The 69,642-nt window shown below is 40.4% G+C and overlaps 1 protein-coding gene across 4 annotated transcripts; it reads left to right on the top strand.

Moving 5' to 3' along the window:
* Window positions 1–35,048: 35,048 nt before the first annotated feature.
* HTATSF1 (HIV-1 Tat specific factor 1) lies at window positions 35,049–60,378 on the top strand. 4 transcript variants are annotated; one of them, XM_036271671.1, is made up of 10 exons: window positions 35,049–35,165; window positions 35,425–35,664; window positions 38,618–38,798; window positions 40,524–40,571; window positions 41,048–41,202; window positions 42,853–43,016; window positions 44,888–44,987; window positions 57,304–57,393; window positions 58,266–58,403; window positions 58,937–60,378. In XM_036271671.1, the coding sequence occupies exons 2-10, from the start codon at window positions 35,479–35,481 to the stop codon at window positions 60,119–60,121; spliced, it is 2,247 nt and encodes a 748-aa protein (XP_036127564.1). In that variant the 5' UTR covers window positions 35,049–35,165; window positions 35,425–35,478; the 3' UTR covers window positions 60,122–60,378. The 4 variants fall into 4 exon arrangements, with proteins under 4 accessions (XP_036127564.1, XP_036127566.1, XP_036127565.1 ...); XM_036271672.1 differs by having other exon boundaries at window positions 35,065–35,249; XM_036271673.1 differs by lacking the exon at window positions 41,048–41,202.
* Window positions 60,379–69,642: the final 9,264 nt, after the last annotated feature.

Raw genomic sequence — 69,642 nt, forward strand, 5'->3', positions numbered from 1 at the left:
AGGCAACCAGACCAAGATTTTTCAGGTGACCTCTACTAATAGCCTCCAGGCAAAAAAAGCTCCAGGATAACTACCATTCCCTGGGCTAGCAACACCAACCAGAAAAGCTAAGACTTGATGGTGGTGTTTAAAGTAGGTCCTCCCTGGCTCATCCAAACCCAGGTGAGGGAGCCAAAAACAGCAGAACACGAACACCCACAGAGAAAATTTGGCAGAATCCAAAGCCCACTGTGATAGCCAAAATGGTGAAAATCAGAAACAAAACCCAAATAAAAGAACAAGAGACCTGTACCGAAGATGAGATAAATGAGGTGCAGTTAAGCAAGTTAACAGAACTAGAATTTAGAGCCATGATATTGAGGAAGCTCAACAGCATGTATAAGTACATAAGCACCATGAGTAAAGACAGAAAAATGTTGAAAATCAACCAGTTGGAAATTAAAAACCAACAAGAAGAAATGAAGAATGACATATCAGAAATGAAAAACACATTGGAAGGTCTAAAAAGCAGAGTAGGGGAAGCTCAGGACCGGATCAGTGAATTAGAAGACAGGGTAAAAAAAATCAAACAATCAGAAAACCAAAAGAAAAAAACAATTAAAAAACAGGAAGACAGCATAAGAGAACTGTGGCACAACTGGAAATGGAATAATATTCGCATCATAGGTGTCCCTGAAGAAGAAGAAAATGAGCAAGGGTTCGAGAATATATTCAAAGAAATAGTGACAGAAAACGTCCCTAATTTGGTGAAGGAAGAAGGCATTCAAGTTCAAGAACCACACAGAGCCCCATGTAAAGAACCCAAACAGGCCCACACCAAGACACATAGTAATCAAAATGACAAAAATTAAAGACAAAGAGAGAATCCTAAAAGCAGCAAGAGATAAGTAACAGATTATCAACAAAGGAACTCCCATTAGGCTCTCAGCTGACTTCTCACAAGAAACACTACAGGCCAGAAGGGAATGGCATGAAGTAATCAAGGTCATGAAAAACAAGGATCTGAATCCAAGACTACTCTACCCAGCAAGGCTATCATTCAAAATAGAGGGTCAAATAAAGAGCTTCTCAGACAAAAAAAAAAAAAAAAAAAAAAAAGGCTAAGGGAATACATTAGCACCAAACCAGCACAGCAAGAAATGTTAAAAGGACTGCTGTAATTAGCAGGAGAAATCAGAAGAAAAATAGAACCACATTAAACAAAAATGGCAATAAGTAAGTACATATCAATAATCACCTTAAATGCAAATGGATTGAATGCTCCCATAAAAAGACAAAGAGTAGCTGATTGGATAAGAAAGCATGATTCATCTATATGTTGTTTACAAGAGACCCACCTCACAACAAAAGACTCACATAGGTTGAAAGTGAAGGAAAGTAAAAAGAAAGCTGGTGTAGCAATAGTCATATCTGATAAAATAGATTTCAAAATGAAGACCATAACTACAGACAAAGAAGGCCACTACATAATATTGAAAGGATCTATTCAACAGGAAGATATAACCTTGATAAACATATATGCACCCAATATAGGTGCACTGAAATATATTAAAAATTATCTGGAGGACTTCAAAGGAGAAATCGATAGCTATACAATCATAGCAGGGGATTCAACACCCCGCTGACATCACCGGATAGATCCTCTAGACAAAAAATTACCAACGAAACAAAGACTCTAAATGAAGTACTAGACCAAATGAATTTAATAGATATCTACAGAGAATTACACCCCAAAACTACAGAATTCACATTCACATTGTTCTAAAGTGCACATGGGACATTGTCAAAGATAGACCACATGTTAGGGCACAAACTAAGTCTCTACAAGTTCAAGAAGACTGAAATAATATCAAGCACCTTCTCAGATCACAATGGCATGAAACTAGAAATCAATTAGAAGAAGAACATACAAAGACATTTGAACACATGGAAGCTAAATAGCATGTTATTAAACAATGAATGGGTCACCGAGGAGATCAAGGAAGAAATGAAAAACTTCTGGAAACCAATGAAGATGAAGACACAACAATAACACATCTATGGGATGCAGCGAAAGCAGTTCTGAGAGGGAAGTTCATATCGCTACAGGCCTACCTCAAAAGAAAATAAAAATCTCTAATAGATTATCTAACCTCACAACTTAAAGAACTAGAGAGAAAACAAAAAGAAATCCCCAGAGCAAGTAGAAGAAAGGAAATAGTAAAGATCAGAGCAGAACTAAATGACATAGAGACCAAAAAAACAATTCAAAGAATCAATGCAACAAAGAGCTGGTTTTTCAAAAGATAAACAAGATTGATGAACCCGTGGCTAGACTCACCAAGAAACAAAGGGAGAGACCCAACACACAAAATCAGAAATGAAAAAGGAGAGGTAACAACTGTCACCAGAGAAATACAAAATATCATTAGCAACTACTATGAACAATTATATGGCAACAAATTCTACAATCTAAGCAAAATGGACAAATTTCTAGAAACACATAGTCTCCCAAAGCTGGATCAGGAAGAGATAGAAAACTTGAACAGACCAATAACAAAAGAAGAAATTGAAGATGTAATCAAGACTCTCCCAGCAAACAAAAGCCCAAGCCCAGATGGCTTCAGGGGGAGTTTTACCGAACATTCAAAGAAGAACTAATACCCATTCTCATCAAACTATTTCAAAAATTCAAGAAGAAGGAAAGCTTCCAAACTTGTTTTATGAAGCCAGCATAATTCTAATTCCAAAACCAGAAAAAGACACAACAAAGAAAGAAAACTACAGGCCAATATCCCTGATGAACATAGATGCCAAAATCCTGAACAAAATACTAGCAAATCGGATCCACCAATACACCAAAAAAATTATCCACCATGACCAAGTGGGATTCATCCCAGGGATGCAAGGCTGGTACAATATTCACAAATCAATAAACGTGATACACCACATAAATAAAATGAAGAATAAAAACCACATGATCATATCAATAGATGCCAAAAAAGCCTTCGACAAAATCCAGCATCCATTTCTGATAAAAACGGTCAGCAGTGTGGGAATAGAGGGATCATGTCTAGACATAATAAAGGCCATATATGAAAGACCTACAGCCAACATCATACTCAATAGGCAAGAACTAAAAGCATTTCCCTTAGAACGGGAACAAGGCACGAATGCCCACTTTCGCCACTCTTATTGAACATAGTACTGGAAGTCTTAGCCACAGCAATCAGACAGGAAAAAAATAAATAAAAGGCATCCAAATTGGAAAGGAGGAAGGGAAACTGTCATTATTTGCAGATGACATGGTACTATACGTAGAAAACCCCAAAGACTCCATCAAAAATTGACTAGACTTAATAAATGAATTAGGCAAAGTAGCAGGATACAAAATTAACGTCAAGAAATCGATGGTATTCTTATACACCAATGATGAACTCACAGAAAGAGAAACTAAGAAAACAATCCCATTTACCACTGCGGCAAAAAAATTAAGATACCTAGGAATAAACTTAACCAAAGAAATAAAGGACCTACTCGCAGAAAACTGCAGGTCATTGAAAAAAAGAAATAGAGCAAGATATAAAAAAGTGGACGCACATGCCCTGTTCATGGATTGGGAAAATTAACATCATTAAAATGTCCATATTACCCAAAGCAATCTATAGATTTAACATAAACCCCGTCAAAATACCAATGGCATACTTCACAGAATTAGAACAATTACTTCAAAAGTTCATATGGAACCAAAAAAGGCCTCGAATAGCCACAGCAATCTTGAGAAGGAAGAACAAAGTTGGAGGGATCACAATACCAGATTTCAGGTTATATTACAAAGCCACTGTAATCAAAACAGCCTGGAACTGGCACAAGAACAGGCATATAGACCGGTGGAACAGAACAGAGAACCCAGAAATGGACCCAAGGCAATGTTCTCAATTAATATTTGACAAAGTTTTCAAGAGCATACAGTGGAGTAAGAACAGCCTCTTTAATAAATGGTGCTGGGAAAATTGGACAGCTACTTGCAGAAAAATGAAACTAGACCATCAACTTCCATCCTACTCAAGAATAAACTCCAAATGGATAAAAGACTTAAATGTGACTCATGAATCCAGAAAAATCCTAGAAGAAAGTGTAGGCAACAAAATTTCAGACATCATACGCAGCAAAATTTTCACTGACACATCACCTAAGGGTAAAGAAATAAAGGAGAAAATGAACACATGGGACTACATCAAACTCAAAAGCTTCTGCACAGCGAAAGATACAATCATCAAAACGGAAATGCTACCCACTGTATGGGAGAGCAAAATTGCCAATGATATATCAGATAAGGAGTTAATTTCAAATACATATAGAGTTCTCATACAACTCCACAAAAGGAAGACAAAGAGCCCAATTAAAAAATGGGCAGAGGAGCTGAATAGACACCTCTTCAAACAGAACATACAAATGGCTAAGAGACATATGAAGAAATGCTCAACATTACTAATCATCAGAGAGATGCAAATTAAAACTACAATGAGGTACCACCTCACACCTGTCAGAATGGCCACCATCAACAAGTCATCAAACAACAAGGACTTTTATATTTCTTGGAGGAGAGGGACAATTCCATGTTACTCTTTTTTTTTTTTTTTAATCCTCACCCAAGGATATTTTCCCGTGTTTGTGTGTGTGGGTGTGTGTGGGTGTGTGTGTGGGTGTGAGAGAGAGAGAGAGAGAGAAATCAATGTGGGAGAGACACATCAACTGGCTGCCTCCTACATGACCCCAACCCAGGCCAGGATCAAACTACAATCGAGTTATATGCCCTTGTCTGGAATCAAACCTTTGACTCTTTGGTCTGTGGGCTGAGACATTCTAACCACTGAGCCAAACCAGATGGGGCTCCATTTTCCTCCTGACCAGTTTATAGAGAGCCCAGTACATTTTTTTTGGAGTTGATCCATTCAGTTGGTTAAATAGTGGAGGTCATACGGCTAATGCTGCATAGTTAATGCCCATGTAAACAGTTATCTTTGCTCTATCTGTGATCACAGGCAATGTTCTCATTTCATCTAGTTCATTTTTCTTATTAATAGGTGTAGGATGGGCCCTGGCTGGCTTAGTTGCTTAGAGTGTCATCCCCATATGCCAAGGTTGTGGGTTTGATCCCTGCTCAGGGTATATACAATAAGCAACCAATGAATGCATCAATAAGTGGAACAACATATCGATGTTTCTCTCTCTCTCTAAAAATCAATTAATTAAAAAAAATAGGTGTAGGATTATTTTCATATATGAAGGAGGCACATTGGTTTTTATTCCTTTGACTATATATTTAGAATTCCTGTAGCTTAAAAACAATTTTTGGTACCAACTTGGCAACTTTCACAAACACCAGAATAATATTCTAACCTAGTCAGACTCTGCTGATATGGTGAAAGCAGTCTTGTATAGTATCTCCCTCTATACTTAATTAAATTAAAATGTCCAGAATTCCACAATGCTTCTTGAGATCATTGGAGACATCCTAGTGTACCTATAAACCAGGGGTGGTAGTCTCTGAATTAGAGCTAATGAGACCAAGATCATGGGTTACCATGCCAATTAACTTGCTGTATTATATATCCAGAGGCTGCTTTCCCACACATCCCAGGCAGTTCTCATTGAGCTAGGCCCCTTATCTAAGGTGACTAAGTGACTCCATTTTTATCTAGGCCCCTTGGCAAAGGTGACTAAGCAACTCCATTTTTATCGGTAGTAAACCTTCCTTGGTATTTTTCTATAATAGGTTGATTACCCCTGTTGTAATGTGTCAGCGTGATAACTAGAGATGCACAGCCAAATTGTAAAAAAGCACTTTATTACATCGGAGGGCTGAAGGGAGGCTCTCCCCAAACTGACAGTGGCTAGCCTTCTTTGTTCTCTGGCTTATATAGGCACCCACAAAAATTACAAAACTATATTTAAAAAAAACCTACATTCCTCTTGGCTCCACTTAATTGGTGTTGGGGCTGATACAGACTGCTCCAGAAGCAGGGGGAATTTGTTGCAGGGGTCAGGGCAATCATTAATCTCTTTCTTTTTATGGTCCCTCCAAGTTTCCTAAGGCCATCATTAACCCCTTATCTTTATGGTTCCTCTGGGTGTCAATCAAAGGTTTTTAGAAAACTTCTGGAGTGTTTACATGCAGGAATAACTGATCAGAATAGAGTTTGATTTTTTAAAATAGCCCAGTTCATTTCCCACTGGTTTTATATAAATGAGTCAAATTGTTGACTCCCTCTCCTTCTCTGGGACAGGGCTATATTGTCCCTTAAGTACAAGGAGTTTTACAGAATTTATTCTTCTCTGTATAGTTTTCATGAAGTTGGTCATTATGCATGGCCCCAAAGTTAAAATTAAGCATAATATGGCCAGAGGACTGGCAATGGTTGATAATAAAGTTGTTAGCCATGAAGACCAGTTAAACATTTGTTGAAACCAATTCTCAGATCCCCTTCTACTTTTTTTTTTATTCCTCGATATTTTTTCTAACTAAAGATAAACTTTCTTGTACAATCCCATAGTTGTTAGCATAGAAACAGCAGGTTTTTCCCAGTGCCACACAGAGTCCTCTCTGCTTGAGAAAAAGGAGATCTAAACCTCATCTGTTTTGTATTGCTGGAGGTTATACTTAGGCGAGAGTGTGCAAGTCCCTTGCCCTTGGATATCCCCCAAAGTTAACTTGGGCAGTCCCATGTACAGTTGTCAGCATTTGAGGTCTGGGAAATTGGCTCAGAGAGGCCTAGCTTTGTATAATAAGGTGGCCTCAAATTTAGGCATAACCAGCAGTCAGCCCCTATCCTGTGGCCCTATAAAGGTCTAGCTTACTAATGACATTAATCTGAATAGGGTTAGACTTTCCTATAGGAAAACTCTTGGGCTCAGTTAATCTTCTAAAATCTGTAAGAGGGTGCCTGCTTCTTATATAGCCCTTAGTAATAAATATGGTTTCACAACCTCAAGATGGACAAAAGTATTCATTCACATTCAAGCAACTTGTGATGACTGAACTGCTCCCTGGGCATATATAGATTCCTACCCCTTGTAGTCCCCACTCTCCTGTAGCTGTCCCATAACCCCAGGGAAGGGACCCTTCTATATGACATCAATCTTCAGTAATACTATCTGTGCCTAGGGTTCCTCTCATGAGGTCACATAGGTTGAGACTGAAAACAGGTTTTTCTATCCCCTTTGTGGTGACATTTCTTAAGACCTCCCCCAACATCCCACTTTTAAATTCCCAGTTATACTGGGGCCGAGATCTATAAAGATTCCCCTGTACAGTCATAATCAGAAAAATTAGAGTCCTGATAAATGCAAGAATCTCATTTTAAGGGATCTGAAGAGACCTGCGCCATCCATTCTGCTTTTTCCACCTTCAGCCAGGAATGGTGCAGCCAGACCAGGATGCTGTTGACCTTGACAGCCACTGGTGCAGGCAAGATGACAGTGTATGGTCCCTTTCAGGCCAGAGTCAGTCCCTGGGTGGTGAACTTTATCCACATCGAGTTCCTGGGCTGGAAAGGGTGCAGGGGATCCAAGGTGGGCACAGGCGGGGCATCGCAGACATGTTTATTGACAGCTTTCTGGGCTGACTGCAGGGTCTGCAAGAAGGGAGGGGGGAATCAGAGTGGGGGAAAAGGAGAAACATCTGTAACAAAAATAATTTATTTAAAAAAATAACTGTAAGAGTGTGAGGGGGCAGAGTGGTCCAGTTTTCACTGGTTTCTATAGTAAATTTGGTTAAGGTTTTCGTTAAGGTCCTGTTCATGTGCTCTACAGCCTGGACCTCTGTGGGCAGTAAGCACCATTGAGCCTCCAATTTATATGTAACCCCTTAGAGATATCCTGTGTTATCTTTGCTATAAAGGCAGGGCTATTGTCTGATCCAAGGGTCAGGAGTAGCCTAAACCTGTCACTCCCTTTATTACATCCCAGATTGTTATTTCAGTTCCAGGGACAGGCTCTCCTTTTTTCACTCTGTGTCCTATTTTTTTTCCTCCTTGAGTATTTTTTCAATGTCCTGCCTTTCTGTAATATATATGTCCTTTTTTCTTTTTTTTTAAATTTTACTTCCTCTGCATAATCCTTTTCTTTTTATTTCTTTCTTCTACACAAACCTTCTTTAACTTGCATAGACCCTCTGTGACTTTCCTAGTCCTTCCCCTGACATTAACCTGAAAGCTTGCTCTATCTGCTGTCTGCGCATTTCCCAGTTTTTCTTCTCCTCCTTCTTACTTAGACCCACACATTCCTGATTATCCCCCTGCTTTCTTTCTTTCCGTGTGACCCAACTGGACATTACCTGCCTCTCAGGAGTTCAGCAAGCTTGGTGTAACCTGAGTGAGTAGTCTGGTGCATCTGTTTGACTAAAGTCTAACCCAGAGCCTCTGGGACCAACAACCTCCCATCAGGTAGTATCCATCACCCATTGATTTCCTTTATGGCTTGTTTTTGCTTGGCTAAGTTATTTTCTGACCTAGTGTATCTGGAGAGAACCCACTGATTTTAGGTCTGCCTCCTAAGCTTTCTGATCTGCAGCAGATTTCCCTTGCCCCTTCAGAGAGCCTGGATTAGGACTATGAGTTCAGCCTGTTGGGCTGAAGTTCCCCTATTCAAGGACTGTGACCAGATGACACAGTCCAGAGTTACTACTGTTACCCCGGCATACCTGATTTCTTCTTGGACATAGCTGCTCCTGTCCATGAACAATACCTCATCTGATAATGGCAGTGGGACATCCTTGAGGTCTGGGTTATCTGCACTATGTCAATTACATTCAGGTAGTCTGGTAGAGGTTTCTCCAGGTCATCATCTGGAGGCAGGCTGGCAGAATTGATGGCCAGCATCTTGTGGAACTTGATATAGGGCTGGCTTGGAGAGGCAGTGGCCAGCAATTGAACAGTCACTGGAGAAGATCACATCCAAGTAGGGGGTATGGGCACTCCAGCATGACTAAAAACAAATGAGTCACAGTAATTTTTTCCCCAAAGTCTATAGTCCCCTTTGAAGTCCAGGGGTAAGTTAGGGCCCCATTGGCTTGGTCAGGACTGAGTCTGCTGCACCAGTATCTATCAGAAAACTAACCAGTTTGTCCCCTATTGTCTTGTTATTCTTGGCTCCTGAGGGTTCAGTTGGAAGGAGCTCTGGCCCTGTCATTTTTCTAAGTTAAAGATGGCTTTTTATTCTGTTCCTCTACACCTGACTTTGCCCTTGTCTTTTCTATTCCTAACTGGGACCTAGGCCTGCCATCCTGACCCTTCCTCATGTTTCCCTTCCAAGGGTGATCCTTTTATGTGGGCCCTCTTTCCCTTAAGGCTGCTATTATTACCTTTGCTATTCTTTTGTCTTGTTTCCCCCCAAGGGTGTCACTTTGAGCTATTTCAACCAATTGGGCCTTTAGGCTTAACAGGAGAACACAGTAAAAAGTGTCCAAGGAAGCCCTCCCCTGGCAGTATTTGGGTCCCACAGTGGGCAGAGAAATGGAAAAATTTCCTCTGACCCCAGGTTTTTCAAAAGGATGCAGGAAAGGGAGGTGTCATCCTAGTGCTCATGTTTATGCAGGGCAGAGTGTTTTTCATCTCTTTCCAAGAGCACTTTGCACCCATGCCTGGGATCTCTATTTTCAATTCCCCCAAATTCAGAGAAGCCTGTTGTAAACTTGCTGCCACCAAATCTGGGGCTGCAGATGAGCAGCCTGGGCTGGCACCAAAGAAGCATGCCCCTTCTGTGGCTGGACTGCCCTCCCTGGGGAACCCTGCAGCCCCTGTGGCCTCCTGGTGAATACCTGTGCACTGGCCTGCTATCTCTGTTTTTTAGGACGAGGAGTTCTCTGCACCAGACCCAGGTCCCAATGTGCCATGGGGCATGCTACACCATGCAGGATGTGCATGGTGGCTCACTAGCAGGGATGGCCCCTTTCTGGTTGCTCCCCCTTCTTGGTGAATCTGCTACAGCTGCTTCTATATTGGGGCCCAAGTGTGCGGGGGAGGTTTGCCTCCTCTGAGGGGAGATGGAGGACAGGGTCCAGTCCCCATAGATTAATAGGCAAATGATCTAAAATATAGAATTTTATATAACCCAGTGTTGCCCTCAGAATCTTTCCATTTGGTAAATTGTGCACTTTGTTGGGGCCTAGAAGCCTATCCTATCTTTGTAAATTGGCCATAGAGACATCCAGGGGCCATGTAGCAGGCTAATGTCTTGAGGCAATCCCTGAAACATCTGCTCCTGTATCTAAAAGGCCTTTAAATTTTCTTCTATTCAAACCGAGCTCTATTCTGGGGAGATCTTGGCTGATTAACTCTGCCCAATAGTTTCCATCTGTGGAGCCAAACCCTTACCCTCCCTGCGGTTCCTTTGATAGCACTTTAGTACTTTCCCAGCTGCCTGATTTGGCAAAATCACAATTTGTGCTATCCTAGTTTCAGGTAAAACTTGTACAATAGTATTAGTGGTTTGGGCCATAACTTATTTTTTTTTTTTATCCTCACCAGAGGATATTTTGTTGTTGGTGGTGGTGGTCACATAAAGTGGGAGGGAGAGAGAGAAACATTGACGTGAAAGGGACACATCGAGTGGTTGCCCAACCAGGGCTAGGGACAAACTGCAACCAAGGTACATGCCCTTAGTGGGAACCGAACCCAGGTCTCTTTGGACTGCAGGCTGACACTCTAACCTCTGAGACAAACCAGCCAGGGCAGACCCTAACTTTTATTTCTCCCAAATAATCAGAATCAATAACTCCAGGCAACACTTGGAACACTTTCATAGTGAGACTACTCCTTCCCAAGATCAAACCCACTGTTTCTCATAGGCAAGCTGTTTAACTATTGATATGCAGATCTCTGAATCACTTATTACTCTGTCATCTGCCTGTAGCAACCGAGCTACAAAATCTTGATATGACTCTTCAGGTCTTTGTCTGATGAATATAAGATCTAGTGAATTCTCCCCTTTTGTTGGGAGCTATTTCCAGACCTTCAAAGCACAAATATTAATCTGCTGATATGCCTGGAGAGCAAACCCTAGCTGATCTTGAAGAGCATGATATTTTCCTGTACCCGTTAGTGTTTCCAAAGAAATGGGTACTCTATGCTGTTGATTCTGTGTGACCTGCTTACTACTAATCTCCACCCAGTTATTTTTCTACATCAGATAGTCCCCTGGGGTAAGGCAAGCTTTCACTAATGTTTGCCAATCACCCAGGACTAAGGCTTCACTAGCAACATTCTGATAAACTGAGCACAAAAGAGCTGTGGGTCCATACATAGTACAAGGAGAGTTGAGATCTTTTAACATCTTAAATGGGATGGGCTCATGCAATTTTAATATTTGACCTGGATTGTTCGAGTCAGGCCCCTCTATCACTGGAAATAATAAAAACCCAGTGATATTCTCTCTGGCATGTCTTGCCTCTCTTAGACCCACCTGTAAAGGAGAGAGCACAGGGGCACTAGAGGGCTCTTTGGGCTGTGCCCCTGTGTCCCCTAGGGATGGTAAGAGCTATTTTTACAAAACTTTTGGTAACATTAAACCCCTCATCTGAATCTTCCTCCGTGAGATGCCACCAATTTTGCTCCACCTCTCTTTCTAATTCTCTTTTACACTCTGGGAATAAGGTCTCAGCAGGGGGGTTAACCTCTCTCACAGCCTTAGTGGAAGGCAGTGGAGGAGTCTTAAAAGACTCATAGCCTTTTCTGGCTTCCATCAAGTCTTTCACTACACCTTGCTTCCCCACCTTATTAGCCTCCTGCACAGGATCAAGGCAATCTCTAATTAGGGCCCAAAGAGTATGTTTGCACTGGAACCTTGTTCGGGTCTTTCACTGTATCTCTGCCTCACAGGCACTTCCCTACCTTTTCCAAGGTTTCTCTTGGGGCCCAGATTGAGTCCCACTACCAGTATTTGTGCCCTGCTCTGGAGGGCATGGCTCTTTAACTATGGCCAGAGGTGTTTAGACTCCCCTTCTGTCCCAGTGGCAGGCCAGAAAGCACCATGGCCCAGAATCAGAATTTACCAGAATTGAATCCCTCCTAACATCTTAGGGGGATTCCTGAAGAGGAGAGGCTGCACCGCATCTGGCCCTCTCACTCTCACCCAGACTGACTGGTCACCCAGAACTAACCTCCAGAGGCTTTTTACCAGGTTTCCTTAAAACTTTTGGGGATGTCTTGGCATCTCTTGGCTGCTCCTCGGAAACCTAAGTAAGATATTTGGGGCCCTGAAATATCTCAGGGGGTACCCCTCCCTAAAGAACTACAGATATTCAGTGGCTGGACTGGGAGAAGCCATTCATCCTAGGCATGTATTCCCTGGTGTCCTAAAGCACCAGAGATCTCGCTGGGGCCTCCAAATGTTGTAACGTGTCAGTGAGATAATCAGAGATGCACAACCAAATTGTAAAGGAGCACTTTATTACACTGGAAGACTGAAGGGTGGCTCTCCCCAAATTGACAGCGGCCAGCCTTCTTTGTTCTCTGGCTTATATAGGCACCCACAAAAATTACAAAAACTATATTTATAAAAAACCTACATTCTTCTTGGCTCCACTTAATTGGTGTCGGGGCTGATACAGGCTGCTCCAGAGGCAGAAGGAATTTGTTACAGGGGTCAGGGCAATCATTAATCTTTTTTTTTTAATGGTCCCTCCAAGTTTCCCAAGGCTATCTTTAACCCCTTATCTTTATGGTTCCTCTGGGCATCAGTCTCAGGTTTTTTTTAGAAAACTTCTCGGGTGTTTACATGCAGGAATAACTGATCAGAATGGAGTTTCATTTTAGAATAGCCCAGTTCACTCCTAGAAGTAAAGGAACTTTGCCTAAGATTATGATTGACCTACATAACAGGATGTATCTTGCATAAACTCACCCTGACGGTTTCTGAGTAACAGGAACTGAAATCATGAGCCCAGTGACTATGCTTACCTTGGCTTCTGTAACAAGTGCTTGCGCAGGATAGTTCCTCCTTTAGGGTCCAAGAAGGATGTAGCTTTTGCCATTAAAATTTGCCCCTGAGCTAACTCGGGGGTTTGAGATTTGGAAAGCATATGCCCCCTCGCAGTCCCCAGCTTTTGTAATAAAGAATCCTTAATTTGAACCTGTGGTGTCCTCTGTCCAGCTCACTGTTGCAATACATCATAAAAACATTTTCAAAGGGACACCAGCTTGTTGACTGTAAATTTCTATGTAAAAATCTCTGCCAGCTAAGTAATTTTTTTCCTTTTGCCATTTTTCTTCCCTCTTATAGATTGAATCCTGGAATAGAATAGCCAAAATGATGTTGGTGCTGCTGGCTCTGTTTGCTCTCTGCTAGTTGCCAAATCACATCTTGTATCTCTACCACTCATTCACTTATCAAACCTACATGGACCGCTCTGCCATTCATTTTATAGTCACTATTTTCTCTTGGGTTCTGGCTTTCAGCAATTCTTGTGTAAATCCCTTGCTCTTTACTGGCTGAGCAAAACCTTCCAGAAGCATTTTAAAGCTCAGTTATTCTGTTGCAAGTCAGAACTGCCTAACCATCCTCCTGCGAATACCCCTTTTGACAACCTGGCTGTAATAGGAAGGGTCCCAGGTGCTGGGAGCACATAGGTGTCTGAAATTAGTGTGACCTTGTTCACTGGGTGTAGTGTGAAGAAGGAAGGTGCTAGAGTCCAGCTTTTAAATTAAACTGGTATTTTTCCTCCCAGCATGTGTATCCAATTTTGAGCTGTGTGTAGGTGTATGGTATTAGGATTTTTGTTGTTTGTGAATTGTGTTGAAATCTTAGGAGGGAAGGACCCTTATAAGTAAAACACAAACCATGATTTTCTTTAACATACAAACATTAATGTTATTGGGCTTTCTAAATAAAATGAAGCCCCCTAGGTGTACAAAGACATGTTTCTATGTCAGTGAGTCCTAAGGGAGGTTGCATAGAAGGGAAGGTAAAATGAACAAGATAACATTTAAAAATCAAATTTGTTTCTATCACATCTATAATGCTTCTAATTTCTCATATATTCTCATAATTTACATATGTTATGGAAAAGACTCAGACCAAACACCGGAGGAAGCAAAGAGGTTCCTTTATTCATGCACGTGGACCCAGAGGAGGCAGTCTCCAAATTCTGTGCCCTGAGTTGTAGGGCATGCCTAGCTTTATAGCAGGCTGGGTGGACATTCTTTAGATGTGAGACCAGTAAGCAGGAAGCAAAAAGGTCTGGTTCTTTCTAGGAAGCAAAAGGGTCTGGTTATCTCCTGGGTGCTTGCTTTTTCTAAAATGGAGACTTACTTTCTCTATCATCCCCCCCCCCCTTGATGCTATTAGCTGCTATTGCTGCCAATTGCATCGTGATACAGATCTCTATAATCTGGGTCTTCAGACTTTTGTAGGAGTTGATATCTGTACTGATACTGTTGGAGGACCAATATTTTGGCTGTGGCCCACCTGGGTTACAGTGGACTCTAAAGTTTGGACTATGGTTCATATTATGCATGGTCCAAGGCTTAATCCTAGGAGGATGATGGGTAATGGTCCAATTAGTGGAAGTAGCCATTGGAGGTAGCCCTGTGAGTCTATTCCCCAATTCCAATTTTCTAATTCTTTGGCTCTGCGTTTTATGTTTTTTTCTGAGTTCTTTGACCTTTTGTGTTACGATTGCAGACTGGTTTACAAAGTAGCAGCATTCTTCCCCTAAGAACATGCAAGTTCCTCTTTTTTTTCTGCTGTTAGCTGGTCTAGAACCCGGCAGTTCTATAAGGTTATTTCTGCCAGTGAATTAATCTGTTAGATGGTGGTAAAGGAGTCTGCTACTGTAGTCATGTCTGCATTAAGTTGGGCAGACAACCTATAGAAGGTGGAGGCAGAGAACCATAGGTCCCCTACTCCTGTCCCTACCCCAGCTGCAATGCCAATTCCAGCTGCAACTGCTATGCCTACCCTCCTTTTGGTTTGGGTAGGTCCCTTCCGGCTCAGTCGGAGTAGGAGTAGGGTAGATATTTCCTGGGAGGTTTGGATGCTGAGGCTAGGGGTAAGAAAGACCTCTAGATATCTACCTGTCCAATTGGTGGGGAGGCACCTATAGGTCTCTCATCCACACAGGAGGAATAATCCTGGCTCAGTACAGAAACTGCTGTTATTGGGGATACTGAGGCTACTGGTACAAAGCTCTGGGTTAAGAGACCCTACTGGGTTTCTTTCTTGGGAGACCTTTTTGGGCTCTAGGCAGGTTACATTTGATCCTCTAGTGTCTAGGAATACATTGGTTGTTATGGGCCCCTGGGTTAGGGTCTGATTGGGACCAGGAAGCATCCCAGTGTGATTCCAGGTATGTGGAATGGGAATTCCAAGAAACCCTTTCTCCTGGAATGGTAGGCAAACCCAACATTCCCAAGTGGAGTTGCTAGTATTCTGGTATATTGAGTATATGGTCCATACTAGTTCCCCAAACTGTACTATGGGGCTGATTTTCCATAGTGTTTCCCAGAAAGTAGTAAGGTTGGCACCCTTATATATTATCTTTTCCTTCTGTTTCTTTAGTCATCTGGAAATCTCTTTTACAGCTTCTTTCCTAACTGCCTCAAATTCCTCCTGGTTTAGATTACTCAACTGGTGGTGGGTAGTCCAACAAACCTGTATGGCTGCAGGTCCATAACCATAGCAATTTCGGTATCCAATAGTCCCTGCCATTACCCCTGTCATGCATAATTTGTTGTCCCAGACACAGTAGGATGTCTGCAGCTGTACACATTCTGGGGGTTTATTAGTGCTATGTGTGAAGGGTGATGCAGAGAATTTATAGCTTGCTACTCCTATTGCAAGTCGTATCCTTTCTGCAGGCATGCTACATTTACATACAGGGGCTTGAATTGGGGCAGGGTCTGCTAAGCAAAACATACTAAATATCCAAAAGCACAGACAAGCCCAAGATATGTCCCCCTGAAAGCCAATCACTCCCAGGTATTCCATTCTCTTGGGGCTACAGTCATCAGTCCAATTCCTAAGATTATAGCAAAACTTCCCACTGCGGTCAGGTACCATCCTGGGCAATTGTCCATTTCTCTGAGCCTCTGTCAGGGCCTGGTTTCCTTTTCAGCTTCAGGGTCGGCGACCATGGTGTTTGGTCCTCTGGGTCCCTATCTGTCCTCCTGGAATCTGCTGGGTCTGTTGCTCTCTTGGCTCAGCTGTGATGGATCCAGGGGGTGATTCCTACAACCTTAAGTGAGGTAGGGGTTGTTGGTATGACAAGGTGGGGCCTAGTCCATGTGGGTTTCAGAGGTTCCTTTTCCCAGTCTTTAATTCATACGTAGTCCCCTGGTTTATGTGAGTGGGCTGGCCCCCTCATGGTAAGGGTCCTTGGCCTAATCTGGTCTGATGTATCTGGCCGTTTCCCCTAACTTCTGGAGATACTTAGTCTGCCATGCTTCCCCTATAACCCGAAGCTCTCCTCTAGGTAGGGGTAGTATGGCTGGTGGCCTCCCATAAAGTAACTTGAATGGTGTATACCCTGTTGCATTAGGGGCATTTTGTACCCTGAATGATGCTAAAGGTAACAAGTCTGGCCAGGGCAGGTCAGTCTCCTGATGGAACTTTGCAAGGGTTTCTTTTAGAGATCAGTTCATGTGTTCTACCTTTCCTAAGCTCTGAGGGTGATAGGCAGTGTGTAGCTTCCAAGTAATTTTTAATTGTGCTGCTAGTTCCTGGAGCACTTTTGCAACAAACACTGGCTCGTTGTCGCTGCCAATGGTCATAGGTAACCCAAAGCGGGGATCAATTTCCCTAAGGAGGGTCTTGACTACCTCTCTACTTTTATCTGTCCTGGTGGGGAATGCTTCTACCCATCCAGAGAAAGTACAGACTAATACGAGTAAGTATCTGTATCCCCGGCTTGGCCTGATCTCAGTAAAATCAATCTGTAGGTCCTCAAAAGGCTGTTGCCTCGTGTTGTATTCCGGGAAGCTTTTGCAGGTGACCTGCTGCATTGTTCCTGGCACAGGCCAGGCATTGAGCCACTGCCACTGCACATAGTCCAGATATGTTAGGAAAATAGTAATGGCTCCCGAGTAAGGCCTCTAGCGATGGTGTGTGAGGGCATGGCATTGCCTGATGAGACTGCTGGCCTGGCCTTAGGGTATGTAGAGCCATTCATCCAACAGTTTCCATATGCCAGTGGGCATTCAGAGGCAGTTTTCTTGTATGGACCATTTCTGTTCCTCTAGGGTGTAGTCTGGCTGACTGAGATTCAGTTCTAATAGGGTACCTATTATGGCTGAGGTATTTGTTGGGCCTCCCTTTTTGTAGCTGCTGCACTTGCTGCCTGATCTGCCCTTCTGTTCCCTTGGGCTATTTCTGTTTCTTCCTTCTGGTGGCCCCTGCAATGCATTACTGCTACTCCCCAAGGAGCCCAGACTGCTTCTAGCAGTCAAAGTATTTGTGCCTTGTTTTTAATTTCTTTCCCCTCGGCTGTTAAGAGTCCTCTCTCTAGGTAGATTGCCCCATGGATATGTATAGTGGTGAAGGCATACCGAGAGTCTGTGTAAATATTGACACTTTTTTTCCTGCTATTTTGAGCACCCTAATTAATGCCCAGAGTTCTGCCTTTGCGCAGACCAGCTGGCTGGCAGGGGCTTTGTTTCAATTATTTTCTCATTGTCCATGACAGCATACCCCACCATTCATTTCCTCTTAGTCATGTAACTGCTCCCATTGGTGTACAGTGTTAAGTCTGGCTTGTCTAGAGGCTGGTCCTGCGGGTCTGGTCAGCTGGCATGCACCTCTTCAGTTATCTTGAGGCAGTTGTGGTCTGGTTCTCCCAGCTCAGCAGGGAAGAACGTAGCTGGGTTTATTCACCAGACAGTGCTGACTTTTACTTGGGGATTCTCATGGAGAATTCCCTGGTACTGTGTCAGTCTCAGGTTAGAAAGCCATGTGTGTGCCCTTCCAGCCAGAAGGCTAGATACCACGTGGGGAACAAATATAATCTCTTGCCCAAGTGTTAGTTTGCCGCCTGGAAGAGAGTGACAGCTGAAGCAATGGCCCTCAGGCAGAGTGGCCAGCCTGCTGCTACATTGTCCAGTTGCTTAGACAGGTATGCAACTGGCCTTTGCCATGGTCCCATTGGTGCATAATGACCCCTAATGTTATTTTCTCCCTTTTGTGCATGTAGAGGTTGAAAGGCCAACTGGGGTCTGGCAGCCCTAGGGTCAGTGCATTCCCAAGATGATCTTTTATGGCCTGTTTAGCTTCCCATAAGAGGGGTGCTGTGTCTGGGCCTTTTAGCACTTGGTAAAGTGGTTTGGCTAATGCTGCATACCCCAGTATTCAGATTCGGCAGAATCTGGCCGCCCCTAGGAACTCTCAAAGTTCCCTCCATGTGGCTGAAGTTGGTAGGGCCATTATGACCTGCTTCCTTTCCTGGCCCAGGACCCATTTCCCTTTGGAAATGAGAAATTCCAGATATTTAACCTGGGCCTGGCATATCTGTGCTTTCTTCCATGAGGCCCAATACCCTGCCTTTGTTAGCAGTTCAAGGAGCTACCAGGTACCCTCCCAGCACCCGTCCAATATGGGGTTAGCTAGTAGGAGATCATCTACATATTGTAGCAGCACCAGGTTCATTTCTGTATCAGTAAAGAGTTTTAAATCTCTGGCCAGGGCCTCTCTGAAGAGAGTGGGTGAATTCTTAAATCCTTGTGGTAATCTGGTCCAGGTCAATTGGGTCTTTGCTGCAGTGTGGGGGGTGTCCCCATTCAAAAACAAAAAGTGGTTGGCTCGCCTTCACAAGTTGGAGGCAGAAAAAGCTTTCCTTCAAGTTCAAACAGGTAAACCAGGCTGCCTCCAGTGGAAGCTTGATAAGGAGTGTATATGGGTTCGGTACTATAAGGTGCAGTGTGATTGTTGTATCATTCACTGCTTACAGGTCCTATACCAGCCCGAATCCACTTCCATCTGGCTTCTTCACTAGCAGCAAGGGAGTGTTCCAGGGGGACTGGCATGGGACAAGTATACCTCTCCTCAGATGCTTCTGGATTACCTCTGTGATGCCTAGCCTGGCCTTCCTGGGGATGGGGTACTGGCGGATCTGTTTTGGTCCAGCTCCCAGCTTCAGTTCTATAATTATAGGTGGATAATTCCCTGCCAATCCTGACAGGTTGTCTTCTGCCCAGACCTTTGGGTATCTCTTTCGAAGGTCAATCTCCCTTCCCTCTGTGGGCTCCTGTTGGCCTTCCTCCACTTCCTTATATAGTCAATATTCTTCTTCCTGGGAAACTAAGACTGCTATGAGGTGTGGGGTGCTAACTTGCAAGTGAGCCTCTCCTGATGGGCAAAAGAAGATCTGGGCTCCTAGCTTAGAAAGCAGGTCACATCCCAGGAGTGGAATTGGGCACTCTGGCATGTACAGGAATTTGTGCTTTACCTGGTGGCCCCCGAGTTCTACAGTTCAGGCTTGAAAAAACTGGGGCCACTAGGCTGTTCGGTGGCGCCAATGATAGAGATCTCATGCCCTGAGGGAGGTGCAACCGGTCATTACTACTGAATGTTCTGCCCCAGTATCTACCATAAAGGAGAGGGTCTGGCCCCCTCCTGTCATTCGGACCATGAGCTCATGGGGGCCGAGGTGTAGTGAGCCCAGTGTCCCCTAGTCCGAGTCTAGGCCTGCCAGACTGAGAATGGTGCCTGGGTCTCAAGTCCTGATTGCCTATGAGCTTGCCTTTTCTTCTTTTGGTTGAGACATTCTCTTTTCCAGTGTTCCCTTTCTTTTCATATGCACATTGGTCTGATTCCACACTCCAGTGTGTAGGCTTGTTTTTTCGTTCTGGCCACTGGCCTTTCCTGGGTGGCAGGGGCTTTCCTAGTGCGGCTGCTAGGAGTGCTGCCTTTTTCTCCATTCTTTTTTGAGCCTCCCACTCAGCCACCTCCTCTCTATTATTGTACACCTTGTTGGCAATCTCTATTAGTTGGCTTATGCTCATTCCGGCAAAGCCCTCAAGTTTCTGAAGCTTCTTCCTGATGTCCGAGGCTGATTGGAAGACAAATGCCGTGTTGACTATTCTCTGGTTGTCTGGCCCTTCAGGATCGAACGGGGTATATACCCAATAAGCCTCACACAGATGTTCATAAAAATCCCCAGGGCATTCATCAGGCCACTGAGTCACATTAGCTACCTTTAACATGTTAGTAGGCTGTCAGGTCCCTGCCCGGATTCTGCAAAAAATGGCATCACTGTATCACTGAAGTGCAGCCCTTCCTTCTTCTGAGTGGTGGTTTCAGTCAGGTTGGGCCTTAGGTGCTGCTGCTCTTGCCCAATGGACTGGGTCTAAAGTGCCCACGTGCGCTGTGGTCTCTAGATATCTGTGGGCTTCCTGGAGAATGCACCTTCATTCCTCCATGTTGAACAGCGTGAGTAGCTGTTGGCAGTCGTACCAGGTGGAATGATGCATCTGCATGATGGACTCCATAAGGTCAATCAGGGCCTAGGGTTTTCCCAAGTAGGATGGAGTATGTTGCTTCCAGTTTAAGAGGTCAGTGGTGGTGAATGGTTGGTAATAAATGATGGTTCGCCCTGACTGCTCAGTACCATCAGGCCCAATTTGTGGTGGGGCCTGGGTCTCCCTGAGAGGCATCTGGAGTGGCTGCTGCTGCTGGCACCTTGTTGAGACCGGGGAGGCCAGGGGCACTTCTGGAGCTGGTGCTGGCAAGACAGACAGTGGTGGAGTTTCAATTTCAGGGGCCCAGGGAACCATCTCAGGTGCATAGGGCAGGGGTGGGGGTGGGGGTGAGTGGATGGGTGGTTCTTCCTCCGGGTCACCTTTGAGAATGGGGGGTTGGCACACTTCCTTAAATTGAGCCACAAGGATGTGAGCAGGGACTGCCCATGTTTGGTGAGGTGAGGTCTTTCTCTTTGTTCCAGTTACCCCTGCCAACTTCGATTTCTGCCCTGCACAGCATTGGAGTCAACTTGGCATGTCCTGAGCTAGTTTCTGCCATCTATCTATGTAAATGTACTGGCCTTGGTGTTCTGGCCTCCCTGTCACTATCAGGTATACTGCCCATATAATTCCTAAATTGAGGGTTCCCTCGGGGGGTCAGCTTACTCCAAAAGTAGGCCATTCAGCTGAACAGAAGGTTTCTAATTGGCTTGGGGTCATGTTCGGATCCTGGCCCCAAAACCGGTCAAAGTTCTGCAACATGCAGTCAAGTACTGTTAATGGGCCCCCTCCCTTGGTTTCTCCTCTCGTAATGACACAGACAAAGGGTGAGGCTTTTCGGTTTGCCCTCCTGGCTGCTCCTCTTGTGGGAATTAAGGTGTCTCTTAGCTTTGGCAGGTCAGTACAGACCCCTGACTCAGATCACGTTTGTAAGGAGGAATTGTGTCCCCCAGAACCTGATACTGCCCTGAGTCATATAAGGTCACCATGGTACTGCAGGTTGGGGCCCACTCAGACTTTGTAGGTTGGTACCAGTGGAGCCACCAGACGTTCACACTCATTTTTTCACTGACACTCAAACTAGTTTAAACATTCCCTCCCATTAGCACTTGCCCCACCTGGCAGCCAGAAGGCCTGAGAGGTGATCAGTCTCTCCTTCCACCTCAAGGGTGGGCCTATATTCAGGCTCCTGGTCCCTGGGGCACTCACTAGTCCTGAAGCTGTGCAGTCCCTGAAGCTGGACACATTCATTTCCCCTGGAAGCCCACGTGGGGTGTGAACCTCTCCAAGCCTGGAATCCGAACCCGAAATGACCAGGGTGTGCACTTCCCTCCATCACAGGGCTCCATGGAGAATCTGCGGGGCCACCTCACTGGTGGCAATCACCTGCTCATGTGGGTCGTTTCCCGGTCAGGGAACCAATATGTTACGAAAAAGACTCAGACCGAACACCAAAGGAAGCAAAGAGGTTTCTTTATTCATGCATGCGGACCCAGAGGAGGCAGTCTCCAAATTCTGGGCCTGAGTTGTAGGGCGCGCCTAGCTTTATAGTAGGCTGGGTGGACATTCTTTAGATGTGAGAGCAGTAAGCAGGAAGTGAAAAGGTCTGGTTATCTCCAGGAAGAAAAAGGGTCTGGTTACCTCCTGGGTGCTTGCTTTTTCTAAAATAGCAATTTACTTCCTCTATCACATAAATTGTGTTTATTATGTGTAAATTTAGACATATATACATTGCATATATAAAAAAAAAGGATACAAATATCTCTTCTGCACTTTTCTTAAAAAACAAAGTCCTAAAAAATAAACCTTCACAGATTTTTTAACTGACCTCTGCCATTCATCTCTATCCCATTATAACTAAAGCTGTGCAATTGCTATAAAAATGTTTTGGGGTTAGTGAGTATAATGTAATGAGTAAGGATCTGGGGCAAGGAGCTTGCCTTACTGGGTCAACACTTACTGACTTAATGTAGTTCTATTTACAACCACCACTGATTTATAATTGGGCTGTTATGGCAGAGATTTGGTTGGTGGGAAGAGACAGACTGCAACACACTCAGAAGATTAGAAAAGGACTATTTAATGCACACCAGTGCTGCCTCAGCAGAGTCACTTCCAAAGGCTGAGCCCCAAGCCCGAGCCCGGGTTCCCGTCACTTTTTATACATGATAAACCTCTGGGCATTTGGGGGCCTTCTAGTTCCAGTGTAGTTTAGGCATTGGCAGATGTATGGGAATTACAATACAAAAGCCAAGGATGGAGTTGCTACCCTGCGTAATGGGCTGCACCTGACTTGCCTTTTCACAAGGGGGGGGGGGGGGAGGTATCTGCCTTGCCTTCTCAGGGCAATGTTTTCTTTCACAAATATTTTGAAGAACTTGCCTTATTTACAGGCAGAATAAGTGACTACATTTATGGTATCATTAGAGGGCCCCAGAGAAGGACAAACCCCTGTTGAAAAATATGCAAACCTGCTGGCATCTGAAATTCTTCTTTTAAGGAAATTAATTTCTTTCTGATAAGCAGTGCCCTCATTCTAAAAAATTACAGAACCACATGAAATCCTTAACACCTGGGTATGCAGTTGTTATCAGATCATTTTCCTACTTGATTTCATTAAAGCTGATGGGGTGCTTAAGTCCTGTAAGAGTATGATATACTTAATTTCTGCCCTTAGAAATCAGATGTAAGGTTCTGGTTTCCTATCTTCTGCTCCTGTTTGCTATCTATAAACTTGTTAGTAATTGTTATTTCAAACAACTGTTGTTAGACATCAGATTTAGATTTGTGATTTCAGAAAATGTTCTATTGGGGTAGTTTAAAGCATATACTTGGCACTAGAGATAGCTAAATTTGCATTTTCAAAAATTTGATTTTGGGGTATGCTTCTGGTAGTTCTGACTTTTCTTTAAATGACTGTGTATTTGTAAACTTTTGCTATTGTGGCTCAAAAAAGGAATATAGATTAACACTAGACTTTACATTTCTGTAAAATTGGTTTACTTAAGTGGGGGTGCCAATATTGTATTAGTATTGTTTTAAGTTGCACATTGTAATAAGTGGGGCAAAACAAATATTAAAGTTTCAAATAACTTTGTGTAACTTTATATTCTAAAACCAATACGTCTGACAGAATATAACTGAGAACCCAGTTTAATAACAAAATTTAAGTTTTTTTTCAAGTCACAAAGCTCCCAAATATTTTACTATCTTCCTCATTCTGGGTAACAATTACATCTTTACTCTCCTAGGTATAACATTTTAGAGATAACTAGATATCAGTACCAGATTTCAAAAGCCGATAAGAGAGCCTTTTAGCAGTTCTTATAACTAGAGCTCAAAGAACTTTCATTTTCTTCATTCTAATGAATCCCAAGATGACTTAGGGATCTAATACAAAATAAGTTTTATAAATTAGTTTTATAGGGCATCAGTCTCCCTTCCAGAGTTAAAGAGTTGGGATTAAAATTCATGGCTTTGTTTTGATATTTTTGGAGGAGGTGGTCTTCTTTTAAACAGATTATCCTTGTCAGGACTAACCTTACAAGTAAGCTCCAATATCTACATTTTCTTTCACACTGCATCTTGTGGTGCCAGAAATGTTATTATGGAAGATTTCATTTCTTTGGAGAGGGTCCTAGGTGGGGAGAGAGAGATGGGACACATGAAAAACAAACTTTATATACCTCTCAATTTTGCTCAGGGTCTTCCCTGACTCAAGATTAAGAATAATGAGCTATAACACAGGAAAACAAAGGTACAAACTTAGGAACAACCAAAACGTCCAATGGGCAAGTGTGTCATTAAGGCTGAAAGTGCCACAAAACATTTAACACTAGCTTATCTACTGGAAATAGCACATTTAGGTTTAAGAATTTCTACAGTTATAACCACGTTAGGTTAGGGAATCCATCAATCATTTGTAAAAAGGAGTTACTTTTATTTCCACCAAGTATTGAGATTACAAGAAGTGGAGACAGGAAAATTCCCAGAGTTAGCCTGAATAGGCCACTAAAAAAAAACCTCATTTGGTATAGCTCAGTAATTTTCCAGATCAAGTTCCTAGGCCAGGTAGCTAGCTTCTCTGGCCAAGCAATTTCTGTTTTTGTAAGTTAATGTATTTTTATCCACCAAGAAGGCTGTGGCCTGTCAGGCCAGGAGTACAGCACAGATCACTACTTACAGAGGTCAAAGAGAGAAGAATGAAGAAGATATTCATCAATAAGCCAGCTATCTGGGTTCAAAGACCAGTTTGGCATCCTGGGTCCAGCAGCCCCTCACAGGGCCCGTCTATATTCCAGTCCTGGAGTTTCAGGAGTTATCCCCTATCTTTCAAATAATGAGTCCCCCCTTTTTGTTTGTTATATTGAGCATTTCTGTGACTTGCAAAAAATCTTGAAAAATACAGTTTACAAAGACAGAGATGCTTCCAGATTAACTCAGTTACTAGAGAGTTGATTCTATGAATACATAGGGAAATAAAAACAAAGAGGAGCCAAACCTCATAAAGACAATAGCACTGTATTAAAAATAATTGTCAGGAGATTTCCAAAATGGCGGCAGAGTGAATGGAAGCTACACAGACCATCTCCCAGGACCAAACTAAAATTACAACTAAAATAAAGACAAATATTTGGGAAAAAGCAACAGAAAAGCAGATGGAGAGGACCATATAACCAAAGAAAGGGGGAAAAAAACACTAAAAAGAGCCTGGCAGGCCCATGAAGGCATGAAAGGGCAGGCTGGGATTCCATGGACAGCAGCTGTTTTAGCTGTGAGCAGCTCCATCAGGGTTAAAATCCTAAACTAGCTCCACAGCACAGAGGGCCAGGACAGAGCACTAAATTAGCTACAGCCTCTCACCTTGAGCTCCAGCAGAGATAGGGTGGACTGGACTGGAACTCTGTGGGGACACTAGGAATTTGGAGGGTGCTCAGAGTTTTTGCTAAGTCACAGCCACACAAGACGATGGCCATCTTGCTCCTTCCCAGAGCTCTGGGGAGAAACAGCAGGCCATCCCTCAGAGATTTAACCCCACCCAGCTAGGCCAGAGAAATGCAAATTGAGGCTCATTAACAATCAGCATCTGCCCCATCTCTGGAAATCCTCTTACTATGAACACCTGATGGAGTTTTTCCATTCAAATGAGGGCTGCAAATGAAGGTTCATCAGGTAACTGAGACTAATAGCACCCAGGCAAAAAGCTAGAGGATAACTGAACCTTTCTTGGGCTTGCAAATCTACCCAGGAAAGTCAGACTTGACAGTGGTGTTGAACATAGGCCCACCCAGGCTCATCCAAATCCAGTAGAGGGAGCCACAAAGAGCACAACACCAACACCGACAGGGAAAATTAGGCAGGATCCAAAACCCACTGAGATAGCCCAAATGGTGAAACAGAAAAACAAATCCCAAATGAAAGAACAAGAGAACTCTATCGAATATGAGATAAATGAAATGCAATTAAGCAAATTATCAGAGGTAGAGTTCAGAGCCATGATCTTGAGGAAGCTCAACAGCATGAGTAAAAAGCTCAAAATCATGAGTAAAGATAAAGAAACATTGAAAACCAACCAAGTGGAAATGAAGAACGACATAGCAGAATAAAGAACACATTGGAAGGATAACCAGCAGAGTAGACGAAGCTGAGGACCAGATTTGTGAATTCAAAAACAGGATAGAAAACAATCAACCAATCAGAAAACCAAAAGGATAGAACAATTAAAAAACAGGAAGACAGCTTAACAGAACTGTGGGACAACTAAAAATGTAACAACATTCACATTATAGGAGTCACGGAAAAGGAAGAAAAGGAGCAAGGGTTAGAGAATATATCTGAAGAAACAGTGACAGAAAACTTCCCTAATTTGGTGAAGAAAGAAGGCATTCAAGTTCAAGAAGCACAGAGAGCCCCAACTAAGAAGAACCCAAACAGGCCTACACCAAGACACATAGTATTTAAATGCCAAAAATTAAAGACAAAGGGAGAATCTTAAAAGCAGCAAGAGATAAGCAACAGGTTACCTACAAAGAAACCCCCATTAGGCTATCAGCTGACTTCTCAACAGAAACATTATAGGCCAGAAGGGAATAGTATGAAGTAATCAAGAACATAAAAACAAGTATCTGAATCCAAGGGTACTCTATCCAGCGTGGTTATCATTCAAAATACAAGGGGAAATAAAGAGCTTCCCAGACAAAAAAACAAACAAACAAAAACGCTAAGGGAATATATTAGCACCAAACCAGCACTGCAGGAAATGTTAAAAGGACTGCTGTAATTAATAGAAATAGAAAAAATACAACCACAATAAATCAAAATGGCAATAAATAAGTACATATCAATGATAACCTTTAATATATATGTACTGAATGCCCCAATCAACAGACCCAGAGTAGCTGATTAGATAAGAAAACATGACTCATATATATGTTGTTTACAAGAGACCCATCTCACAACAAAAGACTCAAGTAGTTTGAAAGTGAAGGGATAGGAAAAAAAAACAAAAAAACGTCCAAGCAAATGGAAAGGAAAAAAAAGCTGGGGTAGCAATACTCATCTCTGATAAAATAAATTTCAAAATGTAGTCCATAACTAGAAAAAAAGACGAACACTACATAATATGGAAAGGATCTTTCCAACACAAAGATATAGCCTTGGTAAACATATATGCACCCAATATAGGAGCACCAAGATATATTAAAAATCTTCTGGAAGACTTCAAAGGAGAAATCGACAGCAATACAATCATAGCAGAGAACTTCAATACCCTGCTGACATCACTGGGTAGATCCTCTAGACAAATTTAATAAGAAAACACAGACTCTAAATAACTAAATCAAATGGATTTAATAAAAATATACAGAAAATTATACCCCAAAACTTAAGAATTCACATTCTTCTCAAGTGCACATGAAATATTCTCAAAGACAGACCATATGTTAAGACACAAACTAAGTCTCTACAAGTTCAAGAAGACTGAAATCATATCAAGCATCTTCTCAGATCACAATGGCATAACACTAAAAATCAATCGCAACAAGAACATGCAAAGACATTTGAAAACATGGAGGCTAAATAGTGTGTTATTAAACAATGAATGGGTTACCGAGGCGATCAAGGAAGACATTGAAAACTTCCTGGAAACCAATGAAAATGAACACACAAAAACACAAAATCTATGGGATGCAGTGAAAGTAGTTCTTAGAGAGAAGTTCATAGGACTACAAGCCTACCTCAAGAAACAAGAAAAATATGTAATTGACTATTTAACCTCACAACTTAAATAACTAGAAAGCAAACAAAAGGAAAACCACAGAATAAGTAGAAGAAAAAAAATAGTAAAGATCAGAGCAGAAATAAATGACATAGAGACCAATAAGCACTTCAAAGGATCAATGAACTAAAGAGCTGGTTTTTCAAAACGTTAAACAATATTGATGGATCCTTCGCTAGACGCACCAAGAAACAAAAAGAGAGAGACAAAATACACAAAATCAGAAAGAAAAGAGAAGTAACAACTAACACCACAGAAATACAAAGGATCATTAACAAATGCTATGAACAGTTATACGGCAACAAATTCAACAATCTAAAAGAAATGGACTAATTTCTAGAAACACAGTCTCCCAAAACTGAACCAGGAAGAGATAGAAAACTTGAACAGACCAAAAACAACTAAGAAAATTGAAGATGTAATTAAGACTCTCCCAGCAAACAAAACTCCAGGCCCAGATGGCTTCACGGGGGAGTTTCACCGAACATTCAAAGAACTAATACCCATTCTCCTTAAACTATTTCAAAAAATTCAAGAAGGAAGACTTCCAAACTCGTTTTATGAGGCCAGCATACTTCTAATTCCAAAACCAGAAAAAGACAATACAAAGAAAGAAAACTATAGGCCAATATCCCTGATGAACATAGATGCCAACATCCTGAAAAAAATACTAGCAAATCAGATCCAGCAATACATTAAAAAAAGTATTCAGCATGACCAAGTGGGATTCATTCCCGGGATGTAAGGCTGGTACAATTTCTGCAAATCAATAAATCTTACATAAAGAAAATGAAAGATAAAAAACATATGATCGTACCAACTGATGAAAAAGCATTCAACAAAATCCAGCACCCACTTCTGATAACAACGCTCAGCAATGTGGGAATAAAGGGATCATATCTCAACATAATAAAGGTCATATATAAAAAACATACAGCCAGCATCATACTCAGTGGGAAAAACCTAAAAGCATTTCCCTTAAGTAGAGGAACAAACAGGGAAACCCAGTTTCACCACTCTTATTTGACATAGTACTGGAAGTCTTAGCCACAGCAATTACACATGAAGAAAAAATAACAGGGATCCAAATTGGAAAGGAGGAAGTGAAACTGTCATTATTTGCAGATGACATGATATTGTACATAGAAAACTCTGAAGACTCCATAAAAAGTGTACTAAATTTAATAAATAAATTTGGCAAAGTATCAGAATACAAAATTAACACCAAGAAATTGATGGCATTCTTATACACCAATAATGAACTCACAGAAGGAGAAACTAAAAAAGCAATCCCATTTACCATCGCGGCAAAAAAAAAAAAAAAATTAAGATACCTAGAAATAAACTTAACCAAAGATATAAAGGACCTATTTGCAGAAAACTATAGGGCATTGAAAAAAAAGAAATAGAGGAAGATATAAAAAAGTGGAAGCACATACCTTGCTTATGGATTTGAAGAATTAACATCATTATAATGTCCATACTACCCAAAGCAATCTATAGATTCAATGCAATCTCCATCAAAATACCAATGACATATTTCACAGAACTAGAACAACTGCTTCAAAAGTTCATATGAAACCAAAAAAGACCCTGAATAGCCACAGCAATCTTGAAAAAGAAGAACAAAGTAGGTTGGATCACAATACCAGATATCAGGTTATACTTCAAAGCCACTGTAATCAAAACAGCCTCGTACTGGCACAAGAACAGGCAGATAGATCAATGGAAAGGAATAGAGAACCCAGAAATGGACCCAAAACATTATGCTCCATTAATATTTGACAAAGGTGGCAAGAGCATACAATGGAGTAAAGACAGCCTCTTTAATAAATGATGTTGGGAAAATTGGACAGCTACATGCAAAAAAACATGAAACTAGACCATCAACTTTAATCTTACACAAGAATAAACACAAAATGGATAAAAGACTTAAATGTGACTCATGAATCCGTAAAAATCCTAGAAGAAACTGTAGGCAACAAAATTACAGACATCATACGCAGCAGAATTTTCACTGACACTTCACCTAGGGTAATAGAAACCAAGGAGAAAATGAACACATGGGACTACATCAAACTCAAAAGCTTCTGCACAGCGAAAGATACAATCATCAAAATGGAAAGGCTACCCACTGTATGGGAGAGCATGATTGCCAATGATATATCAGATAAGGGGTCAATTTCCAATATATATAGAGTGCTCATACACCTCCACAAAAGGAAGACAAAGAACCCAATTAAAAAATGGGCAGAGGAACTAAAAAGACACCTCTTCAAACAGGACATACAAATGGCTAAGAGACATATGAAGAAATGCTCAACATCACAAATCATCAGAGAGATGCAAATTAAAACAACAATGAGGTATCACCTCACACTTGTCAGAATGGCCGCCATCAACAAATCATCAAACAACAAGTGTTGGAGAGGGTGTGGAGAAAAGGGGACTCTAGTACACGGCTGGTGGGAATGCAGACTGGTGCAGCCACTATGGAAAACATTATGGTGTTACCTCAAAAAATTAAAAATTGAACTTCCATTTGACCCAGTGATCCTACTTCTAGGAATATATCCTAAGAAGCCTGAAACACCAATCAGAAAGAATATATGTACCCCCATGTTTGTAGCAGCATTATTTACAATAGCTAAGGTCTGGAAACAGCCCAAGTGTCCATCAGTAGATGAATAGATAAAAAAGCTGTGGTACATGTACACAATGGAGTACTACACAGCTGTAAGAAAGAAAGATCTCTTATCCTTTGAGACTACATGGAGGGACCTGGAAAGTATTATCCTAAGTGAAGTAGCCAAACAGAGAAAGACAGGTATCATATGATCTCACTTATTTGTGGAATATAATGAACATAACAGTCTGAGGAATGCGGTAGTCCCAGAGACGTGGAAGTGGAGTACAGACGGACAATCCCCAGAAGAGGGAGTGGTGGGGGAGAGATAAACCACAGAACTTATATGCATGTATGCATGAACAATGGACATGGACAACAAAGCTGGAGACTGGACAGGGAGGGATGGGGAGGTGGGAATCAGTGGGGGGAAAAGGAGAAACATCTGTAACAAAAATTAATTAATAAATAAAACACAAAAACATTTTTACCACCTACTCAGAGGAGCCTATGGATATACCAGGCCCTAGAGTGTCATGTGCAGTAGGGCTGTGTAGCATATTATCACCTATGCTATTAACTCACTCAAGAATGAAATGGTAGTCCATGACATCTTGCTGAAAACAGCTGTATACTATTTTTTGCCTCCAGGTAGAAATATTTTATGATCCTTAAATGAGCCTAATATAACTCAAGTTTTATGTACTCTAAAAGTCCAGACAGTTCTCCAATAGTTCCCAATATAAGAACTTCATAAAACATAAATGTAATTGAAAAAACACACCTGAAACCCAAGATACTATTTAAAAATCATTGTTATTCTGGAAACCATATGCACAGAGTTGGATATTGGGGAGTTAGAATGTTTAGAAAAAACTAAATATTAGAAATTTTAATTTTAGTGTGACAAATGTTGATAAGTATAATGCACATAAGCAAAAGATCTTTGAGGTCCTCAGTAATTTTTGCATATAAAGTGGTACTGAGACCAAAAAGTTTGAGAACTGCTATTTGCCAGTATCCAGCACTTCCATCCTATCATTTGTCAACCACCAGGTGTGTCTCCCCTGAGCTGTACCTGTGTTTTTGACAGTTGAGTCACCAAAACCTAGTACAGTGCCTGGTACTAAGCAGGAACTCAATAAGTATCCACCCAATTAAAAATTATACACATATGACAACTAAACTACAAAACAACCACCATTCAGAACTGCCTGACATTGAGCTGAAATGGAAGTCCTACAACTACAAAATTAAAGAAGAAGCCACATCGAGACTGGTAGAAGGTGGGGAGGCTCGGACAGGCTGGTCCCACACACACACATGTGGTGGATAAAAATCAGGAGGGATACCTTGGCTGTGAAGGTCATCCCTGAGGAGTGGGGGTCCATGTCCCACACCAGGCTCCAAGCTCAGGGTTCCAGTGCCAGGAAGAGAAGCCCCCATACCTTCTGGCTGTAAAAACCAGTGGGAACTGAGGCTGAGGGAGAATGAGGCTGCTGGAGCGCCAGACAGTTCCTCTTAAAGGGCCCTCCACCGACTGACTGGGACTCACTCCTAGGTTCCAGCGAAGAACTGAATTGTTCAGCATTGGGAGGGGCAGATTTCTCCTGGACAGACTTGCTCGTGGAGGCAGTTGTTCCTTTGATGAGCCCTTCCCTGGGGCAGCAGATGGCAGCCGTATCTGGGACTCCAGCAACCTGGCCCACACTGTTAGCCCCACCCTGGTGATTCCCTGTGGCCCTGCCCCACCCAACCTTCAGGCCCACCCAAGCTATTTCCAATGGCTTTACCATAGTATTGGACTGTCTTGGATCTTGCTTCAGATGTTCCTAAAATCTCTGAAACAAGCAGCACCTGGACTCAGCGAGCTCCATACCTCTCGTTAAGTGGCCCCAGGCCTGACACTAGAAGCAGCCAGCCTTGGTTCACAGCTTGTTTTTTCCTGGGCACCTCCAAACCCATTACTAGAAGGAGCCATCTGCAGATCACTTTGCAGCTTATGCTAGGTGGCCCTGGGTAGAAAGAAGCTGATATTGCCCCAGAGCCAGGACACCCAGTGGACATCTTCAGACCACATCGAAGCACCACCACAAGTGACACACTCAAGAAGTGGACTCAGTGGGTACCAGAGCCCTGCTGAAGTACTCTTGCTCTGTGTGTTGGGCTCTTACACCACTGATCCTCCAAGGTAGTCAGAGACCAGTGGTCAGTGGGCACAGCCAGTCCTTGCAGCTGATCAGCCTGAGTAAATCCCTCTCATTGATGTGCCAACAGCAATCAAACCTCAATTACAACAGAAGGGTGTACAGTCCACACTAGGGGTGCACTCAAGGGCCCAGCTGGGGTGATCAGGGAGGCTGTGCCACTGGACCTTACAGAGCACCTACAACAAATAGGCCACCCTATGAAGCCTAGGATGCATAGCAACTCTACCTAATACATACAAACAAACACAGGGAAGCAGCCAAAATGAGGAGACAAAGAAACATGTCCCAAGAGAAAGAACAGAACAAAATTCTAGGGAAAGAACTAAACAAAATGGAGATAAGCAATCAATCAGATGCAGAATTCAAAACACTGGTTATAAGGATGCTCAAGGAACTTAATGAGACCTTCAAGGAACTTAAGGAGAACTCCAAGAAACTCAGTGAGAACATCAACAACATACAAAAGGACCAGTCAGAAATGAAGGATCCACTAACTGAAATAAAGAATAATTTACAGGAAATCAATAGTAGAGTACATGAAGTCAAGAAGCAAACCATTGAATTGGAGTATAAGGTAGCAAAAAACATCCAATCAGAACAGCAAAAAGGAAAAAGAATGAAAAAATAAAATGAGTATAAGGAGCTTCTGGGACAACGTCAAGCATACCAACATTCGCATCATGGGGGTGCCAGAAGGAGAAGAGAGAGAGCAAGACATTGACAACCTATTTGAAAAAATAATGATAGAAAACTTCCCTAACTTGGTGAAGGAAACAGACATACAAGTCCAGGAAGCAGAGAGTCTCAGACAAAATGAACCCAAAGATGTCCACAGCTAGACACATCATCATCACAATGCCAAAGCTTAAAGACAAAGAGAGAATCTTAAAAGCAGCAAGAGAAAAGCAGATAGTTACCTACAAAGGGGATCCCATAAGACTGTTAGCTGATTTCTCAAAAGAAACTTTTCAGGCTGGAAAGGAGTGGTAAGAGATATTCAAAGTGACGCAAAGCTACGACCTACAATCAAGATTACTCTATCCTGCAAAGCTATCAAAACTATCATTTGGAATCGATGGACATATCAAGAGTTTCCCAGACAAGAAAAAGCTAAAGGAGTTCATCACCACCAAACCAGTATTATATGAAATGTTGAAGGGTCTTCTTGAAGAACAAAAATATAAACAATAAAATGGCAATAAATACATATCTATCAACAATTGAAACTACAAACAAATTAGCAAGCAGAATAGAAACCAACTCATAGATACAGAGAACTTTTTGTTGGTTGCCAGATTGGAGGGTTTTAGGGGGATGGGTGAAAAAGATCAAGGGATTAAGTTGGTTGTTGGACTGATGAACCTCAAAGGGAAGGGGATAGGGAGGGTGGGATGAGATAAGCCAGAGAACTTCTATGCTTATATGCACAACTAATGGACAAAGACAATAGTGTGGGGAAAGCAGGAGGGGGATGGGATTAGGGAGGAGGGGGTCAATAGGGGAAAAAAGGGGGACATCTATAATACATTCAACAATAAAGATAAGTTAAAAATAAAAATAACAATTATACACTCCTTGCCAGGCTGGTGCAGCTCAGTTGGTTGGGCCTCCTCCCATGCACCTCAAGAGGTCACTGGTTTGATTCCCCCTCGGCCTGGGTTTTAGGCTCCATCCCTCATCCTTGTTTCTCTCTCATCAATGCTTCATTCAATCTCTCTCCCTCTCCTTTCCTCTATATCTAAAATCAATAAAAATATATTTTGAAAAATTATACACTCCTTCATTTTCAGCTATATGTGTCATTTCTGGGAAAAGCAAGTTGTTTTGAGAAACATTCTGTCTTTCTCGAAGAAAGAAAAAACAATGAAGTTAGTGAGTAAAGCTGGTGTTTACACTTGGATGTGTCAGGTTTGGAGCTTGAGCACCTCCGAATCATGCAGTACAAGAAGCAAGCAACTAACTGCTGCACTCCCTCCCTTTCCACAGAGTCCATCCTAGGCCTGAGGAAGGTACCAGAGAAAGCAGGGGCTGGGGCTTGGAAAAGTCTGGCCCTTCCACCCATAGCTCCTTCCTTCACTCACTCATCCACCACGTGTTAGATATCAGACTCCATGCTAGGAGCTTAGGCTACCAAGATGCACTGGAACCCATGCCTATCTTAGGGAATCAGGGAGAAACAGGTAAAAACAAAAAAACGTTTCCCATGCGCAGGAGGGGCCTTTGGGCCAAGGAGGCGCGGCTTTCTCTCAGCAAGACCATCCAGTTACGTTCGCCCCATGCACCCCCCTCAAGATGGCGGCGCCCCGACATCCGTCCTCCAGGTATGAATTTTCCCACGCTTTCGGGCTGCCGGAGCCCGGCCCAACCATGCCGGCTGTGGGCCCTAGCACCCCGTGTCCCACGCCGGCTCAAGGCGGTGCGCGTGGCAGCCGCGCGCGCCCTAGCGCTCCGCCCCTTGGATCCCGCGCCCAGTCCTGCGTCTGCGCGGGTTGACGCCAACATGGGCGTGTCGGCGCGACCCTAGACGTCTTGACGCGCCGACAATGGCGACTGCGTCAATCTGAGCGGGCCTCCATTCTCAAGTCGTTTTCTGACGTTGCCTCGGAGCTGCAGTCCTCTGAGACCCGGTAGGCGGTGGCGGAGGCGCGTGTGCGCGCTCTCGCCGCACCCTGGATCTAGTGGCTGCTGTGAGGTCGGGCGGAGTGAGCCAGGTGGGCGGTGGCTCAACCAAGCGGGGAGCATGGGGGCGCGCGCGGCGGGCGGGTGGGCGGCGGAAGCGGCGGTTCCGCTGGGTGGGTCGACCTCCCGGTGGCTGCTGGGGCTCTGCGGGGAGGCTCGTGGGGGGGGCGAGTATGGCAGTATCTCATTTTCTCTTTTCTACTCTAGCCTCATCTCGGTCTCTCACCTGACTGGACTGTGCTCCTGGGCTAAGTCGGCAACATGAGCGCTAACAGCTTGGATGGGAGAGACGACTTTGATGAGCAGTTGCGAATGCAAAAATTGTACGGAGACACCAAGGACGGAGACACCCAGAAAGATCCTGGTGGAGAAACCAGTTCTTTGGGACAGCAGCCAGATGACACCCCCTACGAGTGGGACCTGGACAAGAAAGCTTGGTTCCCCAAGGTAAGTGTTTGTCACTGGTGCCTCTGTAGAGCAGGCCGCTGGGCCAGCCTTGTTTTCTTTTCGAGGTCTTGGGGTTAGAGCCCCCATGGGTAGTGGCCGTTCTTTTTGTTCTGTTGTTGCAGAACCAATGTGTAAAGGTACGAAAATCTTTAGGGAGATGTCTTAAATGTAATTTAATGACAAATTTTTTTCTACGCTTTATTAACTTTATCTGTGAAGGTCACAGTTGGTTATTACATTGTTGACTGCTTTTTATTGCAAGAAGGAAAAACACCAAGAACAAACTTGGTGGCTGTTATTCTCAGGGAGCCAACCTCACTTATCCTGGGAATTCAGATGTTTGGCTTATTTACTATGTGTTAAATGCAGCTTCTTGATTTTTTTTTTTAACTAGCAATTTATATGGAATTACTGATTGAACTTTGTCTGCACATCTATTTTCTATTAAATTTTGGCCCTAGACACATGCATGAACCATGTAACCACAGAAATATGACCAGAGATGCACAGAATATGGGTTGACAAGTTCCGTGTATGTTTATGTAGAATATTTGGAAATTATTAAGCATTTTATTTCAGCTTAATTTCAATTAAAGAACTAGAGTTAGACTCGGTTCAAGTATCCTGTTAATCAGATTCTCATATGGGTGGGGAAAAGGATACCAAATAGCGCACTAATTGACTTGCAAGCCTGTAATAACGAAACTTGTCTCCGTTGTATAACTTTAAAAAATTATTCAACTTCTTTCTTTCCCATTTTGTGTTTCTGTATACATTCCAATCCCTTCAAATTGTTAAATATACTAGTTGATTCTTGAATGACTGGGGTTCGAACTGGGTCCTCTTATATGCAAACTTTTTTATCTTGTATACAGATCACATAAAATTATGGTATCAGTAAATGTAATACAGTATTGTAAATGTGTTTTCTCTTATGATTTTCTTAATAATCCTGTAGCTTTAAGAATACACTATACACCCTGGCCAGTGTGGTTCAGTTGGTTGGGTGTTGTTCCATGCACCGAAGGGTTGCCAGTTCCATTCCAGGTCAGGGCACATGCCTAGATTTCTGCCTCAGTTGCCGGTGGGGGGCATGCGGGAGGCAGATCAATGTCTTGCTCTCACATTGATGTTTCTCTCTTTTCTCCCTTCCTCTCTCTCTAAAAATCAGTTTAAAAAATCTTTAAAAAAGGAATACAGGCCCTGGCCGGTTTGGCTCAGCAGTTAGAGCGTCAGCCTGCACACTAGAGAGTCCTGGGTTTGGTTCCTGCTAAGGGCACATACCTCCGTTGCAGTTTGTCCCTGGCCCCTGTTGGGGTTATGTGAGTGGCAACTAGTTGATGTATCTCTCTCACATCGATGTTTCTCTCTCTCTCTTCCTCTCTTTCTCTCCCTCCCACTGTATCTGAAGACAAATGCAAAAATGTCCTCGGGTGAGGATAAAAAAGAAGAATACAGTATACAATATATATAACACAAAATATTTATTAATTGACTTTATGCTATCAGTAAGGCTTATGGTCAACAGCTACAGTAGTAAAGTTTTGGGGGAATTAAAGGTTATACGCAAATTTTTGACTGAGTGAGGTGTTGACATCCCTAACCCCTGTGTTGTTCTAGGATCAACTGTACTTTACTCCTGTACTGTAGTGCTAGCTCGAGTGCAGATTTGTTTATTTCAGCCTCTGAGTTCTTTTAACAATAGTCTGATAATTAAATTACCTCGTAAGTATCTTTTTATGCTATGTAAGCCCATATCTCTTCAAACTTTGAGTTTAAAAATGTTCCCATTCCTGTGTGTGCCTAACATCGATTGGTATGAAGATACAACTACATTTCTTCTTTTTTTAAGTCTTTTTTTTCTTTATTGATTTTTAGAGAGAGAAGAAGAGGGAGGGAGAAAGAGATAGAAACATCTATGAGAGGGAACATCTATTGGCTGCCTCCTGCATGCCCCCCACTGGGGATTTGGCCCATAATCTGGGCGTGTGCCCTGACTGAAAATCGAACCAGCGACCTCTTGATGCATGGGTCGACACTTAACCACTGAGCCACACCAGTCCTGCATATATATATAACTACATTTCTTGTATTGTGCAGTAGTGCTTTTTTCCCTGAAAGCCAAGAAGATAGATTGGATTTGTTGTTAACTTTTATGACTATAAATGATAATATGATTTAATTATTGATAAAGTTAAAATAAGCATTTACTGTTGTTAGCCCCATTCTTTATACACCAAATCAAAATTCCATTCTGTTCTTTTTGCATACAGATTCATGAATATTTAGTGTATGGAGGCAGAAGAGGGCATAGAGGTTATAGATGGTGATGGAAAAAATAAAATAAAAATTTTAAATATTAAAAAATATTTAGTATATGTATACTTTTGTACATCTGTATAGTTAAAGAAAAATTATTCTGTTGTTAGATTGCTAGTTGGCTTTTGGTTTTTATTCTGTTTTATTGTTATCTGGTCTTTCTTTTGTTATATGTTCTTGTGGCCTTACCCAAGTAGACTGTAGCGACGTAGTAATTTATAAATGAAACAACTGGAAAGGTGCCAACATCATTTAAAATAACTTAGTAGTATCTCAGACTTTTGTGTTGAAAATCCAAGTACCCATGTCTTATTTTTTTTAATCATTTTATGCTGTTTTCTATATACAGGGTGGGGCAAAAGTTGGTTTACAGTTGTGAGCATGAAAAACAGAGTTTATTCTTGGATTATTATTTATTAATTAATGTATTATTTTCTATGTGAACAACTGTGAACCTAGTTTTGCCCCACCCTATAAGATGAGTATTCTTGCATTTGCACTTTATTACTACGACAATTATCCACAGAAACACTTCTATAACTGAATATGCTGTAATTGAACACAGTGTAAATTATTCATAGAAGAAAATAATTTTTTAATTTTTCTATATGTGTGTGTTTTATTTCTTGTTCAGATCACTGAAGATTTCATTGCTACATATCAGGCCAATTATGGCTTTTCTAATGATGGTGCATCTAGCTCTACTGCAAATGTCCGAGATGGTAATGCTAGGCCTGCAGAGGAACCTCCACAAAGAAAAACCCCTGAACCCACTGATCCCAAAAAGAGGGGAGAGAAGAGAAAGGCTGAATCAGGCAAGTGGATTTAGCTTGCAAAACATGAGTGTAAAAATTAAAAATGTGAGTGTGTGTATATATAGTTGTTTTTGGAGAATTATAATGGCTTTGAAGGAATCATTGAGATGGGCTTTTACAAATTATTATTTGGGCCCTGGCCAGTTTGGCTCAGCGGTTAGAGCATCAGCCTGCATTCCAGAGAAAACCCGGGTTCGGTTCTCGCTAAGGGCACGTACCTCTGTTGCAGTTTGTCCCCGGCCCTGGTGGTCATGCGGGTGGCAGCCACTCGATGTGTCCCTTTCACGTTGATGTTTCTCTCTCTCTCTCTCTCTCTCTCTCTCTCTCTCTCTCTCTGTCTCTGTCTCTGTCTCTACCTCTCTCTCCTTCCCACTCTATCTGAACAAAAAAATGGAAAAATGTCCTCGGGTGAGGATTTAAAAAAAAAATTATTATTTGGATTCCTGTGTTGGCTCTTGCACTAACTTGTTGTGGGTGTTGAGTGGGCTGTTTAAATGCTATGCCTCAGTTGCTTCCTTTGCAAAATAGAGCTATTATTAGGATTATCAAAAGTTACATTTGTAAGGTTATTTTTTATACTTTTTAAGTTTAATTAAATTGAATTTAAGTCAGTTTTTCTTCAGCTTGGCCATGTCTAACATAGTAAGTGGATTGGAGTCAGAAGCAACTTAATTAGAAGGCCTAAAGTCAGTGCAAGGATGAGTTTTTTTGTTTTTTGTTTTTTTTTAAGTATCAGAATCATAGCCTAAGATTTGGGAGCAGCCCAACTGCCTATCAGTAAATGAGTGGATAACATTTAGGAAATGGAATATTACTCAGCTGTTAAAAAAGAGAAATCTTATCTTCTGCGATAGTATGGATGGACCTGGAGAGTATTATGCTGTGTGAAATAAACCAGCCAGAGAAAGGCAGATACCATATGATTTCAATTACATACAGAATCTAATGAACAAAATAAACTAACAAAATAGAAACAGACTCAGATAGAGAGAACAGATTGACAGCTGTCAGAGGGGAGGGAGTTGGGGGGCTGAGTGAAAAAGGTGAAGGGATTAAGCAGAAAAACAAACAATCCTCACCCTGGCCAGTATGGCTCAGTTGGTTGAACTTTGTCCTGTGCACCAGAAGGTTACCAGTTTGATTTCAGGTTGGGGCACCTGCTCAGGTTGCAGGTTTGGTCCCAGTTGGGGTGTGTACAGGAGGCAACTGATTGATGTTTCTCTCTCACATTGATGTTTCCTTCTTTCTCTCTCTGTCTCCCTCCCTCTCTCTGTAAAATCAATTAAAAAGAAAAAACCTCATAGACACAGACAACAGTATGGTGATTACCAGAGAGAAAGGAGGGGTGGGGGGAGGTAGAAGAGGGTAAAGGGGGGATAAATGGTGATGGAAGGAGACTTGAGTTGGGATGGTGGGATGATGTATTACAGACTTATACACCTGAAACCTATATAATTTGATTAACCAATGTCACCCCAATAAATTTAGTAAAAAATTTTTAAAAAGATAAACTAGCTCTCTTTTTTTAGATAGGGTTCAGAAACATTATCTGTCAAAAGTGCCAAATATATTGAAAGCTGGACAGTAGTTTGAATTAGTCTATTTTTTCTACGGGTAAGAATTAAGTTCCTGAAAGTTTTGAGAAACTATCACCCTGTTAAGATTTTATGTGACTTTTACCTTTTCTTGCATGTGTTTTATTTATTTATTCATTTTGATTTTTAGGATGGTTTCATGTTGAAGAAGACAGAAATACAAATGTATATGTGTCTGGTATGTATACCTTTTTAAATAGATTTAGAATAGAAAATACTTAATTTTGATACTTTTCACAAAGTGATTTTTAGTTTTTAGTTTCTCTAAAGTTTGTTTCTTATTGTGTAATATTTTTGTTCAACTTTTTACAGTAGTGAGAAATATGCTTGTTGTTTATTACAAAACTAAGGAAAATTAAGTGTATGTAACTTTGCATTGCCATCCTTTCTGTCTGCTTTAGGTTACTTGTGGCAGTTTGTCCCTTCAGATTCATTGATATAAGGCCTAGGCAAAACATAGTTTTAATATATGTTGGAATTCATTAAAACATGAAATTTCCTCAATTCTGTAGATGTGATATTTTTACATACATTTAGAAAATCAAAATTGTGCTCATCTAAAGTTGTAGCTTACTAATTGGTAGAATGCTAAGTAACTCTCACCTTTATTTAGATACCTTTATAAATTAAAACAGTTTTTACTAATGTTAATAGGTTTGCCTCCAGACATTACACTGGATGAATTTATACAGCTCATGTCCAAGTTTGGCATTATTATGAGAGATCCTCAAACAGAAGAATTTAAGGTCAAGCTTTACAAAGATAATCAAGGAAATCTTAAAGGAGATGGGCTTTGCTGTTATTTGAAGGTTAGTTATGTGGTGAGATAAGTTTCTTTTATCTCCATTTTTAAGTCAAGAACCAGGGCCATAATTTTATATAGATGATTACTAAGACAGAGAACTATTCAAAATAGGATGTGAAGAAAACTGAAATTTCAGATTGAGCCGTGTGTATCACATTGATAAAGTTATTCTTTTATCTAAGAAACTATAGTATCAGGTCAAAGTATTATGTAAGTTATATAACCAAAGTGCTTTTGTCTTAAAAGAATTCTCACTGCACAGATCTCTTTCAGAGTATATGCATATAGTCAATTTAGAATGCATATTTCAAAATCCACAAGGAAAAAAAAAGCCAGTAATATTTTATTTGTTCATATGAATGAATTAGACCAAGGATTGGCAAACTCCAGCCCACTGCCTGTTTTTGTTAAAAATTTTTAGAACACGGCTGCATGTATTTATTTATGCATTTGTCTGTGGCTACTTACATATTTCAAAAGTGGAGTTGAGTGGTTGCAGCACGAACCTCGTGGCCCACAAAATCTAAAATATTTACTAACTGGCTCTTTACAAAAGAAGTTTTCTGACTCCTGAGTTAGACCATAAAGGAGATAATAGCTTATACTTACTGTTTCAAAATATCTTTTTAATGGGAGAGAATGGTATTAACAGAAACGGCAGAACTTGATTCATGGCGTCATCAACTGCACAGGGAAAGCTCAGTGTTAAAGGCATTCATCATTTCTGGAACACCTATCATGCTAGGAGTAGGTGATACCCATTATTGTATAGTATAAAAGAAATGGGCATGATGATGACATACACGTATATCATAGGGCCTGAAAATAATTACAAACTAAAATCAAAGTTAAACAACAGTACCAATATCATGGATATGTTGTGAATGTAGAGCATTTCAGTGAAATCAGAAGGGGGTAAGATTAAGCTGACAGCTTTTTGGGAGATAGGTTCTGACATGTTTTTTTAACATGATGGGAATGGGATATAAGCTTGACCATTATAGGAAGGTAGTTATATAATTTTCACATGGAGTTTGAAAATTAGAAGTTTTTCAAGGATTATGAAAAGTCTGAACCGATTTTTAGGGGGCTTGATTGGATTATGTTACAGATCTACATTTTAATTGGTGAACAAAAAAATTAAAGGCTGGCTGTGCTATTCCCTGTTACTTGAGTCATCTAGTCTTTTAAGAAGGAATATTTTAGAATTTTAAAACTGGAATGCACCTTAGAAATCACACAAGTTCATTTGCCTTATTCCCTACTTAAGAAATTGAGACTCCAAGAAGCAAAACTACTTTAGTAATGATAGAATTTATTGAGCAACTACCATATGCCAGTCACTATTCTTTATGTGTGTTACATTTAATTTTGTCAAGAACCTGTAATGAAAGCATTACTACTTCCATTTTACAGATGAAAAAACCTGGGGTTCAGAGAACTTGAATAATTTGCCCAAGTTCACATGGCTAATTGGGGGCAGCTATGTCTTGAATGCAGGTTTCCTGAGATGCATTCTAGAGTTCTTTATCCCAAAGTGGGTAGTTATGTTTAAAATGTTAGTGTATGTATTAGTCATCATTCATTTTAAAAAAACTGAAGTTTTATTTCAGTATGTACCTTACTGACTGTGTCTTGTTTTCCCTTTATAAAGAGGGAATCTGTGGAGCTTGCATTAAAAATTTTGGATGAAGATGAAATTAGAGGCTACAAATTACATGTTGAGGTGGCAAAGTTTCAACTGAAGGGGGAATATGATGCCTCTAAGAAGAAAAAGAAGTGCAAGGACTACAAGAAAAAGCTATCTCTGCAACAAAAGTTTGTGTTCTTTTTAAAGATTTCATATAAATATCTTAGAATATGCTTTTCGTAATAGCCACCTAGTTTTGCTCCATCAAATATAACTGCAAATTATTATTTTGTAAAAATATTTTCTTTATTGATTTTAGACAGGGAGAGAGATAGAAACATCCATGAGACAGAACATCGATTGGCTGCCTCCTTCATGACCCCCACTGTGGATCAGGCCCACAACCTGGGCATGTGTTGTGACTGGGAATTGAACCAGTGACCTCTTGGCACATGGGTCGACACTCAACCACTGAGCCACACCAGCAAGGCTACAAATTATTTTTAAAGAATTTCATTAGGTCATCAGGAACCTTCAATAATCTGTACCATAGGATGATTTGGCAGCAGTGGTGCTTTTCATTTTCTGGGGTGTTCATTTGTAATACAATGGGGACTTAAATGAGATAGAGCTATCTCTTAAGAAGATGTTGAACATCAGATTCAGTAAGATAGTTTAGGCTTGTATACCAGAGCCATTAGTTCATTTTCAATGTGAATTGAAATCAGTTACACCAGAAGCTGAATTTTTACATATAGGTTTGTAGGAGGAATTAGAAAATTGAATTGATAGGTTTTATCACTGTACTTAATATATATTATATATAGTATATACATAATGCCATCAGTTTTTGTTAATCCATTTGTTTAATACGTGTTTTGAAATATGCTAGTTTTAAGAAATTAGCTAAAATGCTAAGTACTTTTATCACAATGAGTTCTGATAACACTTCTAATACTGCTTAAACTATTGATAAAGTGGTCATAAAGCCATTTAGTTGTGATATCCTGTGTTTTTTTTTAATATTTTTTTTATTGATTTACTTTAGAGAGAAAGGAAGAGAGAGGGAGAGAGAGGTAGAAATATGGATGAGAGAGAACATCGATTGGCCGCCTCCTGCACACCCCCCACTGGGGATCGGGCCCACAATCGGCATTTGCCCTGACCAGGAATTGAACTGGTGACCTCTTGGTGCGTGGGTCAACGTTCAACCACTGAGCGACACTGACCGGGCATGTCCTGTGGTTTTTATGGGAATAGTTAAAACAGATACCTGCAAATTTTATAAACAGTATCAGTAAAATTTAAGATTGTAACAACAAAGAATGAGTAGTTTTATGTATTTCAATGCAGTTTGTCATAGTCATAAAATGCCTAAAAAACAATACAATTTGAACATATTTTCGGCCTCAGAGTAAATCTTTTTTTTTAATTTTCTTTTTAATCCTCATCTGAGGATATTTTTCCATTTATCTTCAAATATAGTGGGAGGGAGAGAGAGAGAGAAACATTGATGTGAGAGAGACACATCGATTGGTCGCCTCCTGAACGACCCCAACAAGAGCTTGGGACTGAACTGCATTTGAGGTATGTGCCCTTGACTGGAATTGAACCCAAGACTCTTCAGAATTTCATGGGCTGACACTCTAACCACTAGCCAAACTGACCAGGGCTCTTACATAATTGTACATACTTAATAATTAGCAATTTTTCAGGAATATCATTGGAATATTTGTACCCAGACAGCAGTTCTGAAAAAATATACAGGGTGGGACAAAAGTAGGTTTACAGTTTTGAGTGCAAAACACAGAGTTTATTTTTGTATTATTATTTATTAATTAATGTATTATTTTCCTTATGAACTACTGTAAACTTACTTTTGCCTCACCCTGTAATAGTCTGGGGATTTCAAATACTGGGTCCACCTTTCACCTGCCCATTATTTTTATTCCAGTAAGTTCTCTGAATGGTAGTATGACTAAAATAGACAACGTTGTCTTGGAATCAAATAATTATCATTAAATACTCAATAAAGATTATTTCTACTTTATGGCATTAGGCAGTTGGATTGGAGACCTGAGAGAAGGGATGGGCCATCCAGAATGCGCCACGAGCGAGTTGTCATCATCAAAAATATGTTTCATCCTATGGATTTTGAGGTAGGGTACAATATTCTTACTGATTACAACATTGATATGCCTTCTTTCAAGGGAGCCCAAAGCTTGCCTGCCCCCATCTTTCTCATGTCACATCCTGTACACTTATGTAGTCCTCAAGGTAAGAAAACATAGCCAAGAATCAGTTAAACTTTTTGGATTTTCTCTTGTTTACCTCAGTGTTCTTTTAATTGTATCACAAGGAAGACTATTTACTATCCATACGGTGGCCCTAAATGGCAGCAGCTGTTTGGTATGGGAAATTATAAAAATATAATCATTAAAAAGATTATGGGAACTGCAAGTACGGGTTGATTTTGGTGGGGAGGACCAGTTTCACACTTGGGAAGTGAAAACTTCATTTTAGTACTAAAAGTTTGGTCTTAGAATTCTTTAGGTTAATGAAATATAGCCCCTGATGTTTAAATATTGGAGGTTGTTTTTTAGGACCTAATTTTTACAAAAGTCTTTAGTGGCTATTAGGAGGACTTTCTAATATTAATGTCCATGTAAAATTCCAAAAATAGCAAATAAAAGAAAAGCTACTAGAGAGGTTTAAGAAATGTTAGTTGCCACCAGGGTACTTCATGTTGCATTCTGCCTCTTGTTCTTATCTCTGTTTTTGGCATAGAACAATGGGGTCATTTGTGGAGGAACAAGTCCTTACTGTCTTCCTGCATTATGAAATTAATAATAAGTTACACATCAGGAAAAAGTGTTTAAAGTGTAAAATTCCAGGTTTACGAATGATCTAGTTGCAACCAAAGCCCTCTCTTGTTCCTTTTATGCATCTAAACAGAGTCAGAATGACAATGTCATGTTAGTCCCCTTAGATACTAGGGCTCCAGAAGGTCTTTTGAGCTCCATCTGGGTGAATAGTGATATGATAGCGTTTACTGTGCACCTGTGAAATCTGTACATCTTTTGAGATCATTGGGGAGATATACACATGATCTATTTAATATTTTTGATGTCTCTTCTGACTGAAATCCTGAAGAATCTTGAAATATAGCAGAGCTGCTTTAGACTTGCAGTGATAATGAAGTGTGTTTAAAAAATACACATGTATACATGCACACTAAATGCCTTTTGAAATGCAGTCCTTGCCTGATGGGGCTTTAAAAGGAACACGTAGATGGATCATGGTATCTGGTGTACTAGGTACAACTCCAGAACTGCCTATGATTCTTCACATTTTACCTCCATGGTAAATAATTGATTTTTTTATTAGGAGACCTATTAATATATATGATTTGAGGTCCTTGATTCACTCATTCCATACTCCTAACACTTCATTGGGAAACCTAACTCAAAGTATCTGGAAACGCTGCAAGTAGGAGTATGTTGTATAATCGTTTCTGTTTCTGCTTCTGCCTCTTACTTTGCTCATTGAGACACCTTATTTGAGTCTAGCTATCACCCTGGCCAGACTTAGCTTTGTTTTCCCTACCATAACAAATACTCTTTCTTCCAAAAGCCACATTTATTCTACCCTGACTCTTAGAAATTTCCTCCAGTGGATATTTTTAAGGATAAAAGTTTCATGCTTATAAATTGTTTAAAAAAACAACAATTCTTACTGGTTTAGTGTAAATTGTACTTTAGAGTTATAGAGCTTCATATTACCCTGCTTTGTTTCCTTCATAGCATTTCTTACTATCTGAAATAGTTGGATCTTCTCTACTAGAACATGAGCTCCATGACAGCCAGAGTGTGTGTTTGCTGTTAATATTCCCTGAGTTTAGAATTGTGCCTCACACATAGTAGGCTCTTAATATGGGCTTATTTATAGGCCCTTGATATTTATGTGAAGAAAAAAATGAAGGAATGATTGAATGAAAGCCCTATTAACCACAAGGCATAGTCTTCATTCATGGATGGATAAACCATTTTCTCTTTAGCATCTTTGCAAATGAAGGAAAGTTTTCTTTTCAGGTGCTTATGCAATCAAGGCTGGGAGGGCAATAATGGACTTCAGAGTTCACTGGTAGAGAAACCCTCGGTGCTGTCCTTTTTTGCTCACCTGCCTTGGTTTGGTGTACTGAGCTTGATGAGAACCTGTCATTCAGAGGGACTATGGACAATCTTGTTTTTTGCTCAGTGTCTCTGTGGGCCTGAACCTCAAAGTATATCAGTGTAGGCCTGTCCTATATAGTAGACTCTAGGTTCATGTGGTTTTTAAATTTTAAATTAATTTAAATGATATAAAACTAAAATTTAATTCCTTAGTTGTACTGGGCACGTGCACTGGCTGGCAACATGTGGTCAGCAGCCAGCATTTTGAATAATGCAGATATTCATTTCTATCACCAAGGGAAGTTCTACCGGAGAATACTGACATAGACATTATACAATTCATAGTAGAGGTGTTCAACAGGAAAACCTGGTTTCAGAGGTTTTTGGGGAATGTTTGATTTGACTGAAGATTTAATTTTTTTTTATTCAATTATTTATTTTTGTTACAGATGTTTTTTCTATTTTCCCCACAGATAACCCCTCCCCCACCCTGCCCCCAGCTTTGTTGTCCATATCCATTGTTCATGCATAAATGCATATAAATCTGGTTTATCTCTTCCCCATACCTCTCTTCTGGGGATTGTCAGTCAGTACCCCACTTCCACGTCTCGGGGACTACCCATTCCTCAGACTATTATGTTCATTATATTCCACAAATAAGTGAGATCAAATGATACTTGTCTTTCTCTGTTTGGCTTCCTTCACTTAGGATAATACTTTCCAGGCCCCTCCATGTCGTTTAAAAGGATAAGACATCTTTCTTACAGCTGCATAGTACTCCATTGTGTATATGTGCCACAGCTTTTTTATCCATTCATCTACTGATGGACATTTGGGCTGTTTCCAGATCTTCACTATTGTAAATAGTGCTGCTACGAACATGGGTACATATATTCTTTCTGATTGGTGTTTCAGGCTTTTAGGGTATATTCCTAGAAGTGGGATCATTAGGTCAACTGAGAGTTCAATTTTGAAGTTTTTGAGGTAACACCATAATGTTTTCCATAGTGGCTGCACCAGTCTGCATTCCCACCAGCAGTGTACTAGAATCCCCTTTTTGCAACCCCTGCCAACACTTGTTGTTTGATGATTTGTTGATGGCGGCCATTCTGATAGGTGTGAGGTGATACCTCATTGTTGTTTTAATTTGCATCTCTCTGATGATTAGTGATGTTGAGCATTTCTTCATGTCTCTTAGCCACTTGTATGTCCAGTTTGGGGAGGTGTCTATTTAGGTCCTTTGCCCATTTTTTAATTGGGTTCTTTGTCTTCCTTTTGTTGAGTTGTATGAGCACTCTATATATATTGGAAATTAACCCCTTATCTGATATATCATTGGCAATTATGCTCTCCCATACAGTGGGTTGCCTTTCCGTTTTGATGATTGTATCTGTGCAGAAGCTTTTGAGTTTGATGTAGTCCTATTCATTTTCCGCTTTCTCTGTTGCCTTAGGTGACGTGTCATTGAAAATTCTGCTGCGTATGATGTCTGAAATTTTGTTGCCTATATTTTCTTCTAGGATTTTTATGGATTCATGAGTCACATTTAAGTCTTTTATCCATTTTGAGTTTATTCTTGTGTATGGTGTAAGTTGATGGTCTAGTTTCATTTTTTTGCATGTAGCTGTCCAATTTTCCAAACACCATCTATTAAAGAGGCTGTCTTTACTCCACGGTATTCTCTTGCCAACTTTGTCAAATATTAATTGAGCATATTGCCTTGGGTCCATTTCTGGGTTCTCTATTCTTTTCCATTGATCTATCTGCCTGTTCTTGTGCCAGTACAAGTTTCTTTTGATTACAGTGGCTTTGTAGTATAACCTGAAATCTGGTAATGCGATCCCTTCAACTTTGTTCTTCTTTTCCAAGATTACTGTGGCTATTTGAGGTCTTTTTTGGTTCCATATGAACTTTTGAAGTACTTGTTCTAGTTCTGTGAAGTATGTCGTTGGTATTTTGATGAGCATTGTGTTGAATCTATAGATTGCTTTGGGTAGTATGGACATTTAAATGATGTTAATTCTTCCAATCTTTGAACAAGATATGTGCTTCCACTTTTTTATCTCTTCCTCTATTTCTTTTTTCAATGACCTGTAGTTTTCTGTGAATAGGTCCTTTATTCCTTCGGTTAAGTTTATTCCTAGGTATCTTAATTTTTTTGCTGCGATGGTAAATTGGATTGTGTTTTTATTTTCTCTTTCTGTGAGTTTATCATTGATGTATAAGAATGCCGTCGATTTCTTGACGTTAATTTTGTATCCTGCTACATTGTCAAATTCATTTGTTAAGTTTAGTAGATTTTTGATGGTTTTGAGGTTTTCTACGTATAGTATCATGTCATCTGCGAATAATGACAGTTTCATTTCCTCCTTTCTAATTAGGATCTCTTTTATTTTTTTCTTCCTGTTTGATTGCTGTGGAAAAATCTTCCAGTGCTATGTTAAATAAGAGTGGCGAAAGTGGGCATCCTTGTTTTGTTCCTGTTCTATCCTCACCCGAGGACATTTCTAGATATTTTGTTCAGATAGAGTGGGAGGGAGAGAGAGGAAGAGAGAAAGAGAGAAAAATATCGACATGAAAGGGACACAGCAAGTGGCTGCCACTCGCACCACCCATCCAACCAGGGCCTGGGACAAACTGCAACGGAGGCATGCACCCTTAGAGGGAACCGAGCCCGGGTCTCTCCAGACGGCAGGCCAACACTCTAACCGCTGAGCCAAACCGGCCAGGGCTTGTTCTTAAGGGAAATGCTTTTAGTTTTTGCCCATTGAGTATGATGTTGGCTCTAGGTCTTTCAGATACGGCTTTTATTATGTTGAGATATGATCTCTCTATTCCCACATTACTGAGCATTTTTATCAGAAATTGGTTCTGGATTTTGTTGAATGCTTTTTCAGTGTCTATTGATATGATCATATGATTTTTATCTTTCATTTTGTTTATGTGGTGTATCACATGTATTGATTTGTGAGTATTGTACCAGCCTTGCATCCCTGGATGAATCCCACTTGGTCATGGGGAATACTTTTTTTGATGTTTTGCTGGATTCGATTTGCTAGTATTTTGTTCAGGATTTTGGCATCTATGTTCATCAGGGATATTGGTCTGTAGTTTTCTTTTTTTGTAGTGTCTTTTTCTGGTTTTGAACTTAGCATTATGCTGGCCTCATAAAACGAGTTTAGAAGTCTTCCTTGAACTTTCCGAAATAGTTTGAGGAGAATGGGTATTAGTTCTTCTTTGAATGTTTGGTGAAATTCCCCTGTGAAGCCGTCCGGGCCTGGGCTTTTGTTTGCTAGGAGAGTCTTGATTACATCTTCAATTTTTTTGTTGTTATTGGTCTGTTCAAGTTTTCTATCTCTTCCTGGTTCAGTTTTTGGAGACTACATGTTTCTAGGAATTTGTCAATTTAGCTTAGATTGTTGAATTTGTTGCTGTTTAATTGTTCATATCTGTTAACAATCCTTTGTATTTCTGTGGTGTCAGTTATTATTTCTCCTCTTTCATTTCTGATTTTGTGTATTTGGGTTTTCTCTCTTTGTTTCTTAGTGAGACTAGCTAAGGGTCCATCAATCTTGTTTATCTTTTCGAAAAACCAGCTCTTTGTTTCATTGATCTTTTGAATTGTTTTTTTGGTCTTCATGTCATTTATTTCTGCTCTGATCTTTACTATTTCTTTCCTTCTACTTGCTCTGGGGTTTTCCTTCTGTTTGCTCTCTAGTTCTTTAAGTGGTGAGGTTAGATATTCTGTTAGAAATTTTTCTTGCTTCTTGAGGTAGGCCTGTAGTACTATGAACTTCCCTCTCAGAACAGCTTTTGCTGCACCCCTTAGTTTTTTGTGTTGTTGTATGTTCATTTTCATTGGTTTCCAGGTAGTTTTTAATTTCTTCCTTGATCTCCATGGTAGCCCATGCATTGTTCAAAGCATGCTAATTACCCTCCATGTTTTCAAATATCTTTGCATGTTCTTATTGCAATTGATTTCTAGTTGCATGCCATTGTGATCTGAGAAGCTGTTTGATATGATTTCCATCTTCTTGAACTTGTAGAGACTTAGTTTGCACTAACTACGTGGTATGTGGTATATCTTTGAGAATGTCTCATGTGCACTTGAGAAGAAGGTGAATCTACGGTTTTAGGGTGTAATTCTTTGTAGATATCTATTAAATCCTTTTGCTCTAGCGCTTCATTTAGAGTCTGTGTTTCCTTGTTAGTTTTTTGTCTAGAAGATCTATCAAGTGATGTCAGCAGGGTATTGAAGTCCCCTGCTATGATTATATTGCTGTTGATTCCTCCTTTGAATTCCTCCAAAATAGTTTTAGTATATGTTGGTGCTCCTAAGTTGGGTGCATATATGTTCACCAAGGTTATGAATAGATTCTTTCAGTATTATATAGTGGCCTTCTTTGTCTCTAGTTATGGCCTTCATTTTGAAATCTACTTTATCAGATATGAGTACTGCTACCCTACCTTTTTTTTGCTTTCTGTTTGCTTGAAATATTTTTTTCCATCCTTTCACTTTCAACCTATGTGAGTCTTTTCTTGTGAGGTGGATTTCTTGTAAACAACATATATGTGAGTCATGTTTTCTTATCCAGTCAGTTACTGTGTATCTTTTTTTTTTTTTTTGAGCATTAAAACCATTCAAATTTAAGGTGATAATTGATATGTACTTATTTAGTGCCATTTTTGTTTAGTGTGGTTAAATTTTTCTTCCTATTCTACTAATTACAGCAGTCCTTTTAGCATGTCTTCCAGTGCTTGTTTGATGTTCATATAGTCCCTTAGCCTTTTTTCTTTCCAGGAAGCTCTTTATTTAACTTTGTATTTTGAATGATAGCCTTGCTGGATAGGGTAGTCTTGGACTCAGATCCTTGTTTTTCATGATCTTGATTACTTCATGCCACTCCCTTCTGGCCGGTAATGTTTCTGTTGAGAACTCAGTTGAGATCCTAAGGGGGTTTCCTTTGTAGGTAACCTGTTGCTTATCTCTTGCTGCCTTTAGGATTCTCTCTTTGTCTTTAATTGTTGGCATTTTACTTACTATGTGTCTTGGTGTGGGCCTGTTTGGGTTCTTCTTACTTGGGGCTCTCTGTGCTTCTTGAACTTGAATGCCTTCTTCCTTCACTAAGTTAGTAAGGTTTTCTGTCATTATTTCTTCAAATATATTCTCTAACCCATGACCATTTTCTTCCTCTTCAGGGACTCCTATGATGCAAATGTTATTACGTTTCCAGTTGTCCCACTGTTCTGTTAAGCTATCTTCCTGTTTTTTAATTGGTTTTTTGTTTTGTTTTGTTTTTCTGATTGGTTGATTTTTTCCTACCCTATCTTCCAATTCACTGATCCGGTCCTCAGCTTCCTCTACTCTGCTCGTTAGTCCTTCAATATGTTCTTTATTTCTGCTATGTCATTCTTCATTTCCACTTGGTTGGTTTTCATTGTTTCTATATCTTTACTCATGGTGCTTATGTTCTTACTCATGCTGTTGAGTTTTCTCAAGATCATGGCTCTGAGGTCTACCTCTGATAGTTTGCTTAACTGCATTTTATTGATCTCATCTTCGATAGAGTTCTCTTGTTCTTTCATTTGGGATTTGTTTCTTTGTTTCACCGTTTTGGCTATCTCAGTGGGTGTTGAAGCCTGCCAAATTTTCCCTGTGGGTGTTGTTGTTCTGCTGTTTGTGTCTCCCTCTACTGTGTTTGGATGCGCCTGGGGGGCCCACATTAAACACCACTGTCAAGTCTTACTTTCCTGGGTAGATTTGCAAGCCCAGGAATGGTTCAGTAACCTCTAGCTTTTTCCTGGTGGCTAGTAGTCTCAGTTTCTCAGTGCCTTGGAATGTAGCCCTGGTGTTCTGCATAAGGAGATTTCCAGAGGGTTGGATATATGCTGGTTGTTAATGAGCCTTGATTTGCATTTCTTTGCCTTACCTGGGAAAAACTGAATCTCCTGGTGTGGGGGCTGCTGCCTTTCTCCACAGCTCCAGGAAGGAGCACGCTGGCCACTGTTCTTTATTGCCACAACTCAGCAAAACTTTGAGTGCCCTCCAAATCCGGCTGTCCCCACAGAGTTCCAGCCCAGTCTGCCCTCCCTCTGCCATAGCCCTCAGGTGAGTGGCTGTGGCTATTTTAGCGTTCTGTCCAGGCTCTCTGTGTTGTAGAGTGGGCCTGGTCTTTATTCCCCAAGGGTGCTGCTCACAGCTAAGACTGCTGCTGTCCGTGGGCACCCAGCCCACCACCCTCTCGTGCCTACGCAGATCCTACCAGTATTCCTGGTTATATGGTCCTCTCCTGTTGCTTTTCTGTTGATTTTTTTCCGAGGATTTGTCTTTATTTCAGTTTTAAATTCCATTTTGTCCTGGGAGATTGTCTGTGTAGCTTCCATTCACTCAGCCTACATTTTCACATCCTCCACGCCTATCTTGTGCCAAGCTATGTTGCACAGGCCTCTCTGTTGCCCCCTCATCCTGCATGTCCGGTGGGTAACTGGATTGCACAGTCCCTTTGGGGACTCAGCTCTATGCTTATGTTATGGGCTGCTGGGTCGCACAGGCCTCTCTGATGCTTCAGCACCCTGCAGGTCCCGCAGGTAACTGGATGGCACAGTCCCTGCTGGGTCTCAAGACCTCTCTGGTGCTTCAGTACCTCGCAGGTCCTGCGTGTAACCAGATCTCACAGTCCCTGCTGGGTCGAACAGTCCTCTCTGGTGCTTCAGCACCCCTCAGGTCCTGTAGGTAACTGGATCGCAGTCCCTGCTGTGTAGCACAGGCCTCTCTGGTGCCCCTGCACCCTGCAAGTCCCGTGGGTGGTTACCTGGATCGCACCAGTCCTTCTTGAGCTCTGGCTTCCCACCTCTCTTGTGTGCTGCTTGACCTCGCAGGCCTCTGTGGAGCCCCAGGTCCTGCCCCTGGCGGCTGGGGAGTGCTGCTGCCCCGTTGGGCTCAACTCCTGCTCAGCTTTTGCGGTAGTTTTTGGGGATGAGTCTCAGCTGCTGGCCTTTACTTCTGTTGTGTGGGGATGGAAGTCTTCTCCCCAGCCTCTGTTGCTGGGGGTATGTCTCGACCCTGATCAGGCTGCTACTGTGTGGGATGGTGCTAGGCTCCCGGCTGTCCGCGGCTTCCACAACCGGCGCCTTGGGAGCTCCAGTACTGTGCACTGGTCTGTATTGACACAGAGTGTCCACTGGTCCGATGGTGCCAGGTGCTCTGGTGGGCTTAGGTCGCTGGGCCCTAGCCGCTCCCACTGCCTCCTCCCAGGGAATACCCAGGATCTCCTAAAATGTTCGGACTTCCCCGCAGTGCATTGAGAAGCGCCCCGAACAGCCGCTTACCATGGTAGCTGGCTGCTTGTCCAGAGCACAGGAACTTTGTGCTCTGTGTCTCTGCACTGTACGAGTTTCGTTGTCCACCTTCATGTCCACTCACACTCTCTCACACACTCACTCTCCCTCCTGTTCTGCCTGCTGCCGTCTTCCTGAAGATTTCATATTAATCTTAAGAACATTTAATCTTAATTCTCAGGTTACCTGGGGTGTCAGAAAGAAATCAGATTTTGGGGGGTGGAATATATTTTTATTTCAAACAGGTGACCAGTGTTGGAAGCAAACTACCTAAAAACACTCTTTGGTATCAGGGTGAACAATGTTAAGGCTATTATTTTTAATGTAACTTCAGAGGGGTTTCAGCATTTATTTCAAAGCCTTGTTTAAAAAGGCATGCCTGGAAAATTTGAATACCAAGAGATGAAGAATTTAAACTCAGATGCAAAGGTTGGTTTCTCATTGTGTATCTTAGCACTGTCCAATGGAAATATTATGTGAGCCCCATATGTAATTTAAAAATTTTTGGTAGTCACAATAAAAATGTAACATGAAAGAGGAGGATAAATTTTAATACTGAATTTTAATTAACCTAGTCTATCTAAAATAATGTAATTTCAACATAACTAAAGATATTAACAAGCTATATTGGTTTTTTTCCTTTGGTACTAAATCTTCCAAATGCAGTGTTCATTTTGCACTTGCAACATACCTCAATTTGAACTAGCAACATTTCAAGTGCTTAGTAGCCACATACCATTAGTGTCCACTGTCTTGAATACCATACATTTAGATTAGAAAGGATTAAGAAATATGGTTGATCCCTGGCAGGTGTGGCTCAGTTGGTTGGAGCATCATGCCATGCACAGAAAGGTCTCGGGTTTGATTCCTGGTTGGTTGTGGGTTTGATACCCAGTTGGGCCATGTGCTAGAGGCAACGATTTTTTTTCTCTCTCTCTCTCCCCCCCTCTCTCTCTTTCTCTCAGTAAACATGTCTTCAGGTGAGAATTAAAAAATATATATATGGTTTATTTTTTTCCTAGGAAAACAAAACACCACTCTGGAAAGTTATGAGGATTGACTGTAAGAGGTGTCAATTTATCAGTCTGATGGTTAGTCTTAGGTCTGTTGCTTGCAAAGTGTTGTCTTTAGAAAATTTCCATGTTTAAAGAGTTTTCCTAGAGCAGGGGATTATTATCTTTAAGCTACAGGATACTATAAACCAGTAAAGATAAGTTATTTTAAACTAGTATAAATAAAAATGGAAGTCTGGGAAAACTGGCTAAAATTTGATATCCTTATAAGGAAAGCATTAGATGTTGATATAGACATAAAGATGGTGCTCTCCTCCTCCCACAATGGAAGTATTTTGAAACAGTGTTTGTTTTTAATATAATCCTAATTTCCCTTAGTGAATAAAGTAAAGGTACTAGGAATAATTTATGAAACTGAGAAAACTTTTATTGACTTTTCATTATGTGTAAAAGATTGTTCTATGTTCTGTGAGGCATACAAAACTCATTTAAACACAATTCCTGCCCTTGAGAAGGCAAACAATCTGATCGGAGCTAACCACACACACACGTGGAAAGCCAGCACGTGACTTTACCAAATGACTTTTATGTTCCATTCCCCATTCCTCTCAGGTCTGATAATTATATATAAAACAAATTGGCTTCTCTAAAATTAGATTTTATAAGTGGGAGAAATCCAGAGTCCTTCCAGCTGTAGTTTTAGTGGCCACAAATTTATAGGATATTTTTTATTTTAAATTTGATTTTAATAACTGCCTACCAGTTGTTTATTTTTGCTTTTTGAGAGCACTTTAAGAGGGAAAAGCCATTTTTGTACTTTTCTGCAGTTCTTTAGTTGGTGAGGAAAATAAAATCCTATGAAATAGATCAATTTAAATGTTTTCTAAATGTATGTCTTGTACTTCAATAGAAATTTGTATGTAGGGCCCTGACTGGGTTTTATCCTCAGTCATGGCATATACAAGAATCAAACAATGAGTGCATAAATAAGTGGAACAACAAATTGATGTTTCTCTCTCTCCCTCCCTCTCCCTCCTGCCCTCTCCTTCCCTTCCTCTCTAAAAGTCAATAAATAAAATTAAAAAAAGAAACTCATAGGATATACTTGTTTATATTTACGTGTAGTTACAATTCAAGTTGATAATACATTTATGAGCCTTTTTCATGCATTGGGACTTGGTGAAAGATTTGTTAATTCCTATAGGAAATCTTAAAACCTTTTATTGGGGGGTTGGGGGTAGTCCACCTGAACTCAACAGTAGTGCTTGGGTGTTCTTAATAGACTTGTAATTGCAAGCAAGCAACAGCTAAGAACATTTTTTATGGTTTGCTTAATATCATCTCCTTAGTTGTGTGGTTCTGTTGCAATGTGTAGGAGACAAGATGAACAGGAATCTTTGTAAAGGAGTTTTACCCCATGAGTTAATATAGAACTTGAAATCACAAAGAACAATCTTAGAACAGTCATTGAAAGAGGTATATCTCTCCCCATTACAACATTTTTGTACATAAGAATCTTTGCAAAACACAAAGCGAAGGGTTCCTTGGCACATTCATTATGTCCATGCAGCACATAGTAATTAGAAGTCTCAGATTTAATATTTGCCACAATACTTGTCCTGCCTTTACAGCTGCCATTGTTTGGGATTTTCAGTTCCACTTTCCTTCCCCCTCCTCTGCCACTGTACACTCCTACTGCTGCCAACTGTAGTTGCTCATTTTTTTCTGTCTTAAAAGCACAGCAGACCTGTAGTAGTAGCAGCCATGGAAGTTTGACTTCACTTGATTTCTGGGGTGGTTTTTTTTTTTTTTTTTTTTTTTTTAATTTTGTAGACTACAGACAAACCACTTAAAGCAAAACCTTTTTTATTTGTTGGTATGTCAAAACAAGAAATTTGATTATCAGGATTTAAAGAAAGGAGCAAGCTCATTTAAATCATATATTTTTGCAGGATGATCCATTGGTGCTGAATGAGATCAGAGAAGATCTTCGAGTAGAGTGTTCAAAGTTTGGACAAATTAGGAAGCTCCTTCTGTTTGATGTAAGTTCCTGGCTTGGACAAATGATTTCTGAAGCAATCATTCTTCTAGTTAAAAGTTATTACCGGATATTAGTATATTCCAAATTTTACATTAATTTTATATAGTAGGTCTTCTGTCTAGTGGATGTCATCTGTTAACAATAATTAGATGGACATGTATTGTAAGTCAAGTCTTTGATAGATTTGGTGTGCTGTGATTATTTCTCTTTATCATCATTCTAGAGTAAATGATCAGGTAAAGAAAGTACAAGAAAAGTGTATGGTTCCCTGTTTGCCCACATTTCCCCTTCTTAAATGATTCTTCTTTATATTTGGAGAATAACAATCATGAAAAATATTATCTTAGATGTTTCCCCTTCTCACCCTTTTTTTTAACTTCCAAAATTGACACATAGTAAATAAAAGAGTCACTGTTGCGTACTGCAAGTTACTTTACATGCTGTCTCATTTAATCCTCAATCCTTTGAGGTAGGTAGGTGCTATTATACCCATTTTACAGATGAGGATGCTGAAAGTTTAGAGATTGAGCACATTGCCAAGGTCATTCAGCTGCTAAGTGGCAGAACCAGGATTGAATCCCAGGGATATTCATCTTCAGATTCCACATTTAACAACTATGCTGTTTTGCCTGTCCTAGACAGTGTCATCAGCAGAAACATTTTCAAGAACATCATGCTTGGTTCTTGCTAGAAAAGATTAAGCTAAAGAAGCATCTAGCTGTGTGTTACTGGCTGGGGTAAAAGGGAAGAAAGGTACATGGTATATTTTACTCAATTTATTAGAAAGAACACTACCACTTACCTACCTTGTCTAATGTGTATGTTTTATTTTAAAGTTTCTCATTTATTCCTTTTTCTTTCTTGTATTTCTAGAGACACCCCGATGGGGTGGCTTCTGTGTCCTTCAGGGATCCAGAGGAAGCTGATTATTGTATTCAGACCCTCGATGGACGGTGGTTTGGTGGCCGTCAAATCACTGCCCAAGTGTGGGATGGGACTACAGATTATCAGGTAAATTCTGCAACTATTAGGGGAAAATAATTTGTTACCAACAAACACTAATCTAGCAGTCCTTCAGATAAGTTTTAGATTTGGTTTAATGTGTGTAATGTAATAGTAGTACTTTTAAATAATATGTTGCATTCAGAGCATAGAAAGAAAAATGTTCAGCCTTTCAGTTTACAAGTCTGAAATTTGAGGCGTGCTCAGAATAGTGATAAGAAAAGAACACATTAACCAAAATGCTTCTCTTCCTTTCTGTGTTGTAAAGTACAGGCAGATTTCAAATATTAACATTTTAATTGACGAGACATTTCTGCAGTACTGTGGTGTTTAGCATTTATTTAAATGATCTTAAAGTGAACTCTAGTAAATCAAGATGTAAAGTTTTGAAAACTGAAGATAGGGAATTGTTTTGAATTCCTTAACTTAAAAGCAATGATTTATAAAATGAGGATAGTTTTTTGTCAATATTAGAAATGCTCAGAGATGTTGTTACTTTTTGCCTAAAACTTATTTTAATGGCAATTTCCATTTATGCACAGGTGGAGGAGACCACAAGAGAAAGGGAGGAAAGGCTAAAAGGATGGGAGGCTTTTCTCAATTCTCCTGAGGCCAATAAAGGTCTTCGGCGTTCAAATTCCATCTGTGCTTCAGAAAGGGCAGGGCCTTCTAGAGTAAGGCATTTTTCAGAGCACCCTAGCACATCTGAAATGAATGCTCAAGAAGCTGCAGCTCAAATGGAATTTGAAGAACTTATAGATGAAAAGAAGTTTGAAAAAACAGAAGATGGGGGAGAACTTGAAGAAGATGCTAAAGAAAGTGTTCTCAAAAAAGGGGCTGAAGAAAACTACCCCCAGAAAAAGTTTGAAGAATGCTGCCTTGAAAGAAAGTCTGAGGAAGGCTGCCTCAAAAAAGAGTTTGAAGAGGGTAGTCCTAAAAAAGAGTCTAAAGTGAATGGACCCAGAAGAGAATGCAAAAACAAGCAGTTCAGAAATGATTTTGAAGAGAATGGCCTTGAAAAAGAGTCTGAAGAAGATGGCTCTAACAAGGAGTCTGAAGAAGAGAACAGTTCCCAAAAGGAGTCTGAAGAAGATGTGTTGGAAAGAGAATCTGAAGAAGACTGCTCTGAAAAGCTCTTTGAAGATGGCTCTGAAAAAGAATTTGAAGAAAATGGCCTAAAAAAAGAGTTGGATGAGAATGGCTCTGACAAGGAGTTTAATGGAAATGTTCTCGAAAAAGAATTAGAAGAAAATGACTCTGAAAGATCAGAATTTGATGATGACAGCTCTGAAAAGGTGTTTGATGATGAAGGCTCTGAGAGAGAGTTTGATGAAGAATCAGATGAAAAGGAAGGAGAAGATACATATGAAAAAGTGTTTGATGATGAATCTGATGAAAAAGAGGATGAAGAAGATGATGCAGATGAAAAAGGATTTGAAGATGCTGATGAAAAGGAGGAAGAAGATGATGCAGATGAAAAGATGTTTGAATATTTAGATGAAAAAGATGATGAAGTAGATGCAAAGGAGGATGAAGAAAGTATAGATGAAAACATGTTCGAAGATGACGAGTCCAATGAGAAGTTGTTTGAAGAAGATTCCTGTGAGAAGTTGTTTGATGATTCCGATGAGAAAGGGACTGTGGGTGCTTTGGGGAATGTTCAGGAAGAAGGGGCCCTTTCCACGGGCAGCAGCTTTATCCTTAGTAGTGATGATGATGATATTTAATCCCTTAAACTTGCTTTTGAGGGAAATTCCTCCATCTACATTTAGCCTATGCCCCAGGGTAATTACTAGTAGTGTTAATGAACATTGTATAGTGATAGGATGCCATCAGATTAATGCATTGACTTTTTCATTGTTACCTGTACTTAATGACTTTAAATATATGTTAATTGGCCATTCAGCTAAAACTTTATAGTATAATGCAAGTAAACTGGATACTCGTCCTTTGTCAGATTTGTTAAATGCATGCAGAATATTTTTTTAAAGTATTCTGATTGAAGTTTGTGATACTCAAAAATAAAAAATAAGCCCTGGCCGGTTTGGCTTAGCAGTTAGAGTGTTGCCCCGTGGACCGGAGAGTCCTGGGTTCAGTTCCTGCTAAGGGTAGGAACCTCGGTTACCGTTTGTCCCTGGCCCTGGTTGGTGTCGTGTGTGTGGCAGCCATTTGATGGGTCTCTCTCATATCAATGTTTCTTTCTTCCTCCTGCTCTCCCTTTCGCTCTATCTGAAGATAAGTGCAAAAATGTCCTCGGGTGAGGATAAAAAAAATAATAATAATAAGTTGTTAATATGCAGAAACTGAACATTGGACTTGAGTTAAATTGCATTTTAAATTCTTGCTATTGCTTTATTCATACTTAAGGTTAGTTTTTTAAGGATTTGAAAAATCCCATAGGAGTCTCCTTGCTTCCAATTTATATTACCACTTTGATCCCTATTTCTCTAAACCAGAACATGTTACTAAACTTATAAGGTAAACAGCACTTTGGAGTTTTTCCCTGCCCAGTCCTTGCAAGTTACTTTTATTTGTTTTTATTTCTACCCTCTTTCCATAAAAATTGGCTATTAGATGTGCAGTAGTGAACTTCCTGAGGTCCATCCACAGCTTTTATTACTGAAAATATAGGGAAGGAAATTAGAATTCTACTTTACTGTTTGGCCCCTTCAGAAGTTGATTGGAGTTGTGGGACCTCTCCCCAGAAAAGGGCACACACTACACAACTTTTTGTATACAGTTTTGGGAGGTTCATTGATCCCCGGAGTTTAAGAATGTCTATCATTCATTCTTCAATTTTGTGTTTTTGTTTTTGTTCTAGTACTGTGCTAAATTGTGTAGTCCCAATAAAATGTTGGGTCTTTCTTGCTTATGCTTTTCAAATTAAGTATTGAATCGGCTTCTGATGTAGCATTAAGAAGTTATTCTCATAAATTAGAAGCATTGAAATAAACTGCATTGATGCTTTTTCATTATATTGTCTGTAAGTGTAATCATTACCCTTTTTCGACCAAAAAGAGTTCTTGTACTTGAAGCTAGCTTTCTGAAAAGTTTTAAATTGATGTCTGGGATTTCTTAAAATCTGCAGGATTTTCACCAGGGATAAATCAATAAAAAAGGTAAAGAAAGTTAAATTGAAAGTTTTCAAACCAAAATAGGGTTCCCTTTAAAGATAAGCTAGAAGCACCTAAACAGTAAGTTTATTGGAAAGTTGATTTTCTAAATGAAAGGAAAATGAAGCTTTATCTTCCATATACAATGATTGGGACACCTAACTACAATTCGTAAAAGAGCTCTAAGACCATTAGAAAGAGGCTGTTTTCATTCTGAATTCTTTGCTCATTAATTTTGTTGATATCAAAATATTCCTCTTTTCACATAAACAACTGGAAATGAAAGTTGCAAACAGGTTTAAATTGGTAAATTTGTGAAGTGCTATTGATAAGCGTTAAGAAGCAAACACAGAGTTACCTGTTTTCTAAGTAATGATGTTTTATTCTGAAAATAAAAGTTTATTGTGAGGCAATACATCCTGTTATCAAAAGAAAGTAAAAATGTGTTGGATTTTAAGCACAGCAATGCTTTACAATTACATGGCATTTTCTAAATGTAAGGCTTTTTAAGAGTATATATAAAGTGCCCTGGCTGGTTTGGCTTAGTGGTTAGAGCATCGGCCTTTGGTCCAGAGAGACCTGGGTTCAGTTCCTGCTAAGGGCACGTACCTCAGTTGCAGTTTGTCCCTGGCCCCGGTTGGGTTGTGTGGGTGGCAGCCACTCGATGTGTCCCTTTCATGTCGATGTTTCTCTCTCTCTCTCTTCCTCTCTCTCCCTCCCACTCTGTCTGAACAAACAAATGGAAAAATGTCCTCGGGTGAGAATAAAAAACAATTTAAAAAAAGGGTATATATAAAGCATAGTTTATATAAATATCAAATAATGTATTCAGCCCTGAATGTATGAACCAGAAGTTTCTTAAGGGATGCCTTTCAAAGGCTTGAATGCTATAAGTACCTTGACAGAAACAAACTTTAAACTTTATTTTAGAAGATACAAAATATTATGGTGTTGCCAATATTAATGAAATATTTGAAATCATAACTGCTTTACACCAAAGAACCCGATGGCAAAATTGGATTAATTTGGCCCCAGCCAGTGTGGCTCAGTTGGGTGTCCCTCCATGTACTGAAGCATTGCCTGTTCAATTTCTGGTCAGGGCACATGCCCAGGTTGTGGGCTCAATCCCTGACAGGTCATGCAGGAGGCAGCCAATTGATGATTTACTCTCACATCGATGTTTCTCTCTCTTCCTCTTCCTCTGTTTCTAAAAAAAATCAATACAATTTTTTTTAATTGGACTAATTTGTTTCAAAGATCTCTCTTTTTCTTCTCAAGTAATAGCTCTGGGCTCTTTCTGAAGCCTCGAGTTGCCACTACCTCTTCATTTTTGGAGTGGAATCTATTTTCCTGATGTAAATTATCTGGTGTTTCTGAGGCTTGGAAAAAAGGAAGGATTTAGCTAATTTTCTGAATGTGCCCTTCTCAAATAACACGAATCTTACTTTTTAAAGTAAACCAACATTTCAATGTAATGTTGAGAAGTGTTCTTAAATTGTTTGAAAAAAGCAATGGCTTGGAGAATAGTAGAAGGCTTATAAATTTGCCCTTTGTGAATATCTGTTCATAGATTGTTTTTTCCTTATTGGGCCTCTTTCAGATATAAACTGCTTGCCTTTTTTATTCCCCAGTTACTTCATTTAAAATCAATTTGCTCAAATTATTTTTCCTCTTACTACACCTCCTTTACATGACCGGATTTGTTCACATCTCTATGTAAAATACTAACCTGATGTAAGAAAAAAAGTGTTACTGGGTGAAAAAGGTAAAGGGATTAAGAAGTACAAATTGCCCATTATAAAAACAGTCACAGAGGCCCTGGCCACATTGCTCATGTGCTTAGAGTGCCGTCCCCATATGCCAAGGTTTCGGGTTCAATCCCCAGTCAGGGCACATGAAAGAATGAAACAATGTATGCATAAATCAGTGGAACAACAAATTCTCTCTCTCTCTCTCTCTCTCTCTCTCTCTCTCTCTCTCTCTCCAATCAATACATTTAAAAAAAGAAAAGAAAAAGTGTGATATTTTGACCTCTTTTTTTATTAAAGTATTTTATACTACCTTTTTTTGGAATGGGGAGTTTTTCCTTTAAAAAATTATTTTTTTATTTATTTTTACCTCACCTGAGGAATATGTTTATCAATTTTAGAGAGAGAGGAAGGAGAGAGAGAGAGAGAAGTGAGCGAGAAATATTGATTAGTTGCCTCCCGTATGCACCCCGACCGGGATAGAACCTGCAACTTTTTGGTATATGGGACAGTGCTCCAATCAACTGAGCCACCTGGCCAGGGCTTTCATTTTTTTATTTATTGATTCATTTTAGAGAGAGAAAGGGAGAAAGAGATACATTGGTTTTTGTTGCTCACCATTCTTTTTAAATTTTATTTGAAGATTCAAATAATTGACTTTATTCAAATAATTGATTCAAATAATCAATGAATTGACTTTATTAATCAATTCATGAATGAGGCAGAATCCCATTTAGCAACTAAATAGGTACTCCCTCCTCATCACCAATCTTGATGATTTCAATATCAAAGTAAATAATCCTGTTCTTCCTCTAGTCTTCCCAGCTCAGCAGCCCAACTCTCCAAACCAAAAATCTGGAAATCATTTTGATTTCTCTCCTTCACTTCCCGCCCCCAAGCCCTGTTGGATTTAACTCCAAATAAACCAAACATTTGAATACTTCTCCCCATGTCCACTCCCACCACAATACCAGTAGCCACTCATCTCTCAAAGAGCTTCCAAGCTGGACTTCCTATGTGTACTCTTGCTCCCTTCCAAGTAATTTCTTACATGACAGCCAAGGTGACAAAAAATCACTGCCCAAAACACCCTGATGGCTTTCTATTAAAACACTCCTGTAGTACTTAGAATAAACTCCAAACTTCTTATTATGGCCTATTCACAAAGCTCTGAATGATCTTGCCCTACTTGTCTGTCGAGACTCATTGCAGAACTCTCTCTAGTGCACCACACTTCAGTCACTGGCATTATCTCAGTTTCACATTCCTACCTCAGGACATTTGCACATGCCTCACTCAGCCTGGGATGCTCTTTCCCCAGCCAAGCTGGATCTCTCATCCTTCAGACGGCTTACGTATCACCTTACTTGGGGATCTTGACCACCTCATCTCTCTCTCTTGATGCTTACTGTTTAACCCTTTTGAGCAATAGATTATTTTGTTTATTTGCTTGCTTGTACCCCAATCCCCTACTTCCACCACCCTGGCAGCATGCAAGCTCTGTAATAACCAGGGCTTTCTCCTGTTCTCTGCTGTCTCCCCAATCACTGGAACAGTGACTGGCACATAGTAGACTACCAAATATTTTTTCAGTGTTGGGAATAATCATCATGAATACGTTGTATTCTGTGAGGAGCTCCACATTATTAGAGGAATGTGCAGAATTTCAAGTATGGCAGTGGAGGGGGAGTAATAGTTATCTGAGACAAAACCAATGAGAAAATTTTGAAAGCACGGAGATCATGGCTGGAGTTCATCTCTACTTGGGGCCATATTAAGTTTGAGGTGTCCATATGACATCTATGGGGACAGGCAATTTGATATATGACTCAAACTCAGGATGAAGTCAGAGATGGAAAGTTAAATTTGGTGATATCAACATCTAGATGATATTTAAAGCAGGGGACAGGATGAGTAGCCCCCAGGAGAGACTATAGAGAAAGGAGAGGACCAGACCAACCCCTTAAGCATGTGAGCATTTGGTGGTGAGACAGAGGAGGAGGGGCCAGAAAAAAGAGATTAAGAGTAAGTGATCAGTGATAGGGGAGGGAAAAGGGGAGCTATGAGTTTCTGGAGGCTAAGAAAAGAATATTTCAGGAAGGCAGAAGTTATCAGTTGTGCCCGATGCTGCTGGGAGGTAAAGATGCAGATAGAGAAGTGACTACTGCATTTGGGAAATTGTAGGTGGTCAGTGATCTTTGATAAGAGCATTTCAGCAAAGTGCTCAAATTGGGGAGAAGGCAAGAAGACAATGGGAGGCAAGAATGTGGAGACAGCAACTATAAGTGATTATTTTTAGGACTTTTGCAGAAAATGGGGCAAATTTGGGAGGAGAATGTAAGATTAACAGAAAGATTTTTTTTTTTTTATTAACCTTCACTTATTCCTTCTCCGATGCTCTTCCTTTGTTTTTGTCAATTCGAGTTTCTGACCAATATGATTTTCCTTCTTTCTAAAAATCTTCTTTTAACATTTTTTGCAAGGCTCATCACAGGGCAAACTGCTACCCCCGCATTGAAGAGAATGACGTAGAAATACAGAGAATCACAGCTACTGGAGCAGATACCTCTGAGGGAAGCAATGGCAGGGCAGGAGCACAGGAAGTGTAATTGATTAATTGCTAGAAGCTTGTTAAGGACAAGTCTTAGAGAGAAAAAACTCCAGGGGAACCCAGTCATCTGTGGGTCCCCACAGTTTTGTGAATTTATCTCCAGGAGCTTGATCAGATTCACAATGAATATCTGAAAAAAATTCCCTTGTACTCTGGCAGGGCAGGGGTAAAGGAACCATTCTGAAATATACAGCATGCTCTGTTTTAACAAGGCCTACCCTCAAGAGATACTTATTAACCAGGGCCTAACTTACCTAGAGGAAGGGATAGACCCAAATCCAGCCCCCTCTAGCTATCCTGTACCACCTAAGCACCTAAGCTGAGAGGGGAAAAAAAAAAAAAAAACACCTGAGAAATACTGGTGAAATACACTTTCCAGAGGCACAGGCTTGCTGAAAGAGTGAGACCTAATCACAGGACTATTGAATGCCTTCCTCCATTCCAACTCACCACCACATTACAGAAGGCCTATCAGTTCCATTTATCCAGCAACTTCTCTCCCCCATCCACCTCCCCAGGAAAACTTTTCTTTATTTAATTGCTACAGGCTTTACCCATCCAATAAAGACATAATTTTACTCTACTTCTCTATAGAATGACATTCCTCAGTTTGGTTTAGTTTTGTTTTTATTTTTGTTTAATTATAACTACTTTTAATTTTATCAAAGTAATGACATCAAAGTTTTACCTTCTATGAAATACTTGTACAATTTAAATATTTATAACATGGTCTATTATTTAATATGAATTCAACTCTGAGTAAACCTCTTCTTCACAGATATGTCATTGCAAATATGCACTCTCAAAATATTTTTGCACTTTTAAAATAATTAATTTTAAAATATTTAAAAATACTTCTATACATTTCATTGAAATCCCATCAATTAAAATATCAAAGTTTATTTGCAGCTTAGTTGATACAATTAAGGATTACCAGGAGTCTAATATTATTTCATCAGTATTACTGTATTTTTTGTTGTTGTTGTTTTTTAATTTGATTATTTTCGTTACAGATGTTTCTCCTTTTTCCCCCACTGATACCCTCTTCCCCCACCCTCCTTGCCCTGTCCCAGCTTTGTTGTCCATGTCCATTGTTCACGCATACATGCATATAAGTTCTGTGGTTTATCTCTCCCCCACCACCCTCTCTTCTGGGGATTGTCAGTCTGTACCCCACTTCCACATCTCTGGGATGACCCCATTCTTCAGACTGTTATATACATTATATTCCACAAATAAGTGATATGTGATATTTGTCTTGCTCTGCTTGGCTTGTTTAGCTTAGGATAATAATCTCCATGTCATCTCAAAGGATAAGAGATCTTTTTTTACAGCTGCATAGTACTCCATAGTGTATATCTACCACAGCTTTTTAATCCATTTTTCTACTGATCAACATTTGGGCTGTTTCCAGATCTTAGCTATTGTAAATAGTGCTGCTATGAACATGGAGGTACATATATTCTTTCTGATTGGTATTATAGTCTTCTTAGGGTATAATACTAGAAGTGGGATCACTGGGTCAAATGGAAGTTCAATTTTTAATTTTTTGAGGTAACACCATGTTGTTTTCCATATTGCTGCACCAGTCTGCATTCCCACCAGCAGTGTACTAGAGTCCCCTTTTCTCCACACCCTCGTCAACACTTGTTGTTTGATGATTTGTTGATGGAGGCCATTCTGACAGGTGTGAGGTGATACCTCATTGTTGTTTTAGTTTGCATCTCTCTGATGATTAGTGATGTTGAGCATCTCTTAGCCATTGGTTTGTCCTGTTTAGAGAGGTATCTATTTAGTTCCTATGCCCATTTTTTTAATTGGGTCTTTGTCTTCCTTTTGTTGAGTTGTATGAGCATTCTTTAGATACTGGAAATTAACCTGTTATCTGATGTATCATTGGCAATTATGTTCTCCCATAGAGTGGGTTGCCTTTCCATTTTGGTGGTTGTTTCTTTTGCTGTGCAGAAGCTTTTGAGTTTGATGTAGTCCCATGTGTTTATTTTCTCCTTTGGTTCTGTTGCCTTAGTTGATGTATCAGTGAAAATTCTGCTGCGTATGATGTCTGAAATTTTGTTGCCTACATTTTGTTCTAGGATTTCTATGGATTCATGAGACACATTTAAGTCTTTTATCCTTTCTTTTTCAGTTTCTTTTCTTTTTTTAAATTTTTTTGTTAATCTATTAATTAATTCATTCATTTTTTTATCCTCACTCAAGGACATTTTTTCATTTTTTGTTCAGGTAGAATGGGAACGAGAGCGAGGAACAGAGAGAGAGAGAGACAAACATCGACATGAAAGGACACATCGAGTGGCTGCCACCCACACAACCAACCAGGGCCGGGGACAAACTGCAACCGAGGTATGTGCTCTTAGCGGGAACCGAACCCGGGACTCTCAGGATTGCAGGCCGACGCTCTAACTGCTGAACCAAACTGGCCAGGGATAATTAATTTATTTATATTAGTTACACATGTATCTCCTTTCACCTCCACTCATTCCCCCTTCCCCCACCCTCCTCTCCCTCTCCACAGCTTTCTTGTCCATGTCCATTGTTCACACATACATGCATATGAGCACCGTGGTTTATCTCTCCCCCCACCTCTCCCTCTTCTGGGAATTGTCAGTCTGTACCCCACCTCTATGTCTCTGGGACTACACCATTCCTCAGACAGTTATGTTCATTATATTCCACAAATAAGTGAGATCATATAATACTTGTCTTTCTCTGTTTGGCTTCTCTTAGGATAATACTTTCCAGGTCCTTCTATGTCGTCTCAAAAGATAAGAGATCTTTCTTTCTTAGAGCTGCATAGCACTCCATTGTGTACATGTACCATACTTTTTTATCTATTCGTCTACAGATGGACATTTGGGTTGTTTCCAGAACGTAGCTATTATAAATAGTGCTGCTACAAACATGGGGGTACATATATTCTTTCTGATTGGTGTTTCAGTCTTCTTAGGGTATATTCCTAGAAGTGGGATCACTGGGTCAAATGGAAATTCAATTTTTAATTTTTTGCAATAACACCATATTGTTTTCCATAGTGGCTACACCAGTCTTCATTCCCACCAGCATTGTATTAAGGTCCCCTTTTCTCCATACCCTCACCAACACTTGTTGTTTGATGATTTATTGATGGCGGCCATTCTGACAGGTGTGAGGTGATACCTCATTGTTGTTTTAATTTGCATCTCTCTGATGATTAGTGATGTTGAGCATTTCTTCTTATGTCTCTTAGCCATTGGTATGTCCTGTTTGGAGAGGTGTTCGTTTAGTTCCTCTGCCCATTTTTAAATTGGGCTCTTTGTCTTCCTTTTGTTGAGTTGTATGAGCACTCTCTACATATTGGAAATTAACCCCTTATCTGATATATCATTGGCAATTATGCTCTCCCATACAGTGGGTAGCCTTTCCATTTTGATGATTGTATCTTAAGCTGGGCAAAAGCTTTTGAGTTTGATGTAGTCCCATGTGTTCATTTTTCCTTTGTTTCTGTTGCCTTAGTGATGTATCAGTGAAAATTCTGCTGCGTATGATGTCTGAAATTTTATTGCCTACAGTTTCTTGTAGAATTTTTATGGATTAATGTGTCACATTTAATCCTTTTATCCATTTTGAGTTTATTGTTGTGTATGGTGTAAGTTGATGATCTAGGTTCTTTTTTGCATGTAGCTGTCCAATTTTCTCAACACCATCTATTAAAGAGGCTGTCTTTACCCCACTGGATGCTCTTGCCACCTTTGTCAAATAGTAATTGAGCATATTGCCTT

The sequence above is a fragment of the Molossus molossus genome, unplaced genomic scaffold, assembly GCF_014108415.1.
Source record: "Molossus molossus isolate mMolMol1 unplaced genomic scaffold, mMolMol1.p scaffold_m16_p_2, whole genome shotgun sequence".
Classification (NCBI taxonomy): Eukaryota; Metazoa; Chordata; class Mammalia; order Chiroptera; family Molossidae; genus Molossus; species Molossus molossus.

What these genes read in the sequence shown, in the direction of transcription:
- HTATSF1 (XM_036271671.1), top strand. Translation starts at nt 35,479, where the DNA reads ATGAGCGCTAACAGCTTGGATGGGAGAGACGACTTTGATGAGCAGTTG. An exon ending in GAAGAGAAAGGCTGAATCAG is followed by an intron (nt 38,799 to 40,523) that starts GCAAGTGGATTT and finishes TTTGATTTTTAG; the next exon opens with GATGGTTTCATGTTGAAGAA. An exon ending in TTCATCCTATGGATTTTGAG is followed by an intron (nt 44,988 to 57,303) that starts GTAGGGTACAAT and finishes ATATTTTTGCAG; the next exon opens with GATGATCCATTGGTGCTGAA.